Genomic DNA, 72,089 nt, shown 5'->3' with positions numbered 1-72,089 from the left:
GTGTAATACCCTACTATCAGGACCCCGATTCCAAGTTGCATCGATCTAGCCGGTAACACCTCATATCACATTGCGGCCTCACGCACGGTATCCCACGGGTGTCGCCTTACCATGGCGCGGGACCGTTTGTGCCTTTTGGCTCATGTATATGATAGTGTCGCTAGCATCCATATGACAGAGAACCCGGGCCGACATGGCTAGTCATGAACCCAAAGCGGCACAGACCTATGGAGACGGGCATACATGAATCACACCGAGCATGTTGGTCACCAGCGAGTGAATCCGGGCTGTAGAACTGGGCTAACAGGACTCCGGGGAACCCCGGCTGTAGCAGGCTAGACAGGACTCCAGATGTCATCGCGTGACATTTCCCCGAAGGGACAGACATAGGAACAAAGTGAAACACATGCCGGCCAGTCAAGTGTCCTGAGCAGTAGTGCTGGGCTAGCAGGACTCCGGTGAACTAGGTTGTAGCGGACTACTATGGCTCGAGGAACACTAGACTACATTTCCCCATAAGAAAGGCTGCCAAGGATAAACAACTAGATTGTTGGATCCCACTCATACCAAGCTTTTCAATCATACACACAATATGCCCGATATGAGTACATACAACATGGCATCACAACAAAACTCTACAACTCAAATACTTTACTTAAAGGCTCCAGAGAGCCATACATAACAAGTTCATACAGGTAGCTGTCACATGACCCGACACTCAAGTCATACAATCATAAAAGCACAAGCGGAAGCAAATAGTCTGAGTACAGACACTAGAAAGAAAGAAGGCTTCTCGAAGCCTGTCTATCTACATAGGGCCCTCCATGGCCAGGATCACCACCTGGGTGGCTAGTCACTCGTCGACATCAAGGTCTACATAGAACCCATCAGAGGGGCGGTGTTGTCGTCTGAAAACAGTAATTAAGCAAACATGAGTACAAAGGTACTCATCAAGTCTTACAACAGAACCTACTATACATGCTCATTTTCAAGAAGGTGGTGGGGTTATTGCAGCAAGCTAGCTTTGATCTTGGCTAGGCTATCCTATGGAACTCCACTAGTAAAATAGTTTTCGCACATGAGTCCACTACTCACCAACACAATACTCCACCGGGGATCCTCCCTCGTCATCCTGCGAGAGGGCCATCCTCGGTACTCACACTTATCTTGAGTCTTTTAGTAGTAACCATTAACTTGTCTATGAACTGTATAGGCAACCAAGTAGTCCTTTACCGCGGATGCGGCTATTCGAATAGTTTATACCCTACAGGGGTGTACTTCTTCATACACGCTTTCACCACTTACCACCGTTTACATGACATGTACTCGTCAACCTTCAAGCGGAAGCCCAACGAGGGTGTCGGCCACGGCCTACCCAAACGCTCAAGTCTCTAGTCCAGGTGTATCGCCTATCCAGGTTCCATCCGCAAGGAGTCCGGCCGAGGTTTCCACATACGGCCCCGAACGATGTGAACAGGGTTCCCGAGACACCAAATGGGTGACTCGGTACACCGTGCCACGGTGTATCTACCACAACATAGCCCACCCCTAGGGTCAGCGCTACGCACGGCCGCCAACACATAACCTACAAACACCAGAAACTATTTGCAACTCCTGGACAGAGTACTAGGGTGATTAAGAAGCCGAGAGGGTCCATTGGTTTCGGGCCCAATGTATGGTAGTAACTACATCTTAAATCACACATACAGATCTCAGTTCTTATGGACGGCCTTGATGAAACAACCCACCATGTACTCCTACATGGCCTCTCATCGATACCTTTACCAAAACATGTTCAACACATCCCTCACGTTACCGACATAATCATTTCACTCTAGCCCATCACCCAGATGAACCAGACCTGACACAACTCTAAGCATAGCAGGCATAGCAAGGTAGGAATCACATACATGGCTCAATCAACTCCTACACATGCTAGTGGGTTTCATCTAGTTACTGTGGCAATGACAGGTCATGCAGAGGATAAGGGTTCAACTACCGTAGCACACAGCAGTTTGAATCGCGTTGTCTTAATGCAGTAAACAAGAGCAGAAGCGAGAACATGGGTTTGTATCGGAATGATCAATGGGTTGCTTGCCTGTTGTAGTGGTAGTAGGGTACTGCCCTTCAGACGGATACTCGGGGTTATCCTCGGAGGCAGAAACCTACCACGAAAGACACACCGAACATAATCAACACATGGCAATATGCAACAATATGATGCATGCTATGACATGGCAAGATGAAAGTGTCTTGGCCTAATGCAAGCTAAAACAGAAGGGGATGAACTCATTTGAATCAAAGATTCAAATGTTAGCTGATTAAACATAGCCTTATTAGTGTATTATCTTATTCTGCTTAAATAGCAAGGTTAACTTGTTTTGTCATGCATGAAACCATTACCGATGGATAGATTGAACTTTTATGATGTTTTTTCATATATAAATCTTTGCATTTGGAGCTATGGTTGATTTTCTATGATTTTTAGAAGTTTTGGCTATTTTCTGGAATTTCCTATTAAAGAATAAATCCAGTAATTGAATTAATACGTCAGCATGACATAGGTGTGACGTCAGCGGGTCAACTGGGTCGGCCAGGTCAAACCTGACTGGCGGGCCTTGTCTGTCAGTGACTCAGCTAATTAACAGAATTAAATTAACACTAATTAGCTGTTAGTGGGGCCTAGGCCCACATGTCAGTGACTAAACTAATTAAAATTAGTTAAAACTAATCCTAAACTAATTAGCAGACCGGCCCCACCTGTCATAGACTCAGGGGGAGGGGTCAACCAGGGCCCACACAGGGTCAAACAGGGTCAACTCGTCGGCGTCTAGCCGCCGGCGAGGCCAGACGTGGCGGAGCAGCGCGGGATTTGCACTCTGGCGACCAAAAGGACGGCGGAGACTATCTATGTGATGCGGGGAGGAAGCCGCGTCGAGTGGTGGCAGTGGGTGGAGCTGGGGTGGCCGGAAACATCACCGGCGATGAGTTTGGCGGTGGCTGGAGCTCGGGTGAGGTCGAGCTAGTCGCTAGGGGGCACGGGGAGGCGCGTGGATTGGTGCATTGAGCTCCTGGAGGTGCGGTAGGACTAGTGGACAGGGTGGCGCGACCATTGGGTGGACGGAGCCTCATCGACGATGAGCTCCGCGGCGGTGCGTGCGGGTGAGCTACATGTGGTCGCTATGGGGCTCGAGAGAGAGAACAGAGAGGGTGGGGAGGTGGCTGAGCTCACGGGGGTCTCGTCGAGGCAGTCGGAGAGGTCGGGGATGAGCTGATGTGGCGGGGACGACGAAAGGGATCTCTGGTGGCCGGAGTTGAGGACGAGCTCGGTGCAGCGTCTCTGGGGCGAGCGAGTGCTCGGGGCTCGGGATACTTGATGTAGTCGACGACGGCGGAGCTTCCTAGCATGATGATGCAACGAATGGACGGCGGTGGCTGCGGTGGAGCTTGTCAGCGGCGACGGCTGCGCTCGGCAGGGAGATGGGGAAAGAGCCAGAGAGGGGGAGAGGCCACGGGGAGAGTGGGAAGAAAGAGAGGGAGACGTGGGGGTCGGCGTGGCACTCGTAGACGCCTCCAGGGCGTCGGCGGAAGCAGGAGGTGGCCGGCGTGTGGCCGCGGGCGCCGGCCACACGCTCCTCGTCCTCCTGGCGAGAGGAGGAGGACGACTGGCATGAGCCAGTGGACTGGGCCGAGCCGGGTGGGCTGGTGGGCTGCGCCAGGTAAGTCCCTGTTCTTTCTCTCCTTTTCTGTTTTTTATTTATTATTTCTGTAACTCCAGGGCTTTATTAAAAATGCCAGGGCATTACCATAAATCATAAAATTAATCATGGCCACTACTTAGAATATATCCAGCAGCAAACATTTTAGTTTATGATTATTTGAGCATTTAAAATATTTTATAGCATTTAAATGCCCAAATGCAAATACCATAAGGATTAATCCAATGACCTTAGATGTCCTAGAAAAATGTGCACCATTTTTGTCAAAGGTTTTAACCCAAAACAAAAAGGGTGGGCTTTTTAGAAGGGCATTTCAGGTTCATTGAAAAAGTTTTTGTAAACCCTAGTTGTTCTAGGGGGGTGCTGGGGGTTCTGTCATCCCCATTTCAAATTTAAAAGGAATTTAAACATGATGCACACTCTAATGCTTGAACTAGCTAGGGTGTGACAGCTCACCCCACTCAAAAGAATCTCGTCCCGAGATTTAGGATCCTCCGGAAAGAAGGTGGGGTACTCGAGTCGAAGATGATCCTCCCTTTCCCAAGTGGCTTCTTTCTCGGAATGGTGTGACCATTGAACCTTGAGAAACTTGATATTATGACGTCGAGTGGTACGCTCGGCTTGATCAAGGATACAAATGGGATATTCCCGATATGAGAGGTTATCTTGTAGATCAAGCGTTTCGTGGTCCACTCCACGGATAGGATCCGCGAAGCAACGCCTGAGTTGAGAAACGTGGAAGACATCGTGAACTATGGAAAGATGTGAAGGTAGTTCCAATTGGTAGGCAACTTCTCCTCGTTTGGTGAGAATGCGAAAGGGTCCAATGTAACGAGGAGCCAATTTGCCTTTGATACCGAAACGATGGGTTCCCTTTAACGGAGTAACCCGAAGGTAAGCCTTCTCGCCGACTTCATAAGTCATAAGCTGATGTTTACGATCATATTGACTCTTTTGACGAGATTGGGCTGTTTTCTATTTCTCACGAATAATGCGAACCTGTTCTTCTGCTTCCTGAATCATATCCGGGCCAAAGAGTTGTCTTTCCCCGGTTTCTGACCAGTTAAGAGGCGTTCGACATTTTCCTCCATAGAGAACTTCGAAAGGAGCCTTGCCCAAGCTAGCTTGATAACTATTGTTGTAAGAAAACTCCGCGAATGGAAGGCATTTCTCCCAATCCATTCCGTACGAGATGACAGAGGCTCGGAGCATATCTTCCAGAATTTGATTGACTCGTTCTACTTGACCACTTGATTGAGGATGGAAGGCGGTGCTAAAAGATAGACGAGTTCCCATAGCATTTTGGAAACTTTACCAAAATCGAGAGGTGAAGAGACTCCCACGGTCTGAGTTAATTTCCAATGGAACACCATGAAGAGACACTATTCGGGAGATGTACAAGTCAGCTAGCTAGCTAGCGGTGATACTCTCATGAACAGGTAGGAAATGGGCTACCTTGGAAACACGGTCGATCACGACGAAGATGGCATTATTCCTTCTCTTGGTCCTGGGAAACCCAGTGATGAAATCCATACTAATTTTATCCCATTTCCACTCGGGAATAGCCAAAGGTTGAAGGGTGCCAGCAGGCCGTTGATGCTCTGCTTTAACACGATGACAAATGTCGCAATTAGCAATGTATTGAGCGATTTCTCTCTTCATCCTAGTCCACCAAAACCTCTGGCATAGGTCTTGATACATTTTAGTACTACCGGGATGAATGGTGAGAGGGGATTCATGAGCTTCCTTAAGGATCAGCCGCCTCAGGTTTCGTGCCTTTGGAACCACTAAGCGGTTTCCAAAGTATATGACACCTTGATCATCAACGAAGAAACAATTCGCGACTCCTTTCTTAATGCTTCTCTTAATATGGGAGATTCCCAGATCTACCTTCTGTGCCTTGATGATCTGATCCGTAAGGGTAGGTTTCGCCACCAGTGTGGATAGAATCCTCGAGGAACAATGTGAAGATTGAGTTTACGAAATTCCTCATGGAGAAGTGGTTGACTTTGGTGTAACATCAGGTTGTTACAATAAGATTTACGACTTAGCGCATCAGCCATGACATTGGCTTTGCCCGGGGTGTAAGTTATTCCTAAGTCGTAATCCGAGATCAACTCGACCCAACGTCTTTGCCTGAGATTGAAATCTGGTTGGGTGAAGATATATTTCAAACTTTGGTGATCGGTGAAGATCTCACAACGATTACCAAGGAGGTAATGTCGCCAAGTTTTGAGTGCATGGACTACAGCTGCAAGCTCTAGATCATGTGTGGGATAGTTTTCCTCATGTGGGTGTAATTGTCGTGAAGCATAGGCAATTACCTGATGATTCTGCATGAGTATACAACCTAGTCCTTGTCGCGAGGTGTCGCAATAGATAACAAAGTCCTTGGAGAAATCTGGTGGTACCAGTACGGGAGCAGATGTCAGGCGTCTTTTCAGTTCCTGAAAGCTGAACTCGCACTGTGGGGTCCACTTGAACTTTTTATCTTTCTTGAGGAGTTTAGTTAGAGGTTTAGCAACCTTGGAGAAATTCTCGACGAAGCGGCGGCAATAGCTCGCTAAGCCAAGGAAGCTCCGGACTTGCTTGACTGTCTCAGGTGGAGTCCAATCAAGGACGGCTTGAACTCGCTCGGGATTGACAGCAATACCCTTACCAGAGATTACATGGCCTAGGTAGGTCACTTCTGGAAACCAAAATTCACACTTGGAGAATTTGGCATAAAGGCGATGCTCTCGAATTTTCATCAATACCAGCCTTAGATGTTCGGCATGTTCCTCTTCATTCTTGGAGTAGATGAGTATGTCATCGAGATAAACTACGACGAATTTATCCAAATACTCCATGAAGACCGAGTTCATTAACCGGGAGAAGGTGGCTGGGGCATTGGTTAAACCGAAGGACATAACGGTGTGCTCGTATTGGCCATAACGGGTAACAAAGGCCGTTTTGGGAATGTCCCCGTTTCTGATTTTGATTTGATGGTAGCCCAACCTCAAGTCCATCTTGGAAAAGACTGAGGATACAGTGAGCTAATCATACAGATCGTTGATCCTAGGAAGCGGATACTTGTTCTTGATGGTGACCAAGTTGACAGGTCGGTAATCTACAACCATCCGATCCGTTCCATCCTTCTTCTTAACAAAGAGGACAGGGCAAGCCCACGGAGAGGAACTAGGACGGATGAAACCCTTTTTCAAGGACTCATCGAGTTGGTTCTTAAGCTCGGCTAGTTCTAAGGGTGCCATCTTGTAGGGTCTTATAGAAATTGGAACGGTTCCTGGAACAAGGTCTATTACGAACTCGACATCCTTGTCAGGTGGAACACCTGGCAGTTCCTCGGGAAAGACATCCGGGAAGTCTTGGACTACCGGAACATCATCAAGGTCTGGAAGGGGGTTGGCATTTAGGGAGTAAAGCTGGCGCTTGGCCACTCGAGTTAAGACATTGACTGTCTTGCCCGATGAATGAGTAAGTTGAACGGTTCTAGTGGCACGATCAATCTTAGCATAATGAGCTAACATCCAGTCCATACCCAAGATGATGTTTATGTCCGAGGACTTGGGAGCTATTAAGGATGCAAGGAAGACAAGTCTATCGACAAGAATTTCGTTCCCATGGCTTACTCTAGAAGTTTTCCATTTGGAACCCGGAGTTTGAATTACCATGGAAGTGGGCATGTCATAGAATGTCGTGTTATGCAATCGAGCATAGTTCTCGGATATGAATGAATGAGATGCTCCAGTATCGAAAAGAACAGATGCCGGAAGGCAGTTAACAAGGAGCGTACCAAGAACGACGTTAGGATCCTCGTGAGCATCCTCGGCTGAGACATAGTTGACATGGCCACGTGCAGTGGTGACCGGCTTGGTGTAGAATGTCTTTCCCGCTGGCTTACCACGGCCAACGGACTTTCCAGATTGATTGGTGTTGTTGTTCTGGGGACACTCTCGGCTATAGTGACCCGGCTCTCCACACTTGAAACACGTCACCACACTGGGATGTGGAGCAGCATTAGCAGCGGGGCCACCATAGGGCTTGGGCGGTGCAAACTGCTGGTTGGGACGAGGCGCCTCAAAGGATGGCCTCGGAATGAACCTGGGTGGCAGTGCCGTTCTTGGGATCCACACCCGACGCTTCTGAGCTCCAGAGCTGGATGAAGAGCCAAAATCACGTGAGTGCTTGCGTGAAGCGTCATAGTCAGACTGACCTGACTCAGCACTGATGGCTTTGTTGACCAACTTCTGAAAGGAGGTGCACTCGTGCAGACGAAGATCGCGGCGAAGCTCAGGGCTAAGTCCCTTGTGGAACCTTGCCTGCTTCTTAGCGTCGATAGATACTTCTTCAGGAGCATATCGTGCCAGATTCCCAAATTCACCACTATATGCATCCACAGTCAGTCTTCCTTGGGTGAAATTTCAGAACTCCTCCCTCTTGCGATCCATGAGACCTTCCAGAATGTGATGCTCACGGAAAGCCTCACTAAATTCAGCCCAAGTAGTGATTTGACCGGCCGGGCGCATAGCTTCAAAGTTTTCCCACCAAAGGCTAGCAGGGCCTTCGAGGTGATAGGCAGCATAAGTAACCTTGTCGGCTTCGGCTACGTTGGCAGAACGTAGCTTGTGGGTGATGCTGCGAAGCCAGTCATCCGCGTCGAGGGGCTTGACAGAATGGTTAAACTTTGGTGGGTACAACTTGATAAAGTCATTGATTGACACCAAGTCATTTCGCTGATGGCATGCAGTGTTCTGCTTAATCCGCTCTAGTAGGCGGTTAGTCTCATGCTTGTTTCTTTCCGCCTCCAGCATCACTTCGGCCAGAGAAGGCGGGTGAGGCAGATTTTCACCCCTAGCTGCACTGGCTTCCCCCTGCTCCGGGGCAGCAGGGTTGCTGCGGGTGTTGACCATCCTAGGAGAAAAACAAGACAACGGTTTAGGTAGGGATGGCTCAAACTTAGCAAGGAAGTGCATAATGTAATGGATAACATGGAATGCAAAGATGTTCATCCGTATGTCATGGTAATATAAAACTGCCATATATATACCAACGGTCATACACACCATACATAGTTTAGTACAAGCCCAGGCTACAGTACAACTATGATGAAAGACGTTACATCTCATTGGAGGCATTCCAAGCTCCTATACATTATTTGTCTACACCTCCGGAATTGATTACACACAAAGTCATATTCCACAAGTCACGCAGGACAGTGAAGATACAACTATTACATACTAGTGGTACTACTACTAACTCAGACAGCTCCGTAGTAGTCCTCATAGAAGTCACCTCCATAGCCTGGAAGTTCAACGTGATCATCTGGGAACAGATGGTCCTAAGGAGCTTGTGGACCAAAGGGGCTAGGATGAGGTCTTGGACCAACAAACGGTGGCCTGCGGGGACCACGGGGTGGGGTGATGCCTCCCACATCACGCCAATCCACCATGTCTGGCAGAGCAGATCTCACAGGATACAGATCCCTTGTATCCATACATCCATCTTGCACCGCAGGTGCAAACTAAGTCAATGTGGCCCAATGATCAACACGGGTGTTGAAAAGCTCCAGCCTCAAGGCCCGATTCTCTCGGTCTTTATCCTCGAGCATCTCGGCAGTGGTACGAGTTAGTGAGTCCTCCTGAGTGGAGTCAGCATAGATAGCCTGGAGATACCCTTGCGCTCCTGGAAGTGAAGCTGGCATGTAACGGAAGTCGGTGTTCTGAAGCAGGCCAGTCCTGACTCGCATGATGGTCATCATGGAATAGGCAGCATCCTGCACGGCCATCTCAACAGTAACCTCGAGTTCATAGGAACAGTGAAGGGGCTCGGTAGATCCAGGATAAGAAGGAAATACCCTGACCATGCAGAAATATTGGCTTTGATTAAAGTCTCAGAATTGCTCTTCGACGGTGTATTCGGGATACCAACGGTAACCCGTCTCGATCATTACCCGGACTAACATAGCAGTATGACCGGGCACGTTGAGGCACCGGGTCAGGTGAACCACTTGGTTTTGATCACGGTTTGCCATCTAAAAGCACAACCACAATGCAAAGACATTAGAATTTCTAGGGAAAATTGGACAGCATAACAGCTGTAAATGCTCAGAAAAAGATTTGAGACATCCACAACAGTTTGCAATACCACTCAACAACATCATATCAAGGTTCTGATTCAACTAGCAACATACTAGAAATAGTAGAAACTGAACTGGGGCTTGTAACAACAATCCTATAATCTACTACGGATTAGTAACACGTGAACCTGACAGAAGAAGAGAGCCTAGTCCTTAAACCACGTTGAATGAGAAGAGAATGACTCAGATCAGAGGGCATAAGGTAAAGGAGTAAAAGAGCCTTACGTTCCCTCCCACAATCAATTCCCCTACATATAACTAAAGCATTTCTAGACTCGACATCGACCAGTTTGGCTCAATGAACCTACAGGCTGTCCGGCTCTGATACCAACGCTGTCAGGACCCCGATTCCAAGTCGCATCGATCTAGCCAGTAACAACTCATATCACATTGCGGCCTCACGCACGGTATCCCACGGGTGTCGCCTTACCATGGCCCAGGACCGTTTGTGCCTTTTGGCTCACGTATATGATAGTGTCGCTAGCATCCATATGACAGAGAACCCGGGCCGACATGGCTAGTCGTGAACCCAAAGCGGCACAGACCTATGGAGACGGGCATACATGAATCACACCGAGCATGTTGGTCACCAGCGAGTGAATCCGGGCTGTAGAACTGGGCTAACAGGACTCTGGGGAACCCGGGCTGTAGCAGGCTAGACAAGACTCCGGATGTCATCGTGTGACATTTCCCCGAAGGGACAGACATAGGAACGAAGTGAAACACATGCCGGCCAGTCAAGTGTCCTGAGCAGTAGTGCTGGGCTAGCAGGACTCCGGTGAACCGGGTTGTAGCGGACTACTATGGCTCGTGGAACACTAGACTACATTTCCCCATAAGAAAGGCTTCCAAGGATAAACAACTAGATTGTCGGATCCCACTCATACCAAGCTTTTCAATCATACACACAATATGCCCGATATGAGTACATACAACATGGCATCACAACAAAACTCTACAACTCAAATACTTTATTTAAAGGCTCCAGAGAGCCATACATAACAAGTTCATACAGGTAGGGGTCACATGATCCGACACTCAAGTCATACAATCATAAAAGCACAAGCGGAAGCAACTTGTCTGAGTACAGACACTAGAAAGAAAGAAGGCTTCTCGAAGCCTATCTATCTACATAGGGCCCTCCATGGCCAGGATCACCACCTGGGTGGCTAGTCACTCGTCGACATCAAGGTCTACATAGAACCCATCAGAGGGGCGGTGTTGTCGTCTGAAAACAGTAATTAAGCAAACATGAGTACAAAGGTACTCATCAAGTCTTACAACAGAACCTACTATACATGCTCATTCTCAAGAAGGTGGTGGGGTTATTGCAGCAAGCCAACTTTGACTCTTGGCTAGGCTATCCTACAGAACTCCACTAGTAAAATAGTTTTCGCACACGAGTCCACTACTCACCAACACAATACTCCACCGGGGATCCTTACTCGTCATCCTACGAGAGGGCCATCCTCGGTACTCACACTTATCTTGAGTCTTTTAGTAGTAACCATTAACTTGTCTATGAACTGTATAGGCAACCAAGTAGTCCTTTACCGCGGATGTGGCTATTCGAATAGTTTATACCCTACAGGGGTGTACTTCTTCATACACGCTTTCACCACTTACCACCGTTTACATGACATGTACTCGGCAACCTTCAAGCGGAAGCCCAACGAGGGTGTCGGCCACGGCCTACCCAAACACTCAAGTCTCTAGTCCAGGTGTATCGCCTATCCAGGTTCCATCCGCAGGGAGTCCGGCTGAGGTTTCCACATACGGCCCCGAAGATGCGAATAGGGTACCCGAGACACCAAATGGGTGACTCGGTACACCGTGCCACGGTGTATCTACCACAACATAGCCCACCCCTAGGGTCAGCGCTACGCACGGCCGCCAACACATAACCTACAAACACCAGAAACTATTTGCAACTCCTGGACAGAGTACTAGGGTGATTAAGAAGCCGAGAGGGTCCATTGGTTTCGGGCCCAATGTATGGTAGTAACTGCATCTTAAATCACACATACAGATCTCAGTTCTTATGGACGGCCTTGATGAAACAACCCACCATGTACTCCTACATGGCCTCTCATCGATACCTTTACCAAAACATGTTCAACACATCCCTCACATTACCGACATAATCATTTCACTCTAGCCCATCACCCAGATGAACCAGACCTGACACAACTCTAAGCATAGCAGGCATAGCAAGGTAGGAATCACATACATGGCTCAATCAACTCCTACACATGCTAGTGGGTTTCATCTAGTTACTGTGGCAATGACAGGTCATGCAGAGGATAAGGGTTCAACTACCGTAGCACACAGCAGTTTGAATCGCGTTGTCTTAATGCAGTAAACAAGGGCAGAAGTGAGAACATGGGTTTGTATCGGAATGATTAATGGGTTGCTTGCCTGTTGTAGTGGTAGTAGGGTACTGCCCTTCAGACGGATACTCGGGGTTATCCTCGGAGGCAGAACCTACCACGAAAGACACACCGAACATAATCAACACATGACAATATGCAACAATATGATGCATGCTATGACATGGCAAGATGAAAGTGTCTTGGCCTAATGCAAGCTAAAACAGAAGGGGATGAACTCATTTGAATCAAAGATTCAAATGTTAGCTCATTAAACATAGCCTTATTAGTGTATTATCTTATTCTGCTTAAACAGCAAGGTTAACTTGTTTAGTCATGCATGAAACCATTACGGATGGATAAATTGAATTTTTCTGATGATTTTTCATATATAAATCTTTGCATTTGGAGCTATGGTTGATTTTCTATGATTTTTAGAAGTTTTGGCTATTTTCTGGAATTTCCTATTAAAGAATAAATCCAGTAATTGAATTAATGCGCCAGCATGACATAGGTGTGACGTCAGCGGGTCAACTGGGTCGGCCAGGTCAAACCTGACTGGCGGGCCCTGTCTGTCAGTGACTCAGCTAATTAACATAATTAAATTAACACTAATTAGCTGTCAGTGGGGCCTGGGCCCACATGTCAGTGACTAAACTAATTAAAATTAGTTAAAACTAATCCTAAACTAATTAGCAGACTGGCCCCACCTGTCATAGACTCAGGGGGAGGGGTCAACCAGGGCCCACACAGGGTCAAACAGGGTCAACTCGCCGGCGTCTAGCCGTCGGCGAGGCCAGACGCGGCGGAGCAGCGCGGGATTTGCACTCCGGCGACCAAAAGGATGGCGGAGACTATCTACGTGATGCGGGGAGGAAGCCGCATCGAGTGGTGGCAGTGGGTGGAGCTGGGGTGGCCGGAAACGTCGCCGACGATGAGTTTGGCGGCGGCCGGAGCTCGGGTGAGGTCGAGCTAGTCGCTAGGGGGCACGGGGAGGCGCGTGGATTGGTGCGTTGAGCTCCTGGTGGTGCGGTAGGACTAGTGGACAGGGTGGCGCGGCAATTGGGTGGCCGGAGCCTCGTCGGCGACGAGCTCCGTGGCGGTGCGTGCGGGTGAGCTACGTGCGGTCGCTATGGGGCTCGAGAGAGAGAACAGAGAGGGTGGGGAGGTGGCTGAGCTCACGGGGGTCTCGTCGAGGCAGTCGGAGAGGTCGGCGATGAGCTGATGCGGCGGGGACGGCGAAGGGGATCTCCGGTGGCCGGAGTTGAGGACGAGCTCGGTGCAGCGTCTCCGGGGCAAGCGAGCGCTCGGGGCTCGGCCTACTTGATGTAGTCGACGATGGCGGAGCTTCCTGGCATGATGATGCAACGAATGGACGGCAGTGGCTGCGATGCAGCTTGTTAGCGGCGACGGCTGCGCTCGGCAGGGAGATGGGGAGAGAGCCAGAGAGGGGGAGAGGCCACGAGGAGAGTGGGAAGAAAAAGAGGGAGACTTGGGGGTCGGCGTGGCACTCGTAGACGCCTCCAGGGCGTCGGCGGAAGCAGGAGGTGGCCGGCATGTGGCCGCGGGCGCCGGCCACGTGCTCCTCGTCCTCCTGGCGAGAGGAGGAGGACGACTGGCATGAGCCAGTGGACTGGGCCGAGCCGGGTGGGCTGGTGGGATGCGCCAGGTAAGTCCCTGTTCTTTCTCTCATTTTCTGTTTATTTATTTATTATTTCTGTAACTTCAGGGCTTTATTAAAAATGCCAGGGCATTACCATAAGTCATAAAATTAATCATGGCCACTGCTTAGAATATATCCAGTAGCAAACATTTTAGTTTATGATTATTTGAGCATTTAAAATATTTTATAGCATTTAAATGCCCAAATGCAAATACCATAAGGATTAATCCAATGACCTTAGATGTCCTAGAAAAATGTGCACCATTTTTGTCAAAGGTTTTAACCCAAAACAAAAAGGTGGGCTTTTTAGAAGGGCATTTCAGGTTCATTGCAAAAGTTTTTAGTAAACCCTAGTTGTTCTAGGGGGGTGCTGGGGGTTCTGTCATCCCCATTTCAAATTTAAAAGGAATTTAAACATGATGCACACTCTAATGCTTGAACTAGCTAGGGTGTGACACCTACTCCGGTGTGGTGGTGGATTGCCTCTTGGGCTGAGGATGAACAGTACAAGTGGAAGAACAGCCTCCTGAGGTTGAGGTGTTCTTGTGCTTGGTGAACTTGTGTCTATCGCCAAGGATGTGGTGGCTCCAATCTCGGATCTCCTCCCCTTTCCCCCCTTAGATACGGTGGTGGCTAGTTCTATTTATAGTGGCCCTGGTCCTCTCCCCAAATATCGAGAGGGAAGGGAGCCAACAACGCCCAATTTGAAAGGGGACAACTAGGACAACTTATCCTGACAAAAGTAGTCTTCGCCTACCAAAGGCTCTGGTGGTGACGCCGTCTTGGGCTCCATGGTGACCTCCGTCTTGCCGTCCTTCTGGTCTTGGTCTCGTTGCACCAATATGGAAACCTTTGCTTGATGCCTCGGTACTCCGCGCCTGCGCCTGCCCCCTTAGCACCAAAGAGGAAACAAGGACGCTGCGCGCGCTGGCGCCCGCCTGGTATCGATCGTCATGGCTTACGTCACGAGAACCTCGCGAGGTTTGCCTAGCCTTGAACTCTCTGCCCCTCACGAGCCAGCCTAGTGAGGCCGCTCCTGAGGAGGTGTTGTGTCGTCCGCCTCGCAAGGCTCGGCCCCTTGCGAGGCTCGGCCCCTCGTGAGGGTCTTGATTCCTTGTTGATGAAGATGGGCCATAGATGCTGCTAGCAGAGCCACGCCGTGGGCCGCAAGCAGGCAAGTCTGGGGACCCACGTTCCCAGAACGCCGACAGTAGCCCCCGGGCCCAAGGCGCACTCGGGCTTGGCTTCGAGGCAAAGCCAAAGGTCAAGCGCGGAGCGCTGCGGGCCCCAATAGCCTGCGACCTCGGTCGACGCGTGGTGGTTGATTGGACGTGGGCGTCTCCGCTTCCTCAGGCTGCCTCGGTAACTGCCCGACTGTCAAAAGGCTAGCGTAGGTAGCGCTCACCTTCACTGTTTCCTTTCGCGTTGCTCAGATCCTCTTTCTTGCTCCCCGCTTCCGAAATCTTCAGATCTGCTCCCATCCTTTCCCGCATCAGTGACCAATGGCGCCCCGGAGGGTCAAGCCCGTCTCGTCGCCGGCTTGGTACGAGCCGGCTCTTGGTGTGCCCAATGTCTTGGAGAAGAGCCTCGCCGCCACGCGCTTGCTGACGGCGTGGGAAAGCAACGAGAAAGGGAAGACTGGACTCCGGGTCGGCTCCGACGTGCCTGAGCCTGAGGGGAGCACCTTCTACCCCTTCTTCATGAGCAGCATGGCCGTCGGGCTGGTTCCCCCCTTCTTCGACTTCTTTTACGAGGTCCTTGATCACTTCGGACTGCAAGCGCTGCATCTCCATCCCAACTCCGTCCTTCTATTGTCCATCTTCGCCTACAATTGTGAGGCATATTTGGGCGTGATGCCGTCCGTGGCTCTGCTATGCCACTTCTTCTTCCTTCGTGCTAGCGAGGGCCATATCTCCGGGTGTGCCAATTTCATCGCTGTCGGCAAGGCCAACTCGATCTCAAACACCGGGAAGAAGGCTGACAACCTCAGGGCTAAATGGGTCATGATGAGCGCCAAGCGTGTCCACCCACGCTTGGCGCTGCCGACGGAGAGGCCCCAGGCCGACAAGGCGTGGTCCTGCCCGAAGCTCACCGACAAGTGGGCGGCGTTGGTGCTGGAGCAGATGAAATCCGACCTGAAGCCCGGCAACGCAAAGGAGGCGAAGATTACAGGGGCCATGCTCCTAAGGGAGTTCCTAATGCTGAGCATGGCCCCGCTTCAAGCCCGCTCGCGCCCCTTGTGGGAACTTGGGGATGAAGAGGACAAGGTTCTCTTGAGCTCGGAGGCCTTGTCCGGCGAGGAGCTGACCGCGGCCTCCGCCTCCTATATGGGGACGATCAGGAGTATCCTCCGAATGTCTTTACTGCCTTGTTCCGCCACAAGGACAATGCGCTGATCGTGGCCTCCAAGCCGACCTTTGACGGGCGTGGACTGGTGCCGACGGTGCTCACCGGGGCCCCAGCGGCGCCAACGCCGGTGGAGCTGTCTTCTGGTGAGTCCCGTGAGGAAGAAGGGGAGGTGGAAGACTCGGAGGTGACCCCCGAAGGGATGGGGGAGACCTCCCCCCTGAGTAAGGCTGACATCCCCCGCACCTTCCCCGACGATGACGAGGCCGACGCTTCCCAGGAGAAGGAGGAACCTGCCGTGATCCCGACGAAGAGCAGGTCGGCGCTGATCCTCCGAGATTCTGCTGCTACTCTAGTGCTGGGTGGAGCCGCTTCCGATATAAATGGGAGGGGGCGGAGCCCCCGTCGCCCATCTTTCCTCTACCTCTCCCGCTTCTTCTCCTTTCTTGCTCCACTCCTCGCTTGTGCAGACATGGTGCCGATCTGGAGGTTCTCAGACGCAGAGAAGGGCAAGGCTCCCCTCAGCGAGCCCGAGCTGCTCCTGCCGAAGAAGAGGAGGTATCATCGCGCGCGAGATGGTCGTGAGGCCGGTGGTGTCTCGGCCTTGGTATGAGACGCCGCCTCCTGGGTACCCGCTGCCCTTGTACGCTCATGCCGACGATTCCGGAGGGAGGGGCGGTGATTGGCACCGCCCACACTAGGGTCGTGGTCGCTGTGCCGTGGAGGCGCACGCCATCGCCCCAGGGGTCCATGCTGCAGACTCTTCATGTGAGTTTGTGATGTGGGCGGCGATGCCCCCGAGCACCTGGATACACCTCCCGCAGTTCTTCGCCGCCGAGATGCCGCCGAGGGGCCTTCGCGAACTTTGGCTGCAGCACACCGATTGCGACGCCCCAGCGACTGGAGCGGAGATTGGAACCGTTGCCTCCGGGAAGATCTTCATGACACGAAGTTGGGGCGAGATTGCCCGAGTCTGCTGCGCAGAGGGCGCCCTCGCGATCCACTTTGAGTACGACAGGGCCTCCGTGTTGTTCTTCAAGGTCTTCGACGAGGAAGGCCGCCGCCTGGAGTGCTGCCCTGAAGGAGGTCGTCAAGACGACGCTGCGGCGGGCACGGGGCCCGCCACCGGTCTTGCCTGCAGCTCCTCTAGCGATAGCGGCGACTCCTGGTGGTCGAGCGACCCTCCTAAGCTCTTGGAGTCTCCGGAGACGAGCGATGACAGCTACATGCCCCCGAGCTCCCGCCGAGCCCGGAGCAGGGCTGTGGCGTCCAGCCGCCGTCACCGCTGATCTGGATGGGGTTGGCGCCGACCTCACGTGGCCCACTGTTGATGATGGCGTCGGCGACATCTGGTGCGCGTAGATAGAACCCCTAGGAATTCCTTCCCTTTTGTTCCCTGCGAGGAATCAAGAAACGGACCCCGTGGGGGCGTGTAAAGCGTCTGTAATGCCTTTTGTCAATATAGCCCTCATTATGAAGATTTGTGTGTGCATATCCTGCCGAGGCTCGGCCTCCCCTTTCCAATCCTGCGGCAGCTTGGTGCTCTACACTGACAGGTCCCGGTCCCTAGGCAAGTTGCAGCTGTCGCTGGTATGCCAGGTCACGTGTGGTGGTCAAGTCCAGGAGGTGAGCAGCCCGAGGTCCAGTAAGAGCTCCTGAGGCGTGATGCTCAAGAGGTCTCCTTTAGCACGCAAGCAGCTGTCTTAGGATGGGAAAGGAAGGAAACGTTGCTGCAGTAGGGCAGCGAAGGGAGTGAGCAAGGGTCTCGTGCTATAGCGACTGGTGAATCCAGAGCGAGAACTTATCTTGGCTGTCTGGGGTCGGCTCCTCGAGTCGTGCCGGACTCGCACGTCGGTCGCTGTAATGTAGCTAGGTCAGGCCCGTGCGGGTCTCCCCCTCCCCTCCATGTTCTTCTTGGTGCTCTACGTCCTCAGGTTCCGGCCCTCGAGCGAGCTCAGCTGCCGCTGGTATGCCAGGTCGTGTGCCATGGTCAAGGCCAGGGAGTGAGGGCTGGAGAGCCAGTAAGAGCTCCTGAGGCGCGATGCTTAGTTGTCCCCCTTTTAACGCGCAAGAGAATCACATGAGAGAAGAAGGAGAGTCTGCGGTACCGCCTGCTGTGGCCCTCAGGAAGTTCATGCAAGTTAGCGCGAGGAAGGGCACTGGTCGCCGTGGTGATTGCTGGTTTGCTTCTCGCGCGTGAGAGGGGACCCCCTACTGCGGAGAGCCCCCAGGGTGTGTACAGCCCTGACCTGACACGTGGCTTGGACGACAGGGCTAGACGAGGTGTGTCTGGGCACTCGTGAGCCAGCGTGGGACTCACGAGGCCCTACCTCAAGGCGGGTTGCGCCTGGTCTTGGTTCTTGTTTGCTGTCTTGGTCCTGCGAGATGGTTAGACAACGTGAAGGGCCCTGAAGAAAGACGGCCGGCGCGCGGCTCCCATGGTGGGCGAGAATCAAGCAGGTGATAGTCATAGGTAGATTAAGCATGAAAAGCATACTGGCTCAGGTAAATGCAGGGAAGATGCATGCCACTGGGTCCGGCCCGAGCGGCTTGGGAATGATGCAACCCGAGGGGCGCCCCCAACAAGGTAAGCTAAAGGCATAAAAAGGGAAGATACATGCCACAGGGACGGACCCACGCGGCCTGGGAATGATGCAGCCCTGGGGCGCTCCCAGCTGAATGAACTTGGAAAATGTCACCTGGTTCTGTTGATGAAGGAGAGTTGGGGTATCTGAAGGTATGCAGCGAAGGGGCTACTTCTCACGAGCCACCGGGGCCCTGAGCCTCGGGAGGCTCTGGGGGTCCAGCGGGTTCCTTGAGGACCGTCTTCATCTCCGTCAGCACGATGTGGTGCCTGGCCTCCTGAGCCGCTAGGATGCTCCGCAGGTTGCATTGATAGGCGGTCGCCACACTCGACAGGCCAAAAGGCATGCGAACGTAGCTGTGAGGTGGGCCCTCGTAGAGCCCCACACACGAAGGCCAGAAAAGCTCCTGAGAGGCGGCCCGGTTGAGCCCTCGGACGTCGATGCTAACACGCAGCCCGGCATCCTCGCCTGGATGGGGAGGTGCGCCTGGTGAGCAGCGGCCGCCGCGCATGGCCCTTGCGCCTTGCAGTTCCTGAGTGGTCTTGGTGATGAACTCCTGAATGGTGGGCACTCCTTCCCTGTGTTCTCCTGAGGGAGACGTGCCGCGAAGCACGCCTCCAAGTGGTGCCCAAGCGCCTCCCTCTTGATGCTGGCAAGGTCTGAGGCACTGCAGAAGAGAGCCCCCAAGCCCTGCCCGAGAGGGGCGCTGGGCGCGCTTTCCTATGCAATGGAGGGAGGCGCCCCAGGGGCGGGCTCCGATCCTGACAAGGCCCTGCGTGGCGCAACTGCTTCTTCTTCTTCTTGGGGTGGCCTTAGGGGGGGGGGTTGCTCGCCCTGGCTGTCGGGGTCATCGATTTCTGCAGCTTGCAAGGCATGCTCGAGGGAGCACACCGCGTATCTTTCTTCGCACAGGACTGTGATGATTCCGCCACTTCCCGGCATCTTGAGGACATTGTAGCCGTGATGGGTCACCGCCATGAACTTGGCCAGGGCTGGATACGCGAGGATGGCGTTGTATGGCAGGTGGATGTAGGCAACATCAAAGTCGATCAGTTCGGTGCGGTAGTTGTTGCGTTATCCGAAGGTAACGGGGAGGCGGACCTACCCGATCAGGGTAGTAGAGCCGTCGTTCACTCCTGAGAAAGGCTTGGTAGGCTGAAGCTGGTCATATGGCATTTGGAGGTTGTCGAACATGTCGACGGACATGACATTGAGCCCTGCGCCATCGTCAATGAGGGTCTTGGTAACTTGCACATTGCCAATGACTTGTGAACAGAGCATTGGGAGGACGCCTGCAGTAGCCGCACACTTGAGCTGATCTGCCGAACGGAACGTGATGGGGCACCTGGACTATCTGAGCGGGCGTGTGGCCTCGAGCTTGGGGAGAACTGCATTCACTTCGCGAGCAAACTTTTTGAAGATGCGCTGTGAGGCTGGGGCTTGAGATCCGCCCAAGATGCAGGAGATAGCATGTGGCTCCTGGAAGCCCCCAACCCCCTCATCTTGATGGTGGTCGTCATTCCTTCTGGGTGGTGGCGGTAGTGGAGGAAGGCCAACATTGCCTTGAGGACGAGCCTCACGAGGCTGGTCCCTCCAGGCACCCTCGCGAGGCTAATCCTGCCAGTGGTCCTCACGAGGCCGGTCGTGCCACTCCTGGCGCGGGCCACGGTCATATCAGCGTCCGCCGCCACGTCCTCCTCCTCGGCCGTAGCCCCGGTCATTGCGCTCGAGGCGTCGACCGAAGCATACTTCTCGAATGGCTCTGAGCTCTTGACAGTCACTGGTGTTGTGGGTATGCGGGTTGTGGAAGGCGCAGAACGGTCGGCTGCCCTTGGATGACTCGGGCTGGTCTCTGCCGCGCTTGGTGTCCGCTTCTACCATGAGCACGGCAACTCCCTTGCGCTTCACGTCCTTGGCCTTGGCTTTCTTCTCCTCCGGGTCCGCGGCAGGGAGCTCGAGGAGGGAGAGGCGCCCCTCCTCAGCTCTTGCACACTTGGTCGCGATGTTGAACAACTCCAAGGTCGTGCACAGCTCCTCATGGATGGCGAGATCCTCCTTCACCCTGATATCGTGGACGCCATCGGAGAACGCAGAGATGATGACCTCGTCGGTCACCTTGGGGATCTTGATTCGCGCATTGCTGAAGCGCTGGATGTACTTCTGCGGGGTCTCTCCTGATTGTTGCTTGATGTGGCGCAGGTCACCCGCGACCAGGGGTGGTCGCGAGTGCCGTGGTAGTTGGCGATGAAGTGGTTACGCATCTCGTCCTAGGAGGAAATCGAGCCTAGAGGCAGGTTTAGGAGCCAGGAGCGAGGGCCATCCTTGAGTGCCATGGGAAACCAGTTCGCCATGACTTTCTCGTCGCTGTTGGCCGCCTCGATGCTCAGCTCGTAGAGCTGTAGGAACTCTGTGGGGTTACGGGTGCCGTCGTAGCGAGGCGGCAGATCTGGCTTGAACTTGCTCGGCCAGGCGACGCTACACAGCTCGGGGGTGAAGGCGCGGCAGCCGACCGTGGTCACCGGGGCCCGCCTTGGAGGTGGAGCTTGGTCTTGGCGCCCGCGCGCCACCACGGCAAGCGGCGCGGGGCCTTGCTGCAGCAAATGATCCTGGCGCGGCGGTGCAAGGAGTGGCGGAGCGTTCGCTTGCGGTCGAGGGACTTCTTGACAGCTTCTTTCTTCACGCGCGGGCGCTGGTCGCGGTGGGTCGCACCGTGGAGCCGCGTGCCTTGGCGCTAGGGCGCCGTCTTGGTGCAGAGGTGGTGGAGGTGCTTCGTGAGCTGCGTCGCCCATGGCTGGCTGAGGGCGAGGCAGAGAGTGGGAGGACGCAGGGGAGCCCCCTGGGGCACGGACAAGCTCGGTGATGCGGTCAAGCCAGTCCTCGTAGAGGTCGTCGACCGGGCAGTAGCGCGGGAGCTCGTGCGCCATGAGGAGCGCGGCCCGTGCGTCCGTGGGAACGCGACGAGCGTGAGACGACCATCCTATCGCACCGAGGGGTGCAGCGAGGATGGTTGCTCCTCGTTCCCCGCCAGGCCAGTGGCGGCATTGGCGGCAAGCGATGAAGAGCGACGGGGTGGCCCGCTGACAGGGTTTGTCTGAGCAACGCGGGTGGCGAGGGCAACCCGGCGCTCAGCGCGGGCGCGGTGTGCGTCCGCCATGGAGACGATGAGGTGGCTTGACGCGGAGCGATGGAAAGGAAGCTTCGGTGCACCCCTACCTGGCGCGCCAAATGTCGGATCACAGGTTCCGGCAAAACCCTTAAGGTTCGAACACTCGGGTGCGCGCGAAGATCTCCCCCCTATCGATCCACGTCCTAACTTAGCTAAGATCTTACGAACTGGCTCGACGTACTCGCAACACAAGGGACACGAGATTTATACTGGTTCGGGCCACCGTTGTGGTGTAATACCCTACTCTAGTGTGGTGGTGGTGGATTGCCTCTTGGGCTGAGGATGAACAGTACAAGTGGAAGAACAGCCTCCTGAGGTTGAGGTCTTCTTGTGCTTGGTGATCTTGTGTCTATCGCCAAGGATGTGGTGGCTCCAATATCGGATCTCCTCTCCTTTCCCCCCTTAGCTACGGTGGTGGCTAGTTCTATTTATAGTGGCCCTGGTCCTCTCCCCAAATATTGAGCAGGAAGGGAGCCAACAACGGCCAATTTGAAAGGGGACATCTAGTATAGCTTATCCTGACAAAAGCAGTCTTCGCCTGCCAAAGGCTCTGGTGGTGACGCCGTCTTGGGCTCCACGGTGACCTCCATCTTGCCTACTTTCTGGTCTTGGTCTCGTTGCACCAATATGGAAATCTTTGCTTGATGCCTCGGTACTCCGCGCCAGCGCCTGGCCCCTTAGCACCAAAGAGGAAACAAGGACACTGCGCGCACTGGCGCCCGCCTGGTCTGGATCGTCACGGCTTACGTCACGAGAACCTTGCGAGGTTTGCCTGGCCTTGAACTGTCCACCCCTTACGAGCCAGCCTGGTGAGGCCGCTCGTGAGGAGGTCTTGTGTCGTCCGCCTCGCGAGGCTTGGTCCCTCGCGAGGGTCTTGATTCCTTGTTGATGAAGATGGGCCGTACAGGCCTGCTAGCAGAGCCACGTCGTGGGCCATAGGCAGGCAAGTCTGGGGACCCCCGTTCCCAGAACGCTGACAACGGTAACCCTGTCTTGGAGGTCATGTTGTTGGACAACGATGAACCTATGAGCTATGGAGAAGCGATGGTGGGCCTTGATTCCAACAAATGGCTAGGAGCCATGAAATCTGAGATGGGATCCATGTACGAGAACAAAGTATGGACTTTGGTGGACTTCCCAATGATCGGGAGAATAAATGGATCTTTAAGAAGAAGACATACGCTGATAGTAATGTCACTACTTATGAAGCTCAACTTGTCGCAAAGAAGTTTCCAACAAGTTCAAGGAGTTGATTACGGTGAGACTTTCTCACTCATAGCGATGCTAAACTTTGTTGGAATTATTTTAGCAGTTGCTACATTTTCAATTGCGAAATCTGGTAGATGGATGTCAAAACAAAGTTTTGATACGTCTCCAACGTATCTATAATTTTTGACTGTTCCATGCTGTTATATTATCAATCTTGGATGTTTTATAATCATTTTATAGTCATCGATGATCCGTGAGTAGTTCTTTGTAGACCATCAGGTTTGTAGTTAGTAGCTAGATGGCTCCATCTCTCTCTCTTGATTCTTAATACAATGGTCTCTTGGAGATCCATATGATGTAACTCTTTTGCGGTGTGTTTGTTGGGATCGATGAACTTTGAGTTTATGATCAGATCTATCTTTTTATATCCATGAAAGCTATTTGAGTTTCTTTAATCTCTTTGAAGGAAATATGGCACGGCCAAGAGGTGGCGCGCGCCCCCCTAAGGGGAGTCCGAATAGGACAAGGGGAAGGGGGCGCGGTCCCTCTTTCCCTCTCCCTCTCCCTCTCCTTCCTTCTTCTCCTAGTTGGACTAGGAAAGGGGGGACCTACTCCTACTAGGAGTAGGATTCCCCTCTTGGGGCGCTCCCTAGGGGCCGGCTGGCCCTCCCCTCCTCTCTCCTTTATATACGGGGGAGCGGGCACCCCACAGACACACAAGTTGATCTTTAGCCGTGTGCGGTGCCCCCCTCCACATTTTTCCACTTTGGTCATATTGTCGTAGTGCTTAGGCAAAGCCCTGCATCGGTAACTTCATCATCACCGTCAACACGCCGTCATGCTAACCGAGCTCACCCTCGGCCTCAGCTGGATCAAGAGTATGAGGGACGTCCCCGAGCTGAACATGTGTAGATCGCGGAGGTGCCGTGCGTTCGGTACTTGATCGGTTGGATCGCGAAGACGTTTGACTATATCAACCGAGTTACTTAACGCTTCCGCTTTCGACCTACGAGGATAAATAGACACACTCTTCCCTCTCGTTGCTATGCATCTCCTAGATAGATCTTGCGTGATCGTAGGAAATTTTTTGTAATACTGTGTTCCCTAACAGTGGCATCCGAGCCAGGTTATGTGTAGATGTTATATGCACGAGTAGAACACAAAGAGTTGTGGGCGATAATAGTCATACTGCATACCAACATGTCATACTTTGATTCGGCGGTATTGTTGGATGAAGCGGCCCAAACCAACATTACATGACCGCGTTCATGAGACTGGTTCTACCGACGTGCTTCACACACAGGTGGCTAGTGGGTGTCTGTTTCTCCAACTTTAGTTGAATCGAGTGTGACTACGCCCGGTCCTTGTTGAAGATTAAAACAACACACTTGACGAAAAATCATTGTGGTTTTTGATGCGTAGGTAAGAACGGTTCTTGCTAAGCCCGTAGCAGCCACGTAAAACTTGCAACAACAAAGTAGAGGACGTCTAACTTGTTTTTGCAGGGCTTGTTGTGATGTGATATGGTCAAGACGTGATTATATAAATTGTTGTATGAGATGATCATGTTTTGTAACAAAGTTATCGGCAACTGGCAGGAGCCATATGGTTGTCTCTTTATTGTATGAAATGCAATCGGCATGTAATTGCTTTACTTTATCACTGAGCGGTAGCGACAGTCGTAGAAGCAATAGTTGGCAAGACGACAATGATGCTACGATGGAGATCAAGGTGTCAAGCCGGTGATGATGGTGACCATGATGATGCTTTGGAGATGGAGATCAAAGGCACAAGATGATGATGGCCATAACATATCACTTATATTGATTGCATGTGATGTTTATCCTTTATGCATCTTATTTTGCTTAGTACAGCGGTGGCCTTATAAGATGATCTCTCACTAAATTTCAAGGTATAAGTGTTCTCCCTGAGTGTGCACCTGTTGCTACAGTTCATCGTGCCGAGACACCACGTGATGATCGGGTGTCATAAGCTCTACGCTCACATACAACGGGTGCAAGCCAGTTTTGCACAAGGAGAATACTCAGGTTAAACTTGACGAGCCTAGCATATGCAGATATGGCCTCGGAACACTGAGACCGAAAGGTCGAGCGTGAATCATATAGTAGATATGATCAACTTAGTGATGTTCACCATTGAAAACTTCTCCATCTCACATGATGATCAGAGATGGTTTAGTTGATATGGATCACGTGATCATTTAGATGACTAGAGGGATGTCTATCTAAGTGGGAGTTCTGAAGTAATATGATTATTTGAACTTCAATTTATCATGAACTTAGTACCTGATAGTATTTTGCATTTCTATGTTGTTGTAGATAAATGGCCCGTGCTACTGTTCCTTTGAATTTTAATGCATTCCTAGAGAAAGCTAAGTTGAAAGATGATGGTAGCAACTACACGGACTGGGTCCGTAACTTGAGGATTATCCTCATTGCCGCATAGAAGAATTACGTACTGGAAGCACCGCTAGGTGCTAGGCCTGCTGCAGATGCTACTGATGACGTTAAGAACGTCTGGCAGAGCAAAGCTAATGACTACTCGATAGTTCAGTGTGCCATGCTTTACGGCTTAGAACCAGGACTTCAACAACGTTTTGAACATCATGGAGCATATGAGATGTTCTAGGATTTGAAGTTAATAATTCAAGCAAATACCCGAATTGAGAGATATGAAGTCTCCAATAAGTTCTACAGCTGGAAGATGGAGGAGAATAGTTCTGTCAGTTAACATATACTCAGAATGTCTAGGTACCACAACCACTTGATTCAACTGGGAGTTAATCTTCCTGATGATAGTGTCATTGACAGAGTTCTTCAATCACTGCCACCAAGCTACAAAAGCTTCGTGATGAACTATAATATGCAAGGGATGGATAAGACAATTCCCGAGCTCTTCGCAATGCTAAAGGCTGCGGAGGTAGAAGTAAAGAAGGAGCATCAAGTGTTGATGGTTAACAAGACCACTAGTTTCAAGAAGAAGGGCAAAGGGAAGAAGGGGAACTTCAAGAAGAACGGCAAGCAAGTTGATGCTCAAGTGAAGAAACCCAATTCTGGACCTAAGCCCGAAACTGAGTGCTTCTACTACAAAGGGATTGGTCACTTGAAGCGGAACTACCCCAAGTATTTGGCGGATAAGAAGGATGGCAAAGTGAAAGGTATATTTTATATACATGTTATTGATGTGTACCTTACTAATGCTTGCAGTAGCGCTTGGGTATTTGATACTAGTTCTGTTGCTCATATTTGCAACTCGAAACAGGGGCTACGGATTAAGCGAAGATTGGCTAAGGACGAGGTGATGATGCGCGTGGGAAAGTGTTCCAAACTCGATGTGATCGCGGTCGGCACGCTACCTCTACATCTACCTTCGGGATTAAAATTAGACCTGAATAATTGTTATTTGTTGCCAGCATTAAGCATGAACATTATATCTGGCTCTTATTTGATGCGAGACGGTTATTCATTTAAATAAGAGAATAATGGTTGTTCTATTTATATGAGTAATATCTTTTATGGTCATGCACCCTTGACGAGTGGTCTATTTTTATTGAATCTCGATAGTAGTGATACTCATATTCATAGTATTGAAGCCAAAAGATATAAGTTTAATAATGATAGTGCAACTTATTTGAGGCACTGCCGTTTAGGTCATATTGGTGTAAAGTGCATGAAGAAACTCCATGATGATGGGCTTTTGGAATCACTTGATTATGAATCACTTGATGCTTGCGAACCATGCCTCATGGGCAAGATGTCTAAGACTCTGTTCTCCAGAACAATGGAGCGAGCAACAGACTTGTTGGAAATAATACATACTGATGTATGCGGTCCGTTGAGTGTTGATGGTCACGGCGGGTATCATTATTTTCTGACCTTCATAGATGATTTAAGCACATATGGGTATATCTACTTGATGAAACATAAGTCTGAAACATTCGAAAAGTTCAAAGAATTTTAGAGTGAAGTGGAAAATCATCGTAACAAGAAAATTAAGTTTCTACGATCTAATCGTGGAGGTGAATATTTGAGTTATGAGTTTGGTCTTCATTTGAAACAATGTGGAATAGTTTCGCGACTCACGCCACATGGAACACCACATCATAATGGTGTGTCCGAACGTCGTAATCGTACTTTACTAGATATGGTGCGATCTATGATTTCTCTCACCGATTTATCGCTATCGTTCTGGGGTTACGCTTGGAGACGGCTGCATTCACATTAAATAGGGCACCATCTAAATCCGTCGAGATGACACCTTATGAACTGTGGTTTGGCAAGAAACCCAAGTTGTCGTTTCTTAAAGTTTGGGGCTGCGATGCTTATGTGAAAAAGCTTCAACCTAATATGCTCGAACCCAAATCGGAGAAATGTGTCTTCATAGGATACCCAAAGGAGACTGTTGGGTACACCTTCTATCATAGATCCGAAGGCAAGATATTCGTTGCTAAGAATGGATCCTTTCTAGAGAAGGAGTTTCTCTCGAAAGAAGTGAGTGTGAGGAAAGTAGAACTTGATGAGGTAACTATACCTGCTCCCTTATTGGAAAGTAGTTCATCACAGAAATCTGTTCCTGTGACTCCTACACCAATTAATGATGAAGCTAATGATGATGATCATGTAACTTCAGATCAAGTTACTACCGAACCTTGTAGGTCAACCAGAGTAAGATCCGCACCAGAGTGGTACGGTAATCCTGTTCTGGAGGTCATGTTACTTGACCATGACGAACCTACGAACTATGAGGAAGCAATGATGAGCCCAGATTCCGCAAAATGGCTTGAGGCCATGAAATCTAAGATGGGATCCATGTAAGAAAACAAAGTGTGGACTTTGGTTGACTTGCCCGATGATCGGCAAGCCATAGAGAATAAATGGATCTTCAAGAAGAAGACTGACACTGACGGTAATGTTACTGTCTCCAAAGCTCGACTTGTTGCAAAAGGGTTTCAACAAGTTCAAGGAGTTGACTATGATGAGACCTTCTCACACGTAGAGATGCTTAAGTCCGTACGAATCACGTTAACAATTGCCGCATTTTATGATTATGAAATTTGGCAAATGGATGTCAAAACTGCATTCCTTAATGGATATCTTAAAGAAGAGTTGTATATGATGCAACTAGAAGGTTTTGTCGATCCAAAAGGTGCTAACAAAGTGTGCAAGTTCCAGCGATCCATTTATGGACTGGTGCAGGCATCTTGGAGTTGGAGTATACGCTTTGATAGTGTGATCAAAGTATATGGTTTTATACAAACTTTTGGAGAAGCCTGTATGTACAAGAAAGTGAGTGGGAGCTCTGTAGCATTTTTGATATTATATGTGGATGAAATATTGTTGATTGGAAGTAATAGTGAATTTCTGAATTGCATAAAAGGATACTTGAATAAGAATTTTTCAGTGAAAGAACTCAGTGAAGCTGCTTATATATTGGGCATCAAGATCTATAGAGATAGATCAAGACGCTTAATTGGACTTTCACAAAGCACATACCTTGATAAAGTTTTGAAGAAGTTCAAAATGGATCAAGCAAAGAAAGGGTTGTTGCCTGTGTAACAAGGTATGAAGTTGAGTCAGACTCAATGCCCGACCACTGCAGAAGATGCAGAGAAAATGAAAGTCATTCCGTATGCCTCAGCCATAGGTTGTATCATGTATGCAATGTTGTGTACTAGACCTGATGTGTGCCTTGCTATTAGTTTAGCAGGGAGGTACCAAAGTAATCCAGGAGTGGATCACTAGACAGCGGTCAAGAACATCCTGAAATACCTGAAAAGGACTAAGGATAGGTTTCTCGTTTATGGAGGTGACAAAGAGCTCGTCATAAACGGTTACGTCAATGCAAGCTTTGACACTGATCCGGATGACTCTAAGTCACAAGCAGGATACGTATTTTTATTGAATGGTGGAACTGTCAGTTGGTGCAGTTCTAAGCAGAGCGTCATGGCGGGATCTACGTGTGAAGCAGAATACATAGCTACTTTAGAAGCAGGAAATGAAGGAGTCTGGATGAAGGAGTTCATATCCGATCTAGGTGTAATACCTAGTGCATTGGGTCCAATGAAAATCTTTTGTGACAATACTGGTGCAATTGCCTTGGCAAAGGAATCCAGATTCCACAAGAGAACCAAGCACATCAAGAGACGCTTCAATTCCATCCATGATCAAGTCAAGGAGGGAGACATAGAGATTTGCAAGATACATACGGATCTGAATGTTGCAGACCCATTGACTAAGCCTCTCTCATGAGCAAAATATGATCAGCACCAAGACTCCATGGGTGTTGGAATCGTTACTGTGTAATCTAGATTATTGACTCTAGTGCAAGTGGGATACTGAAGGAAATATGCCCTAGAGGCAATAATAAAGTTGTTATTTATATTTCCTTATATCATGGTAAATGTTTATTATTCATGCTAGAATTGTATTAACCGAAAACTTAGTACATGTGTGAATACATAGACAAGTAGAGTGTCCCTAGTGAATACATAGACAAACATGTGTTGTCATTTCATGAACGGGATCACATCATTGGAGAATGATGTGATGGACTCGACCCATCTGTTAGCTTAGCATTATGATCGTTTAGTTTATTGCTATTTCTTTCTTCGTGACTTATACATGTTCCTATGACTATGAGATTATGCAACTCCCTAATACCGGAGGAACACTTTGTGTGCTGTCAAACGTCACAACGTAACTGGGTGATTATAAAGATGCTCTACAGGTGTCTCCAATGGTGTTTGTTGAGTTGGCATAGATTAAGATTAGGATTGGTCACTCCGTGTATCAGAGAGGTATCTCTAGGCCCTCTTGGTAATGCGTATCACTATGAGCCTTCCAAGCAATGTGACCAATGATTTAGTCACAGGATGATGCATTATGGAACGAGTAAATAGACTTGCTGGTGACGAGATTGAACTAGGTATGATGATACCGACGATCGAATCTCGGGCAAGTAACATACCGATGAGAAAGGGAACAACGTATGTTGTTTTGCGGTTTGACCGATAAAGATCTTCGTAGAATATGTAGGAACCAATGTGAGCATCCAGGTTCCGCTATTGGTTATTGATCGAAGATATGTCTCAGTCATGTCTACATAGTTCTTGAACCCGTAGGGTCCGCACGCTTAATGTTCGATGATTATATGTATTGTGAATTATGTGATTTGATGTACTGAAGGTTGTTCGGAGTCTCGGATGTGATCATGGACATGACGAGGAGTCTCGAAATGGTCGAGACATAAAGATTGATATATTGGACCATGTTATTCGGACATTGGAAGTGTTCCGGATAGTTTCGGATAAAACCGGAGTGTCGGAGGGTTACCGGACCCCCCCCCCCCCGGGCAGTTATGGGCCTTAGTGGGCCTTAGGGGAGAGGGCCACAGCCAGGAGGTAGCGCGCGCCGCCCCCCAAGGGGTGTCTGAATAGGGCAAGGGGATGGGGGCGCGATCCCTCTTTCCCTCTCCCTCTCCTTCCTTCTTCTCCTAGTAGGACTAGGAAAGGGGGGGACCTACTCCTACTAGGAGTAGGATTCCCCTCTTGGGGCGCACCCTAGGGGCCAGCCGGCCCTCCCCTCCTCTCTCCTTTATATACGGGGGAGGGGGCACCCCATAGACACACAAGTTGATCTTTAGCCGTGTGCGGTGTCCCCCTCCATAGTTTTCCACCTCGGTCATATTGTCGTAGTGCTTAAGCGAAGCCCTGCATCGGTAACTTCATCATCACCGTCAACACGCCATCGTGCTGACTGAACTCACCCTTGGCCTCAGCTGGATCAAGAGTACGAGGGACATCACTAAGCTGAACGTGTGCAGATCACGGAGGTGTCGTTCGTTCGGTACTTGATCGGTTGGATCGCGAAGACGTTCGACTACATCAACCGCGTTACTTAATTAATGCTTTCGCTTTCGGTCTATGAGGGTACGTAGACCCACACTCTCCCCCCTCATTGCTATGCATCTCCTAGATAGATCTTGCGTGATCATAGGAAAATTTTGGGATACTGCGTTCCCCAACACTCTTATATGCATGATTGCTTATAGCCTCGTATTTCTTCTTTGATATTTGGGTTTTGTATGGCCAACTTGATCTATTTATCTAGCAATGGGAAGAGGTGCTTTGTAGTGGGTTCGATCTTACGGTGCTTGATCCCAGTGACAGAAAGGGAACTGACACATATGTATCGTTGCTACTAAGGTAAAACGATGGGGTCTATCTCTACATAGATAAATCTTGTCTACATCATGTCATCGTTCTTATTGCATTACTTCATTTCTCCATGAATTTAATATAGTAGATGCATGCTGGATAGTGGTCGATGTGTGGAGTAATTGTAGTAGATGAAGGTAGGAGTCTGTCTACTAATCTTGGACGTGATGCCTATATAATGATCATTGCCTGGATATCATCATAATTATTTGAGGTTCTATCAATTGCCCAACAGTAATTTGATTACCCACCGTTTGCTATTTTTCTCGAGAGAAGCCACTAGTGAAACCTACGGTCCCCAAGTCTTCTTTTTCATATATTTGCCTTTCCAATCTACTTTTCATTTGCTTTTTCAGATCTACTAAAACAAAAACCCAAAAATACTTTGCTGCAATTTTCCCTTATTTATTTTATTTGGCGTTCAATCTATCAATCTACTACGAATTTATCTCATGTTCGTTTGCCTATCTTGAGGCGCCGTACCCTGAAAGGGATTGACAACCCCTTTAACACGTCGAGTTGCGAGGATTTGTTATCTGTGTACAGGGGCTGTTTACGTTGTGTTGCTTGGTTCTCCTACTAGTTCGATAACCTTGGTTTCATATCTGAGGGAAATACCTACCGCCGTTGTGCTGCATCATCCCTTGCTCTTTGGGAAAATACCGACGTAGCTTCAAGCCACATCAAAAGGAATTTCTGGCGCTGTTGCCGGGGAGGATCTTCAACATATACCAGGTTCCTAATCACAAATCTCATCTCCTAGCAATTTACATTATTTGCCATTTGCCTCTCGTTTTCCTCTCCCCCACTTCCCAAAATTTTTTTGTTTTATTCGCCCCTCTTTTCGTTTGCCGTTTTCTTGCCGGATCTGTTTTTGTGTGCAATTTTATTTGCCATTATTATCATTATGGATAGTTCTTCCTCTATTGCTTGCACTCCTGAGAACGAGGTTCTCTACTTTAAACAAAGGGGAGCATAAAATTTAAAAGATGCTTGGTATAGGATCTGCAATGCTCATAAAAGATCTACCCGTAAGCAATCCATCATTGTTCTTCTTCGTTGTTTTATGTTGGCATCACCACTTGGTATAGATTTGCCCTTGATACGATTACCGGTGGAAATTTCTTGATGTGTCCTTCTCTTGATGCCTTTAATGCTATGGGAAATTTAGTGGGCTCACCACCACTTATGATTAATGAAACAACTTTGACTCTTGAGCATGTTATGAAAAGACTAGATGCTATTGAAAAGAAAATGCTCACTGGAAATTATAGATAAAACGATTCATAATTTTTCTACCAATATTGGGTCAAAAGTGGGAGATATTCTTAAGTTGTTAAAAGAGAAGGGTACCTTAATCCATGAAAGAATAGAAGAAAGTCCGTCTCGGATTGATAAATTAGAAGAAATCTTTAGTAATCTAAACACGGCTTTTGCTCCCACTAAAACTATCAAGAAAACTCCCGTAAGGAGGGGTAGATCCAAGAACAAGGGTGCAACGTCTAGTTATAGTAATAATGGAGATCTTAAGATGATTAGTGTTCACCCGGATTTTGTTGAAGTGATAAGAGATCCTTTTTGCAAGAACGAGATCTTTGAATTTATTCCTAGGAGTTTGTTATTGAAAATCTTTATGCTAAATATTTGAAGGATTCTAAGTGTTTGATTGAAGAGTTGGACAAGGATGACAAAACTCAGATCCTTTCTTTATGCCTAGCTAAGGGCATAAGACTATAGCGCTTGTTGGGAGGCAACCCAATGAATAAATTTTATTTTCGCTTTTTGCTTCCTGTTTTTGTGTGTTAGCACAATTATGCTACTGTTATGATTGTTTTTTATGTTTTAATTAGTCTTTGTGCCAAGTAAAGCCTTTAGGATCTTCTTGGGGGATAGTTGTTTGACCTTGCTGAAAAAACAGAAACTTTTATGCTCATGAAATTAATTTTCATTTCTTACCAGAGAGCGGTAAAATACCCATTCCACTTGCAGTAGATCAATACACAAATTTCTCATGCCGTCCTAATTTTTAAGAATTTTTGGAATTACAGAAGTATTCGAAATAGTCAGATTGCTACAAACTGTTTTGTTTTGACAGATTCTATTTTCTTTGTGGTGTGTGCTTATTTTGATGGCTCTATGGTTTTCTTTGATGAGTTTTTGCCATGGAAAAGTTGGAATACAATAGATATAATGCAAAAAATATGAATTGGTTTGATACAACACTCATAGTAGTGATTTATTATTCTTATACTAACAGATCTCACGAAGGTTTTGTTGAGTTTTGTGTGATTGAAGTTTTCAAGTTTTGGGTTATCTTACGATGGATGAAGGAAGGATGGAAGAGCCTAAGCTTGGCGATGCCCCGACATCCCAAGCTATTATCCAAAAATGAGCTACCAACTAAGCTTGGGGATGCCCCCGAGTGGCGTCCCCGCTTTCTTCCAATGACCATCGGTATTTACTTAAAACTATATTTTTATCCATCACATGATATGTGTTTTGCTTGGAGCGTCTTGTATGGTATGAGTCTTTGCTTGTTTTATTTTGTGTTTTAAGTTATCAATCCTTGCTGGACACACCTATTTGAGAGAGCCAGAATTATGTGATGATTTGTTAGAATTGCTCTCTATGCTTCACTTAAATTTTTATGAGCAATGGACTTTCTCTAGTGCTTCACTTATATCTTTTTGAGCATGGTGTGCTTTAGTATTTTTCAAGAAATGCTCTCTTCCTTTACTTAGATTTATTTGAGAGTTAATAAAATTTTCAAGAAATTCTATTTTGCTTCACTTAAATTAATTTGATAGAAAGAAAAATTTATTATGCTCATGATCTTCACTTATATTTGCTTGAGTTTATGAAAAGCAACACATGAAAATTAGTCCCAAAATGATAGATATCCAAGAAGGCTAAATAAAAACTATCATGAAGATGATTGGACAAAATAAAATTAATTCTTAGTAATAGTTTTGAGATATGATGATGTGATATGTGAGTCATCTTGATGAGTAATTATGCTTTAGTAAGAATATTGGTGTTAAGGTTTGTTATTCCCTATGCAAGTATGAAAGCCAATAGTCATGAAATGAAATTACATCCTACTTGGGGTGCATTATTTAGTGTTATTTATGCTTAATGCTTGCTTATGATATTATCTGTTTCTTAGTTGGTCGCTTCCCAATCTTTTGCTAGCCTTCATTTTGCGCTAAGTATAATCACTACTTGTGCATCCAAAAACCTTTAACCCAGTTTTGCCACATGAGTCCACTATATCTACCTATATGCGGTATTATTTTGCCATTCTAAGCAAATTTGCATGGGCCATCTCTAATTTTCAAAATAAACTTCTCTTTGTGTGTTTGTACCGCTCGCGGAGCGGTGAGGGGTGGCTAATATTTTCCATGCTAGATGTGTTATTGTCAAGATTAGTGTTTATTCACTTATCATTGCACGAGAGTAAGGCAAAGGTATTAGGGATGCCCAGTCCCGAAATGAAAAAAAAACTAAATTTACTTTATGTTGTCAAATAATAAATTCCTTGGAAAGTGTTGGTATGGAGGGCACCAGTGGATACGGTTAGCCATGGAAAGTGAAAGTTGCTGTGGAAAAAGGAATAAACTTTATTTTCTGTTTGGAAACCACCTATGATATATCTATGCATGGAAAGTATTGTGAACTCTAAGTCGTTTTCATTGGTGGGATGGATACACCTCTCAAAATGTTTTTATCTCTAAGTTTTTCGCTTTGAGCTCTGGCACCTCTACAAATCTCTACTTCCCTCTACAAAGTGCCTTTATTTTACTTTATGCAGTTTTTATTTTGAGTCTCCATCTTCTCTTATAAAAATCACCAACTAGGAGGCAATATGATCATACTTAAGTATTGGGTGTAGCTAATATTCGAGTGTGTTTCATGAATGGATCAATGTTTGAGCATGATGGGCTAGGGATAACTTATTTTGCGTTGATATTTTGAAAGACATGGTTGTTTGTTGATATGCCTGAGTATCTAATTTATCATGTCAAAATTGCTTTGAACAACTAAAAGTCCAATTGTCCATGCTATAAATAAAAGAATATGATATGACATGATAGGCAACATTCCACATCAAAAATTCTGTTTTTATCACTTGCCTACTCGAGGACGAGTAGGAGTTAAGCTTGGGGATGCTGATACATCTCCAACGTATCTATAATGTTTTATTGTTCGGTGTTGTTATATTATCAATCTTGGATGTTTTATAATCATTTTATAGTCATTTTATATCATTTTTTGGTACTAACCTATTGACATAGTGCCAAGTGCCAGTTCCTGTTTTTTCTGTGTTTTTTACATTGCAGAAAATCAATATCAGAGGGAGTCCAAATGCCACGAACCTTTATGGAGATTTTTTTATGGACCATAAGGAACATGTTGGGCCCTAGTTGCACCTGGGGGAGTCCCAAGGAGGGGACAACCCACCAGGGCACGCCAGGAGGCTCAGGCGTGCCCTGGTGGGTTGTGCCCATCTCGGGTGCCCCCGGGACCGCCTCTTTGCCCTATAAATGCTCCAATATTTCTAGAACCCTAGGAGACTTGATATAATATTCATCCAGCCGTCGCAGAGTCCAGAACCACCATATCCAATCTAGACACCATCTCGGATGGGGTTCACCACCTCCATTGGTGCCTCTCCGATGATGCGTGAGTAGTTCTTTGTAGACCTTCGGGTCCGTAGTTAGTAGCTAGATGGCTTCATCTCTCTCTCTCTCTCTCTCTCTCTCTTTATTCTCAACACAATGGTCTCTTGGAGATCCATATGATGTAACTCTTTTGTGGTGTGTTTGTTCGGATCGATGAACTTTGAGTTTATGATCAGATCTATCTTTTTATATCCATGAAAGTTATTTGAGTTTCTTTGATCTCTTATATGCATGATTGCTTATAGCCTCGTATTTCTTCTCCGATATTTGGGTTTTATTTGGCCAACTTGATTTATTTATCTTGCAATGGGAAGAGGTGCTCTGTAGTGGGTTCGATCTTACGGTGCTTGATCCCAGTGATAGAAAGGAAACCGACACGTATGTATCGTTGCTACCTAGGATAAAAAGATGGGGTCTATCTCTACATAGATAGATCTTGTCTTCATCATGTCATCATTCTTATTGCATTACTCCGTTTCTCCATGAACTTAATACACTAGATGCATGCCGGATAGCGGTCGATGTGTGGAGTAATAGTAGTAGATGCAGGCAGGAGTCGGTCTACTAATCTTAGATGTGATGCCTATAATGTGATCATTGCCTGGATATCATCCTAATTATTTGAGGTTCTATCAATTGCCCAACAGTAGTTTGTTTACCCACCATTTGCCATTTTTCTCGAGAGAAGCCACTAGTGAAACCTACGGCCCTCGGGTATTCTTTTTCATATATTTGCCTTTGCGATCAACTTTTTCTTTGCTTTTTTAGATCTACTAAACCAAAAACCCAAAAATAATTTGCTGCAATTTTCACTTATTTATTTTATTTGGCGTTCGATCTATCAATCCTGCCTCAACCGAGGTTGCTGGATAAGCTGGAAAGGTTTGGTGAGCCACTTGCTCTGCCGCTATCTGAGCCGCTCGTTCCGCATCTTGACGAATCCTCTCTTGATCTGCCAAGTTACGGGCTCCAGCCTGCACCGGCTCATGCCTATATGGCCGGTTGTGGCATTGAGCATTACTTGACATCTCTGCGGACTCCATGTGCCTACTGTAACTCGGGCTCCGGCTTGGGCGAGGAGTTGAATGAATCCTGTCTCGACTGTAGGAGTATGCATCCTGCTGGGCCAAAGCTATCTGAAGTAGTTCTCTTACCCTCCGGTTTCAATTGCTACTGGCGAGTCACCTTCCATTGGGAGAGCTGCCAAACGGGCCGACGCTGTGATGAGATTTTCCATAGGGTTGGAGAAGTGACCCGGAGGTGTTGATACATAACGAGGAGGAGCTGTATTCATGCAAGGTGGCTCCATGGCGCGTGGCTGAACTGGTGCACCGAGTGTCCTGACCCGGTTTGCCTCCGGCGGGTTGCTCCCCCCAGCCCCGGGTGTATGGAACAGGTTCCTCAGATCCAGCATTAGAGGCAGACGCGACTGAGTTTTCTGATGCCTCCTCCTCATGACCTCATTTGATGCATTAAGATCCACCAAGAGCCGGAAAGTTTCTGCTTGAAGCTGTTGAGCACGAGCATCCAGAGCTGCTCGTTCTGCTGCCATCCGGGTTTCCTCCGCGGCTAGATTTTCCTTAGCTTGCACCATCTACCCCCCGCATGCGTGCCACTTTTGCGTCGTGCTGGGTTTTATCTGCCAGTTCTACCACAACGTTTAACAAAATCGTCAGCCTATCCATGAGGTCCATTAGAACCTGAGCTGGGGGGCGCGCGGGGACTCCTGACCCGGATGTTGCCGACCCGGTAGCTGCCGCTGCTGCTGCGGTGGAGTTCTGCCCAGGCCGTGTCCCCGCCGTGAAGACTCTGGCCCAATTCGGCGGCTCAAGGGGGTCCAGAATACTGCTACCATCAGAACAACCCCCAAGCATGCCGTCTTGTAGCTGGTACAACGAGTCCGTCTCACCTATCGATGATGCAGTATCAGAGCAGATGGCCGTCTCCCCATCTTACATCGATCGGAGTATTCACCGCCATGGATGCAGCCTACGAAGGCATGTTTCACGACAGATTGAACACGGGTGGACCTCGCGCGCTGAGCTGTTTCGATGAGGTCGGTGTGGACGTCCGGCTCAGGGCCTGACTCGCCGATCTGGCCGATGAAAACGTGAATTCCGCTGAAGGGGACCCGGTACCCGTACTCGATCGAGCCGGCCTCGGGCCCTAGCCTACGTCGTCGATGTAGAGTTTTCCGCGACGACTCTTGGTCATCCGGCCCACAGCGTATCCCTTGAGCCCTTCGAAGTTGCCCTTAAAGAACTCAAATCCACCGTGCGCTGGCCCCATGGTGGGCGCCAACTGTCGTGGAATTGACACGACAGATGTCCTAGAGCAAGGACTTAGTCGTAGGGCCATCGCACTAGGAAGCTTAAAGGGGTTAATCGGGACAAGGGACACACGAGAGAGTTTTTATACTAGTTCGGCCCCTTACGATCAAGGTAAAAGCCTACGTCTAGTTGTGTTGATATTGTTGGGGTTTCGATCACCAAGAGGCTAGTTCGTCGGCTTGGTTATCGATCTCTTGTTTCTTTCCCTAAGCCGCCACCGGGTCGTCCCCTTATATACATGGGTTAACGCCTGGTGGCCTACAGAGTCCCGGCCGGCTCATAATCGTGTCCGGCTCGGTGACTTCCTTTGCACGCCTTTCTTTACAAGTCTTTCCTTACATACGGTGTTTCACAATATCAGGCCTTAAGATGGCCCCAGGCCTTTGGGCCTTCTATACGTTTAGTAAACTATCATCTTGAATGTTTATTGGGCTTCTTATGTAACCCGCCATTAGGGCTGACACGGCCCCTCCTGGGGCGGGTTATACTGGTAGTAATATCCCCAACAGACATGGCTAACCATGATTAGTTTATACACTCTGCAGAGGTTTGTGCACTTTTCCCCACAAGACTCGATCTCCTCCGTTGTATTTCTCGGACAGCCTGGTGTTTGAGAAATGGATGACCGAGACGCAGTCTTTCTGAAGAAGTCCCCTTAACCGATAGATAGGCCGGTACACCTACAATCCCCTACATCTGCTAGCCTATCATGGAAAGGTTTCCCACAACTTATCATGAATCAACTTACTCCAGGGTGAATCGAGTACGGTGAGTCACGAGCCTCCTGAAGTATTAACTTCCTCATCTCCGTGTTATTGGGCGCGTAAACACGATCCTCAAACCATAAGGTTTTGTGCTCATCCACACGAAAACCCTTGGCTTTGCCTTTGCTTATTTTCTCCTTTATCTCAGCAATTTCCTTATCATCCTTCTGAGCTTCTTGAATCTTTCCCAATAATGTGGACTGAACATGCATTGCTGCAACAAAACCTCTTGGGACTACCTCCAAACGAAGTTCCTTGAGATCATCGACTAACTCCTATGGTAATCCTCCTCTTACGAGGGTATTGACATAACTCTTGCAAATGAAAGCGTCTGCTACGACATTGGACTTTCCTGGATGATAATGCAACTTCATATCATGATCCTTTATGAGCTCCAACCATTTCCTCTGCCTAAGATTCAACTCCTTCTGTGTGAAGATATACTTCAAACTCTTGTGATCCGTGTACACATCACATCGGTTTCCAATCAAAAAATGTCTCCAGGTCTTGAGTGCATGCACTACGGCTGCTAACTCCAAATCATGCGTGGCATAATTCAACTCATGAGGTCGAAGCTGCTGCGAGGCATATGAAACAACTCTTCTGTCTTGCATAAGTACACCTCCAAGTCCCAAGAGAGAAGCATCGCAATATACTTGGAAATCCTTGCGTATATCCGGAAGAATCAACACTGGGGCTGTGACCAAATGTTTCTTCAATTCCTGAAAGCTGGCCTCACAATCCTCGGTCCATTTGAATTTGGTGTCCTTCTTCAACAACCCCATCATGGGTTTCGCAATTTTGGAAAAATTCTCAGTGAATCTCCTATAATAACCTGCGAGTCCCAGAAAACCGCAGATCTCTCCAACTGAGGTGGGTGCCAACCACTCAGTGACAGACTGAACCTTGGTAGGGTCCACGGCTATACCTTCTCCTGATATAACATGTCCAAGAAATCCAACTTCCTTTAACCAAAACTCACACTTGCTAAACTTGGCATACAGATGATGTTCCCTGAGCTTCTCGAGAACTAAGCGCAAGTGTTCCTTGTGTTCCTCTTCATTCTTCGAGTACACCAAAATATCATCAATGAACACAACAAAAAACTTATCCAAGAACTCCATAAACACCTTATTCATCATACTCATAAAATAGGCAGGGGCATTAGTCAATCCAAAAGACATGACCGTGTACTCATATAGCCCATACCATGTGGTAAAACCTGTCTTAGGTATATCCTGTTCTCGGATCTTCAACTGATGATATCCTGATCGAAGATCTATCTTGGAGAATACTTTAGCTCCCTGCAGTTGGTCAAATAGATCATTGATCATCGGTAGTGGATACTTGTTCTTGATCGTCACTTCGTTCAAAGACCGATAATCAACAACCATTCTCAAAGATCCATCCTTCTTCTCAACTAAGAGCACTGGGGATCCCCATGGTGATGAACTTGGTCGGATATAACCTTTCTCCAATAAATCCTTAATATGCTTCTTAATTTCCTCTAGATCATTTGCGGGCATCTGATACTGTCTCTTCAATATTGGTCCGGTGCCTGGCAACAGTGCTATCAAAAATTCTATGTCTCGATCTAGTGGCATGCCTGGTAGTTGCTACCTCTTGAGCACTGCGTTGGTTTTCCCTTGAAGAGGAAAGGGTGATGTAGTAAAGCAGCGTAAGTATTTCCCTCAGTTTTTGAGAACCAAGGTATCAATCCAGTAGGAGACCACGCGCGAGTCACCTCGTACCTACACACACAAATAAGAACCTCGCAACCAACGCGATAAAGGGGTTTTGCAAGAGTGAGATCTGATAGAGATGATAATAATAAGATAAGTATTTTTGGTATTTTCATGATATAGAATGAAAGTAAAGACTGCAAAATAAGAACACACCGCAAAAGAAGATTACATTGAATAGATCTCCAATAGAATCGAGGAGAACTTTGTATTGAGGTCCAAAGAGAGAGAAGAAGCCATCTAGCTACTAGCTATGGACCCGAATGTCTGAAGTAAACTACTCACACGTCACCGGAGAGGCCATGGAGTTGATGTAAAGGCCCTAAGTGATCAATGCCCCCTCCGGTGGAGCTCCAGAAAAGGCCCCAAGATGGGATCTCTTGGGTATAGAAGGTTGTGGCGGTGGAATTAGGTTTTCGTGGTGCTCCTGGATGTTTGCGGGGTACGTGGACTTATATAGGAGGAAGAAGTAGGTCGGTGGAGCAACGAGGGGCCCACGAGAGTGGAGGGCGCACCCAGGGGGTAGGCGCGCCCCCTGCCTCGTGGCCTCTGTCGGCGTTCTGGGAACGAGGGTCCCCAGACTTGCCTGCCTGCGGCGTGGCTCAAAGGGGGGGCCCAGCACGGCCCGTCTTCACCAACACAAACCCAAGACCCTCGCGAGGGGCCATGCCTCGCGGGGCGGACGAGCGAAGCTTCCTTAGACATGGCCTCATCAGGCTGGCTCACGAGGGGGCGGAGAGATCAAGGCGGGGTACCTCACGAGGTGCCCGTGACGCAAGCCATGACGATTCAGGGCGCCAGGCGGGTGCCAGCCCGCGCAGCGTCCTCCTTCCCTCTTTGGTGCAAAGGGGGCAAGCGCAGCCGCGGAGTACCGAGGCATCAGGCAAAGGTTGCCATTTCGGTGCAACGAGACCAAGACCAGGAGGACCACGAGACGGAGGTCACCGTGGAGCCCAAGACGGCGTCATCACCAGAGCTTTGCACAGGCGAAGACTACTTTTGTCAGGATAGCTGATACTTGCTGTCCCCCTTCAAATTAGCCCGCCATTGTTGGCTCCCTTCCCGCTCAATATTTGGGGAGAGGACCAGGGCCTCTATAAATAGGACTAGTCACCCCCAGGGTATAGAGGATCGAGAACCAGCCAACCCAGAAACAAGCTGGGGTCGAAATCAGGTCAGTTGGAGGAAAGCAGAGAGAGAGAGAGAGAGAGAGAGAGAGAAAGGTGACTGAACTCCTCCGAGCAGTTATTGCCCCAGCCAAGAATAGACCCTCGCGAGGCTGTTCTTCCTTGTATTGTTCGTCATCATCAGCCCAAGAGGCAATCCATCACACCACACACTGGAGTAGGGTATTACACCACAATGGTGGCCCGAACCAATATAAACCCTGTGTCTCTGGTGTTGTTCTTTCCTTAGTTTAGATTCTAGCATGGCGGAGGGGTGCAGGTAGGTAGGAGGCGAAATCTCCGCGCGCACCCCAGTGTTCAAACCTCAAGGGTCTGCCGGAACCCGAAATCCGACATTTGGCGCGCCAGGTAGGGGTGCGCCGGAATTCGTCTTCCACCGCTCCATGCCCCGTCGCGTCGTCATCACCATGCCCGGCGACCAGGAGGGCAACCCAGATCCATGGGCGGCATGGCCCGCCCGCGCAGAGCCGCTCGCCTCAGGCGACCCCGTGCCCCAGGCAGCTCGTGGTCCGCAGGGCTCTGCGGGCCGGGGGCGACACGGACAGGCTTCGACAGCTCTCACACCACGGCAGGCGCGGTCGGCAGCAAGGGCCTCCAATCATGCCACGACCACGACACCGTACACCCGCCGGGAGCAAGCGAACTCGAGGGCCGTGCTCACGGTGGCCCGAGAGGTGCTGCAGTGCAGACTGCTGGAGGGCGGCCGCGACGTGCTGCTGGAGCGGGTGGCAGAGTTCCTGGGCTTCACCGCCTCGGGGGCTCACCCCTTCTGCACCCAGCTCCCATCTCCAACCCAGGGCGGCCCGCGCGGGGGCCCCGCGCGCGCCCGCGGGCTCCGAGGCTACTCCAACACCAGCGAGGCTGTCAGCACCGGACCGGCGCCAGCGTAGCCCCCGCTCCTGGTCCGCGAAGAAGAAGGGCTTGACGCGACCTGCGGCCCCAGTGGACAGCCGCGCTGCCACCCCACGGTAGGCGCGTCAGGCAGGACCGCGTGGCACGCAGAGCACTACGGCGTGGCCTTCGGGGTGGCGGCGCCAGAGGAATACGTGCCCCTCATGATGGACCAAGGACACTCACACGAGGGCGAACCAGGCTCGCTCCTCAGCCCAAGCCGGGGGGACGAGGCGCCAGAAGCTGAGCCCTTCCAGGAGTCTCGGGACGGTCCCACTGGGCATGCTGGAAGCAACGATTATCGGGTACCGCTAATTCTTCAGCCGGTATACGCTAACCATGGATCGCAGTAGGTGCAGGTTGCCACAGCGGGTAGCTGCCCCGCTCCCACAGCCTCCTACCCCTCGGGAGGAGGACGCAGGGGGCTGCAGGAGAGGGGAGAGATTCGACATCACCACCGCGGCATTCGGAGCAAGGTGTTCTCAGGAGGTAGGCCCTCCGCTGGGGAGGTGCCCCAGGGCCTGGCCTCGGCGGAGGACCCGTGGTCGTTGGGGGAACCGCTGGCGACCGCACTACCCCATCGACGGCGTCCTGGTTTCCGATCGTCGTTGATGGCGCTAGAGTGTGGCGCAAGGCGGGGCCCTCATCTGGCGATATGAAGCAAGGCCAATACCTGTGAAGAAGGCCCAGTGCCTGTGAAGCTCGCCGCCCCGTGACACTCTCACGTAATAATGAGTGGGGCTGTACACGCCCCGGAGTCTCAGGGGTGCCGGCCTCAGGCCCTGGGGCTCCCTCCCACGCCCAGTGGCAGCACTTAGCTCTGCGCTGGTGAGAAGACATCCAAGACTAGACTAGGTGCCGGACACGGCCTTTTGTTTGCTTTCGTTGCTCTTCCCCTTGGTTGTCGCTTTCCCCAGCTGGATTTAAGTTGGATTCGAATTTGAGATTTGCGTGTGTTCGGGGAAGGGGTGCTTAGTCTCGTTCGAGCAATTTCTCGCGTTTTGGTTACCACTTTGCCTCAGCCGCCTCCCCTCGCGAGCCGGGTCAGGCCTAGCTTGCGCGCAGCCCAGACTGCCGCCGCCGCGTCCTCTTAGGAGGGTGTTTTACTGCAGATCCTACGGATTCAATCAGGGGACACTCAGGACACCACAACCCACGCGGGCTGCCTCAGGGCCAGCGCAGAACAAAGGTATACTAGCCGACCAGCGCGTCGCTTAAGCCAGCCACTTGGCGTGGGCGCATGGGCGATGTAGCTTCTACTAATACGATAAACACAAGTTTTACATGAGGCCCCCCCCCTCCAAAATGCTCTCACAGTCATCAAGCCAAAACCTGAGTTCTATTCATGCAGGCTAAGGAAGCAGGAACGATGTACAGTCAGTCGGACGAATCCCCCAATGCGTCCTCAGGAGCACCACTTGAGCCGTTGCTGGCGCCGCTGAACTCGCCATCGCTGTCCGCGTCGCCGCCAGCGGCGTCAGGTCCGCCCATCGCGCCGCCCTCATCGGCCGCCACGATCGCATCATCGTTGTCTGAGGTAAAGGCCCTGATAAGAGCGTCCACATTGTCCTCCACCCAGTGTGCCAGGTCGCCTCGGACAGCCTGGGGGACTGGGGCAATGGCGGCATCAAAATCAAAATGGGGATCCATGTTCCGGAGGTGACTGAAGACGTGGGAAAAGGCGCGCCTGAGCAGGGCGCGGCTCCTCTCCTCCACCAACCTGTCAGCCCTGGTCGACCGCGCCTCCAGCTGCGTCACCACATCAGTGAAGAACTGGAGATTGCCCGCGTAGTTGATTGCGTGTGGCTCGCCGACGGCCTCCTCGCAGATGTTGCCCAAGGCCGCGTTGGCTCTCTCCCGGAGAGTGGTGAGCATGGGGCCGTGCTCATGCTCCAAGATCCGCCACTGACGTATCTCGTCCGCATTCTGACGCGCGACAGCCTCAGCCTCCTCCACCCGCTGGCGAAGAAGGAGCACCTCAGCCTGGGATGTGGTTAACTCACCTCGCGCCACCTCAAGGGCGGCCCGGGAAGCATCGGCCCACCGCACCACCTCCTCCAGCTTGGCCCTCAAAGCGGCAGTCCTGCCTTCAGCTTCGGCCCGGATCAACCCCAGCTTCTCTTCGAACTCGTGCTCGAGGTTCAAATGCACCATCGCCACTCGACGTCCGACCTCCTCTAGGACTCGGGCTCCCTGTGCAGCAACATCATCCTCCGCCTGCGTCACCAAGCGCTCCCTCGTCTCCAGACGCTCGTACTCGCAGGTACGTTCGGCGGCTTCCAGTGTCAGGCCTCCTCACGCTTCTGGAGCTCTGCTGAGTCGCCAGAGGCCACCTTCATCGACGCGAGGGCTGCCTCGTGTAGCTCCACCTGCTCCTCCATCGAGTGGCACCAGGACAGAAGCTCCCGAGCCCGCTCCTCCGCAGCTGTTCACCGCCGGTCAGCTTCTCGAGCCTCCTCAGCGGCCTGAGACCGGGCCTCCCGAGAGGCCACCAACGACGCCTTGGCCTCTGCTTCATCAAGATCACGCTGACGGCGCGCAAGGGCGATGGCGCCCTCCAGCTCGTGCCTCTCTGCAGCCAGGCGCAGGCCCTCGGCCTCAAGGCGCGCGTCTTCATCAGCAAGCTCCTCACCAAGCAGGCTCACTGCGTCAGTCGCCCTTCGAAGGAATCCTTGGCGGAGGGCGCGACGCTCCCGAGCGCGCTCGAGCACGTCTTCCACACCATTATCCGCCCCAAGCAAGCGCCGGGGGCCGCGAGTCAGCACTCCCCCTCCGGGCTGGGGGTTGGGGGCTGGCACCCTCGCGACGGCCGGGCACGCCGCGTCAGAAGCCCGGCCTGGGGCCAGCCCGTCCTCAGGAGAAGAGCGCAGGAAGCGCCTCAGCCAATCGCAGTTCACGACCAGGCGAGAGGCCCATGGCAGGCTGGCTATGCCACGAGAAGGCCCGCGAAGGATCGCGAGGGGCGCGGGGCCACGGTGCGCCTCGGGATGGTTCGCCTCTTTGATCGCCCTCACCACAAGGGCTCCGCTGCTCGGAGCACTCAAGGACGGTGGAGGGGGCGAAGCCAAGGGGGACGGCTCCTCAGCCGTCTCCGCAAGCTCGGCTGGAAGGGGCCTGCGGAGCAAGGGTCAGTACAAGTAACAGAAGGATCGGGAGCCGGGAAAGGAGAATGCTTACTCATCAGTGGCGAAGTACTTCCTACGCTTCAGCAGGCGACAAGGGTAATCATCGCCCAGGGCCTCCCTTCTCTTCCGAAGAGCCTCGAGGTTCACGCGGAAGCGGCCCAAGAGTTGGGCGCATGGATCAACCTTCGACGAAGATGGAGCGTCAAGGCGATCTGCGGCAAAGGCGCCTGCCTGATGTGCACTGCCAATCGCCTCCCCAAGAGACGCAGCTGGAGCCTCAAGGGCCCCAGTCACAGGCACTGACGGCAGCTGCTCGCCACCCTCAGCCTCAGCGGCACGGGCCCCAAGAGCTGCTTCCTCATGAGCCTCGCCCGGCGCTGTCACCGCGCCGGGAGCCCCCTCGGCCTCGGGCGCCTCGTGCCTCCCTGCTCCGCCACTCGAGGATGAGTCGCCTTGGCCGACTGGTAGGGCAGTCACCACCACTGGGTTCTCGCGAGGCCCCTGAAGGCCGGCGGGGCGCGCCCCCCACTCATTAAAGACATGCATCTGCTTCACAAAGTTGCCCCTACTCTGGCAGAGGTACAGCAAGGCCCCTCCCTGCCGGACGCTGCCGGGGTTGGGGTCCCCAGCCAGGGTCAAGAGCACCGTCCTCAGCACCTCAGGAGTCAGGTCCTCTTCCTGGAGCCTCATACGATCCTCGCGCCCATGGAAGGCCCACATCCGGCGAGAGTGGCATTGAAGAGGAGCAACGCGGCATAGCAGGAACTCCTTCACCACCTTGGGCGTTGTCACGCCAAGCGACCTCAAGAGCGCGAAGCGGCGCCAGACAAAGACGAGCCGGGGGCTCTCAAGCGTCTCCTGGCCCCGGCCCGAATTGGGGACGGCAGGCGAGGTCGGCTCCAATAGCAGGGGGGTGGGAACCCCTGCGTCCACATACAACCACCGCTCGTGGAACCCGACCGCGGGAAGGGGGAGCTTCAAGTCAATCCCAGAGGCCGCTGTCTCAGGCATGGCAACGAAGCTCACGCAAGCCTAGCATTGGGTAGGGTCGACAAGATGCAACGAGAAGAAGTGGCGCAGCAAGGCAACTGAAGGAGGGATGCCCACCATAGCTTCGCAAACAAAGGCGAAGACCGAAAGGAGGGTGATGGATTCAGGACCCAGATGCATCATGTGGATCTGATAGTGGGAAAGCACGGCGCAAGAGAAGGAGGGCGTGGGGGAACAGTGCCGCCCACGTCCAATCAACCCCCACGCGGTGCCCAAGGCCGCAGGCTGTTAGGGCCCGCGGCGCTTCGCTCTTGCCCTTCCGCCTCCCTGCACGGCCAAGCCTGGGCGCGCCTTGGGCCCGGGGGCTACTGTCAGCGTTCTGGGAATGGGGGTCCCCAGACTTGCCTGCCTGCGGCCTGCGGTGTGGCTCAAAGGGGGGGGGGCAGCACGGCCCGTCTTCACCAACACAAACCCAAGACCCTCACAAGGGGCCAAGCCTCGCGGGGCGGACGACGCGAAGCTTCCTCAGACACGGCCTTATCAGGCTGGCTCACGAGGGGGCGGAGAGATCAAGGCGGGGTACCTCACGAGGTGCCCGTGACGCAAGCCATGATGATTCAGGGTGCCAGGAGGGTGCCGGCCCGCGCAGCGTCCTCCTTCCCTCTTTGGTGCAAAGGGGGCAAGCGCAGCCGCGGAGTACCGAGGCATCAGGCAAAGGTTGCCATTTCGGTGCAGCGAGACCAAGACCAGGGGGACTACGAGACGGAGGTCATCGTGGAGCCCAAGACGGCGTCATCACCAGAGCTTTGCACAGGCGAAGACTACTTTTGTCAGGATAGCTAATACTTGCTGTCCCTCTTCAAATTAGCCCGCCATTTTTGGCTCCCTTCCCGCTCAATATTTGGGGAGAGGACCAGGGCCTCTATAAATAGGACTAGTCACCCCCAGGGTATAGAGGATCGAGAACCAGCCAACCCAGAAACAAGCTGGGGTCGAAATCAGGTCAGTTGGAGGAAAGCAGAGAGAGAGAGAGAGAGAGAGAGAGAGAGAGAGAAAGGTGACTGAACTCCTCCGAGCAGTTCATCGCCCCAGCCAAGAATAGACCCTCGCGAGGCTGTTCTTCCTTGTATTGTTCATCATCATCAGCCCAAGAGGCAATCCATCACACCACACACTGGAGTAGGGTATTACACCACAATGGTGGCCCGAACCAGTATAAACCCTGTGTCTCTGGTGTTGTTCTTTCCTTAGTTTAGATTCTAGCATGGCGGAGGGGTGCAGGTAGGTAGGAGGCGAAATCTCCACAAGCACCCCAGTGTTCAAACCTCAAGGGTCTGCCGGAACCCGAAATCCGACATTTGGCGCGCCAGGTAGGGGTGCGCCGGAATTCGTCTTCCACCGCTCCGTGCCCCGTCGCGTCGTCATCACCATGCTCGACGACCAGGAGGGCAACCCAGATCCATGGGCGGCATGGCCCGCCCGCGCAGACCCGCTCGCCTCAGGCGACCCCGTGCCCCAGGCAGCTTGTGGTCCGCAGGGCTCTGCGGGCCGGGGGCGACACGGACAGGCTTCGACAGCTCTCACACCACGGCAGGTGCGGTCGGCAGCAAGGGCCTCCAATCATGCCGCGACCACGACACCGTACACCCGCCGGGAGCAAGCGAACTCGAGGGCCGTGCTCACGGTGGCCCGAGAGCTGCTGCAGTGCAGACTGCTGGAGGGCGGCCGCGACGTGCTGCTGGATCGGGTGGCAGAGCTCCTGGGCTTCACCGCCTCGTGGGCTCACCCCTTTTGCACCCAGCTCCCATCTCCAACCCAGGGCGGCCCGCGCGGGGGCCCCGCGTGCGCCCGCGGTCTCCGAGGCTACTCCAACACCAGCGAGGCTGTCAGCACCGGACCGGTGCCAGCGCAACCCCCGCTCCTGGTCCGCGAAGAAGAAGGGCTCGATGCGACCTGCGGCCCGAGTGGACAGCCGCGCTGCCACCCCACGGTAGGCGCGTCAGGCAGGACCGCGTGGCACGCAGAGCACTACGGTTTCATTCTGTTTGGACTCCATTTGATATTCCTTTTCTGCGAAACACTGAAATAGGCAAAAAAAACAATTTGGGTTGGGCCTCCAATTAATAGGTTAGTCCCAAAAATGATATAAAAGTGTAAAATAAAGCCCGTTAACATCCAAAACAGATAATATAATAGCATGGAGCAATAAAAAATTATAGTTATGTTGGAGACGTATCAGTAGTTCCTTTGGAAATACATCTGGGTAATCCTTCACAATAGGAACTTCTTCCTGAACAATTCCCGAGAGGGAATTCACTTGGGTCCTCCTTGGCACATGCCTAGACACATACTTGATCCTTTTTCCCTCCGGGGTGATGAGTAGAATTGACTTACTAGCACAATCGATATTTCCTCCATACATTGATAGTCAATCCATGACTAGTATCACATCCAATCCTTGTGACTCCAAGACTATTAGGTCTGAGGGGAAAACATGCCTACCTATGGTCAATGGCATCTGAAAACATCCTCTGCTTGCCATATACTCCGCTCCAGGTGAGCTTACTAACATAGGTGCCTTAAGAACTGTGGTGGGCAGCTTATACTTATCCACAAGTCCCCTCGATATGTGTGAATGCGATGCACCAGTATAAAAAAGAACAATTGCAGTAAATGACTTACTCAAAAACTTACCTGTAACTGCATCTGGTTGTTCTTCAACCTCCTCCACGTTAACGTGGTTCACTTGTCCTCTGGTGAAAGGGTTGGTCTTCTTCCCAGAGTTTCCATTTCCATTAGCACTCTTCAACTCTGAGCAATCATTGGCATAGTGTCCAATCTTCCCGCACTTGTAACAAGTGACATGACTCAGGTCCTTCTTAGCGGGTGTTGCTGGATTGGAACGGTTCTGGTTGCTGCTTGCTCCATTCCCATTCCCATTCTTAGGGCCACTGTGGTTATGTGTGCTTCCTCCGTTATGAGTATGGCCTCCATGGTTATGGGTGTAACCTCTCGAGTTAGGGGTAACGCGAGGCTTCTGCTGAGCACTAGAATTGTACTTCCCCTGTCCATACTTCCTTTTGCGGCTCTCTATCTATTGTTGCTTGGCTTCAATCATAAGCGCCCTATCTACCAACTCCTGGTAGTTAGTGAATGTTACCACCATCAACTGCATAGTCAGCTCATCGTTCAACCCTTCCATAAACTTCTCCTGCTTCGCGGCATCTCTGGCCACATCATCTGGGGCATAGCGAGCTAACTTACTAAACTCATCCAAGTACTGCCCCATAGTACGATTTCCCTGGCGTAAGCTGCGAAACTCACGCTTATTCATACTCATTGCTCCAGTTGAGACATGGGCTGTGCGGCAAGCTTGCTGAAACTGATCCCATGTGATATTGTCTATGGGAAAAGTGGTCGTGTAATTCTCCCACCATGAGGCTGCGGGTCCATCCAATTAATGTGCGGCAAAGCGTACTGAGGGAGTCCTGGATTAGGGGGTCTCCGGACAGCCGGACTATATCCTTTGGCCGGACTGTTGGACTATGAAGACACAAGATTGAAGACTTCGTCCCGTGTCCGGATGGGACTCTACTTGGCGTGGAAGGCAAGCTAGGCAATACAGATATGTATCTCTCCCCCTTTGTAACCGACCTTGTGTAACCCTAGCCCCTCTGATGTCTATATAAACCAGAGGGTCTTAGTCCATAGGACAACATACAATCATACCATAGGCTAGCTTCTAGGGTTTAGCCTCTCTGATCTCGTGGTAGATCAACTCTTGTACTACTCATATTATCAGGAATAATCAAGCAGGATGTAGGGTTTTACCTCCATCAAGAGGGCCCGAACCTGGTAAAACATCGTGTCCCCTGCCTCCTGTTACCATCCGCCTTAGACTCACAGTTCGGGACCCCCTAACCGAGATCCGCCGGTTTTGACACCGACATTGGTGCTTTCATTGAGAGTTCCACTGTGCCGTCACCGTAAGGAAGGATGCCTCGTCTCGTTGTTAGAAACAACATTACCGCCGGGGGAGCCCTGGCTGTCGGCCAAACTCTCCAGCTTGGATGTTTCATCATGACCGCCCGTTCGGCCGCTGCACCGACGATGACCTCTCGAGTCATCAAAAACAACCTCCACGCTGGCTCGGAATTCGCCGAGCAGATGGATCCAATGGAGCTCTCTTCCCTAAACGAGCTCTTGGATCATATCGCCGCCTTGGGAGTCACTACAAACTACGATTGGATTGGGCTTAAACCCGATCAAAGGAAGATTGACTCTCCACCGATCACCCATCATATTGCGGTGGTGGAAGCACAATGCGGCGATTCTTCCTCCATCTTGAGGACTAACTATGTCCGGATTCCTGAGCTCTCCGAGCCGGATACCCGTTTACTGGAGGACATCACCCAAGCCCTGAACCTAGAGTCAGGCAGCGGGCCAGACTTATCGGGCAACACTCTAGAATCCGAACTTCGAAGGTTGGAAACTCCTCGGGCCCTGGGTCTCAGATCGGGTAGGGGTTCGGACTCAAATCCACCCACCCACCCAGACATAAACGATCTTTCCCACATCAGGCAAGAGTCCCATGAAATAGTACATCATTATTGGGCCAGATTCCTCCTTGTGATGAACAAGGTTAAGGACTGTCACGAGGAAGACGCAGTCTCATTCTTCTGCAATAATTGCACGGACAAGGGAATCCTTAACGCCTTAAGTCGCCGTGACATATCACGCTTCACTGACTTGGCGTCCATAGTACGAAAGTACTGTGCGATGGAAAGCGCCTGGAAAACCGAAATGAAATTTTGGGATAATCCGGCTCGGAATATACACCCATTCCGAAGTAAAAGGGTGCACTATCATAAGACACCCGAGTTAGTTACAAAGAAACAAAAACCCTCTACAGGGCATGGAACCGTATTGGAGGGATGGCTTAACGGACCCTGCAAAATTCATAGTACAGCGGATACCATACCAACACACAGCCTTAGAGCATGTTGGATACTCCGGCCGGTGGCCAAAAGTGGTGAGGATCTTCTCATCCCAAATGCCACAGAGCACCATCCCGAAGATAACAATACGGTATTAACAGTCTTTGAAACCTTTGCATCAAATAATAGGCGCAAGCGAACACTCTGCAGCCTCCCCGAACTCTGCCACGTGGCAGCAATGAATCCATGGAGTGACACGGCTATTACCTTCAATGCTAGTGGCGAACCTAAATTCTGGACAGCCCGAGCACCAGCTGCACTGGTCCTCAGTCCAATTGTGGACGGCTTTTGACTCACCAAAGTACTCATGGACGAAGGCAGTGGATTGAACCTCATCTATAAGGAAACTCTTCAAAAAATGGAAATAGACTAGAACCGCATTGAGCAAAGCAGCACAACCTTCAGAGGAATCATCCCCAGTCGGGAAGCACGCTGTGCTAGGAAAATCACACTAGATGTGGTATTCGGCACGCCGGAGAACTATAGGTCTGAAGAAATTACATTCCAAGTGGCCCCGTTCAGTAGTGGATACCACACCCTTTTAGGATGAGAGGCGTTCACGATCTTCCAAGCCATACCCCATTATGGGTACATGAAGCTCAAAATGCCCGGGCCCAACGGAATCATCACTCTCGCTAGTGATCCGGACACAGCACTCCGCTCCGAAAACAAAACAGCCGCATTGGCCCTCGAGGCATTATCCGAAGCCCTTTCGGCCAAGGAATTAACCGCGCTACACTCCATAGTGGACAGGGACGACATGATACTTGACAAGAGATTCAAGTCCACCTCTTTTAAACCAGCGGATGAAATAGTCAAGTTCCAAGTCCACCCAACGGACCCTACAAAAACAACCTCCATCTAGGCACAGTTAAACCCCGCCGTGGACGCCGCACTACGAGAGTTCCTGTGCGAGAATTGGGACATATTCGCCTGGCACCCCTCAGACATGCCAGGAATCCCACGCCGGTTGGCCGAGCATAGCCTCAATATTATAAAGGGATTCAAGCCGGTCAAGCAGACTCTTCGGAGTTTCTCTGAACCTAAGAGACAAGCTATGGGAGAGGAACTAGCCAAGTTATTGGAGGCCGGATTCATTAGAGAAATAAAACACCCGAACTGGCTAGCAAACCTGGTGATGGTACCAAAGAAGGACAAATCCTGGCGCCTATGTGTCGACTTCAAGGACCTCAACAACGATTGCCCAAAGGATCCCTTCCCCCTCTCCCGCATTGATCAAATTATCGATGCTACCGCAGGACACGAGTCATTGTGTTTCCTCGATGCATACTCCGGCTACCACCAAATCAAGATGGCGGAGTCCGACCAAGCCGCAATGGCATTTATCACACCATACGGCCCCTTCTGTTTCAACACAATGCCTTTTGGGCTCAAAAATGCCGGCGCAACATATCAGCGCATGATTCAGACATGTCTGGAGAAACAGATCGGCAAAATAGTAGAGGCATACGTAGATGATGTGGTCGTTAAAACCAAACACGTTGACTCTCTAATAGACGACTTGAGGCTCACATTCGACAACCTCCGAACATACGACATCAAGCTCAATCCGGAAAAATGTGTTTTCGGCGTACCAGCCGGAAAGCTCCCGGGCTTCATTGTCTCCAGTAGAGGAATTGAAGCTAATCCAGCCAAAACCCGAGCTCTGTCACAGTTGGCTATCCCAACGGACCTCAAACAAATCCAGAAATTAACTGGATGTGTGGCGGCTCCAAGCCGTTTTATCTCCCGCTTAGGAGAAAAGGCATTACCCCTTTATCGCCTCCTTCGGTGCACCGAACACTTCGAGTGGACGGACGCTGCCACAGCCAGATTGGAAGAAATAAAAGCCATACTGGCAACCAACCCAATCCTGGCAGCGCCAAACATCGGCGAACCAATGATGTTGTACATTGCGGCAACTCATCAGGTTGTAAGCGCAGTGCTCGTCGTCAAACGAGAAGCGGACGGACATAAATTCCCTCTTCAAAAGCCGGTATATTATGTATCCACTATCCTCACTCCATGAAAATCACGGTACCCACATTATCAAAAGATAGCCTATGCAGTATTCATGGCATCCCGGAAGCTGCGACACTACTTTCAAGAGTGTTCGATTACAGTACCCTCGGAAGTGCCACTTAATGATATTATAAACAACCGCGATGCCACAGGCCGGATTGCCAAATGGGCCATTGAGCTCCTCCCGTTCGACATAACATACAAACCTTGATGAGCCATTAAATCGCAAGTATTGGCCGACTTTGTCGCCGAATGGACGGAAGCCGAACTCCCTAAAGAGTATGGCGCATACTCCAATTGGATCATGCACTTCGACGGCTCCAAAATGCTGGCTGGTCTGGGGGCTGGCGTCGTCCTGACGTCCCCAACCGGAGATACAGTTCAATACGTACTGCAGATACTGTATACAGACTCCAACAACGCAGCCGAATACGAAGCCCTATTACATGGTCTTCGGATGGCAGTTTCCATGGGCATTCAACGCCTGGAGGTGCGTGGGGATTCGAACCTCGCAATATCCCAAATAAATGGAGACTTCAATGCCAAGGATCCGAAGATGGCGGCCTATCGAAACACCGTCCTAAAGATGTCAGCTCGGTTCGAGGGGCTCGAATTTCACCAATTGGCTCGAGAAAACAATCAGGCGGCGGATATCCTTGCCCGCATCGGCGCAAAACGTGATGTGGTCCTCCCCAACATCTTTTTGGAGAGGTTGTATAAGACATCCGTGGTATGGGAAGGGGACACCGGTAACAATAGTTCGGACCCGGCCAAAATGCCCAATACCGAACACTCTAACATAATCGGAGGCTCTGCCACCGAAATAACACCTTCAGCCCATGTAATAATGGCCATCATTGCCCCGTGGACAGAACCATTCCTGGCCTACCTAACTAGGCAGGAACTTCCCGAGGACCAAAATGAGGCACGCTGCATAGTGCGGCGATCTAAAGCCTACAGGGTCCATGAGGGAGAGCTGTATAAAAAAAGCACTACCTAAGTCCTTCAAAGGTGCATCTCCGAAGAGGAAGGGCGGAAGCTTTTGGCAGAAATTCACGCCGGACTCGGCGGCCACCACGCCGCAGCCCGGGCCCTTGTAAGCAAGGCCTTCCGTACAGGGTTTTATTGGTCGACGGCCCGGGCAGACGCACAGGACTTGGTCCAACGCTGCGTCGGTTGCCAGCTTTTTGCAAACCAAAGCCACATTGCACCCACCGCCCTCCAAACAATCCCCATTACCTGGCCCTTCGCGTTCTCGGGGCTTGACATGGTTGGACCCCTTAAAGGGGGAACCCATAAGAAAAAAAATACTTATTGGTCATGGTGGATAAATTCACCAAATGGATAGAAGCCAAACTTGTTAAAACAGCCGAATCCGTACGGGTGATACACTTCATATCCGGGGTTGTACACCGTTATGGCGTCCCCCACAGCATCATCACTGACAACGGCACGAACTTCACGGCCGACGAGGTAAAACTCTGGTGCAGCAACATGGGCATCAAGCTCGATTATGCTTCCGTCTATCACCCACAAACCAACGGCCAAGTTGAGCGAGAAAATGGTCTTATCATGAGCAGCATTAAACCCAGATTAGTGCGGTCCTTAAAGGAGTCTAACACGCACTGGGTAGAGGAGCTCCACTCCGTACTCTAGGGGTTGCGGACCACGTCGAATCATACTACCAGATATACACCCTTCTTTATGGTGTACGGCGTAGAGGCAGTTCTGCCCTACGACATAATTCATGACTCGCCTCGAGTGCGCATGTACGAAGAAAGAGAAGCCGAGCTCGGTCGGCAGGACAGTCTGGACACCCTGGAGGAGGAGCGCGACGTGGCAAAAGCCAGTTCCGCATTCTATCAGCAACAGGCTCGCAGATACCAAAGCAGAGAAGTACGGGCCAAAACTTATAACGTTGGCAAGTTAGTTCTACGCTTGCCGGAGAATAAAAAGACCAAGCTCGAGCCCAAATGGTAAGTTCCCTTCATTATTGACCAAGTTCTGACCGGTGGAGCATATCGTCTGCGGGATGCATCGAATAATCGACTTGAGCCGAACCCATGGAACGCAGCAAGGCTCCGAAGATTCTATGCCTAGCGCCGGACTCTATGTTCGTCTCCTTTATTTGTCCATTTTTTGCATATACATTATCTGTCTTTTTTCTCTTTCTTTTATTCTTTCTCAAGGCCTTCAAAGGCCAACTTGTGCCTCGCTTGCACACTATAGATGCGCTAACCGTGCTCATTATACCTGGGGGCTTCTTACACAGAAGCTTAATTATCTATCTGGGCTTCATGCCCCGCACATGTGTTATTCTTCCGCATGTACCTTTTCTTCGCCATTATATGCATCAATATGAGTTAAGTTTTGGCCAAGCTGGGTTGCCTGGCTCTTGTATTTATGCCCTACATTCCCGTTAATTCGGCTAGGGCATAAGGGGAGCACCTCTATGATTGTTACTGCCGGATCAGCCGGATGTGTATCTCAGACTGGGTGAAGCCGAAAGCTAGCGTTATTAAGGGAATATTCGGTCGGCGAACAAAAGACGATTTTTATTTATTTTCCATATATGCCCCTAGATGTTTTTGCCTGCGTCTCCACTCGCAGTCCGGACATGCGCTTTAGGGCATGCGTACCCAGGGAAAGGAACCCCTAACGAAACTATTCTCCCAGGAAGATGTTTCTTACTACCCATGTAATATAACATAACTAGTCGGGTACTTGTCTGTTCAGGCACTAATGACCCCTACGCCTGGTTTCCACGCATACCCGGTTCTTATATAACTGAGTGGGTATTCGGACACACTCCAGACTATCGGGTCCCGAGGTTGAAGCGAAAAGGTCCGCCATGACAAATGATTTACAATCCAGCTAGAAGGCATTATACATGTCACTTTAATTACATAGTCATGTAGACTGACTAAATTCCTCTTCTATACCGTCCAACAGGCGGTCTAGCCTACAATCCTGTTGGGAATACTTTGCGGATAATTCTACATGCCCATAGAATAAGATAATGGGGATCTCTTTCCCATCGGGCCCCACAGGTCCGACCTCGGCCATGTGGTTTGGGTCAGCCTTGGTATACCGCGTCTTCACCATGGCCTAGGCTTCCCTGGCACCTTGACGGCAGGCCGATATCTTCCATAATCGAAAGCGCCGCCGTGCTCCCTTGATCTTCTCCGCAAGCTCTCCAATGCCTTCTAGCAGGGAGACGGATGGCCACAAGGCCTGGGCAATACCTCGCATCACCTGTCGAACTTGTTCGTGCAGTTGTGAGAGCTCGGATAGAAGATCACCCGCAGACCCGGGCATCTCCTCCGCGGGACGACCCGTCAGCATACCTGCAGACATAACTCTATTAGCCGGCTTCTCCACCGCCCCCCTTTTTTAAGGGTTCGTTCAAGCACTTACTGAAAATGCCGCGTCGAAGCCGCTTATTCTCCTTCTCGGAGTCCGCAAGCTGGACTCGAACATCTTTCAATTCCACGCTCAGCTTGGTATTGGTGTCTTGGAGATTGTTTTTCTCCCGCCTGACCTCAGTCAGCACGCGTTCGCCAGCCTTTAGCTGTTGTATGACATGCTGGTCCTCCGGATTCTCTTTGGATTCATCTGCAACATCTATTGTTAGATCTGCAGCCATGTCGCACACTATATGGTACCTATCATTCTTTGAAAGAAATGTTACCAGCTGGGGACTTTTTAGGTTCCTTCAATGCGGCAACAGCGGCCCGAAGTTGGGTCTTGCATTCCTCTAGCTCCTGTGATAGTCGAGTATTCTTCTCTGTAAGAACCTGCACAATAGATGATCCTTAAATCAGTTCTGCTAACTGTTTCAAGTCTCAGGGGCTACTGATACATATAATCGTCAGATTTGCTTACTCGTACATCCCTTACATACTGGTCTGTGGCTCTAGCTAGACCATTTTGAGCAGCATGGAGGTACGCCTCTCCAGAATTGAAGGCATCAAATGCCTGTGGTGAGAAGCAAGCGTCACGGAGTACGGCCTGGCAACGCCTATGATTCATGGCGCTCTCCACTTCTGAATTTGTAGCGGATAGTCTATCCGCATCCTCTATAGGGGGAGTATCTAGCGTCCGCCCCATGTCGGCTTCCGCCTCTATGTCCGGTCCTGGAGCCCGACTGGTGGAAGCGTGATCGGCAGCCTCACCGGACATATTCCGCCGAGCGTTTTTTCTGTTAAAGAAACATGGACGTCATTACATTTTGAGAAAGACGACAACCACGGAGCGGGGTTTTTGTCATACCTCTGCACCGGCGTCTCTGTCATTACCGCCTTACTTTTTGGCCTGCCCGGCCTCGGTGCCTCTGGTTGGCGAGTTGCTGCGGGTTCGGCACGGTCCCAAATGCCTTCCCTGTAAAACACCATGTGCATATGGTAGGTGAAGTGTCTAAAAGTGGATCCTAGTTTTTGGAGTTGGAATTTTTGGTTTTTCTTACGTGCGACGCAGGAAGCAGTCCGGGATAGTCGACCGTAATGGCCACCATGGCGTCATCATAGCTTAATTGATAGAACTGTCGGTCTATCAGCTCCATGACTATGTCCGGATCTTCTTCGAGTCCGGGACCGAGGGCCCGGTCAGGATCCTCTGGTTGTGGAGATGCGTTGTTGACCTCCCTTATTGCTTTTCACAGTTCCTGCCGGAAAATGGCAAAGTGAGTACCTACAACAAAGAATGCGGGAAGAATGGGAGTAAGGAGATACAACTCACCCAGCTTGGAGGGTTGTACATGGAGAATCCATCCTGTGGCTTGATGCGGATGAACTCCTCTTCCTCTCTCTTGAACAACTCAGACAGAATTTTTGCTAAAGCGGCAGCGTTGTCCGGACCCTTACGCCCGCAATAGGTGGCATCATCTTCCCCGTTAAAACACCACAGGGGGTGGCCTCGATATTGAAGTAGCTGCACTCCCCGCATTATGCATATTGACATAACCTCGATTACTGTCAATCCTGCTTGAGCCAGCGCTTTAGTCCGGTTCATCAGGTAAAGGACTTCTCCATTGTCTTCCTCCTGGGGGCTCCGTGGGCACCAACTTCGGCGTTTCTTTAGAGGAGCATTGTTGAACTCAGGAAGACCCCGCCGAACAGGGTCCAGAAGGGGGCCGTCCTCCATATAAAACCATTTCGAAGGCCAGTCTTCGGACGTCTTCTTCGTAGTACCGGACAGGTATCCGGTTTCGGCAATGCGCCATATTTCGGCTCTGCCCACTTGATAAAGTGACCCCTTCTGTGTGCGGGGGACGAGGCAAAATAAGCTTTTCCACAGCTTGAAATGAGCCTCGCAGCCCAGGAATAACTCACAGAGGGCAACATAGCCGGCGATGTGTAATATGGAAGCAGGGGTGAAATTACGTAGTTGGAGGCCGTAAAACTCCAGGAGCCTGCGGAGGAACGGATGAATTGGACATCCGAGTCCCCTTAATAAGTAAGGAACAAGGCATACCCGCTCCCCCGTAGAGGGGCTGGGGAATCCGCTTGCTCCCCACCATTGTAGGTGGCGAGCCCGGCTCGGACGGGAACCATATACGCTGGAGGGAGAAATCCCTTGGTCTGCAGTTCGACTAATCGACTGTGTGGGACAGAACACCTCTCCCAATCACTGGGCTTAGGGCTACGGGGACGGGAGGAGGAGCTGCGGAGGTCGGCCATGCTGGAGTGGATTTTTCCGAAGCGTGCTCCGATGGATTCTCGCTGGGGGAGGATGGTATGGATTGGATCTAAGAATCCCCATCCCTTTAATAGACAATTTATTTATCTGGCTAGGGGGACGAATGTAAAAATGCCCTGGCTCCTCGTATTCATTCGACGCGTGGAAGATAGCCCTTATTGGGCGCAGAAGCCAAGCAGTCCAACATTTTTGGTGCCGGACACTACTTGACAAACATTCAAAATTTGGAGAAGAACCCGCCTTGCAATGCCGAAGACAATACTGCGTGTCGAACTTGACGTCATTGAAGCCTGGTTCGGGGGCTACTGAGGGAGTCCTGGATTAGGGGGTCTTAGGACAGCCGGACTATATCCTTTGGCCGGACTGTTGGACTATGAAGACACAAGATTGAAGACTTCGTCCCGTGTCCGGATGGGACTCTACTTGGCGTGGAAGGCAAGCTAGGCAATACGGATATGTATATCTCCTCCTTTGTAACCGGCCTTGTGTAACCCTAGCCCCCTCCGGTGTCTATATAAACCGGAGGGTTTTAGTCCGTAGGACAACATACAATCATACCATAGGCTAGCTTCTAGGGTTTAGCCTCTCTGATCTCATGGTAGATCAACTCTTGTACTACTCATATTATCAAGAATAATCAAGCAGGACATAGGGTTTTACCTCCATCAAGAGGGCCCGAACCTGGCTAAAAGATCGTGTCCCATGCCTCCTGTTACCATCTGCCTTAGACGCACAGTTCGGGACCCCCTACCCGAGATCCGCCGGTTTTGACACCGACACGCACCTTCCCAGCATCTGTGCAACCTGCAGCGGTCAGCTCCCTTCCAATCCTGCAGAGCCAGTCATCAGCAACAATCGGCTCGGTGCTACTGGAAAACACCGGCAGATTCAACCTCAGAAAATGGGCTAAGTTGTCAACTGGAGGTGGTGGCAGTGGGTTGTTATTGTTGTTGTTGTTCCCTTGATTCTGGACTAGTAGCTGCATCAAGGCATTCTGTTGTTGGATCAACTGAGTGAGCTCTGGTTGGAAGACAAATCCGGGGTCACGTCTCGGAGGCATCTGATAGGTTTAGAGGGGTGAGAAAAGAATAGAGTGAGGTCTAAAGGGAAAACACTACCGATATGCACATGAGACAAACACACTCATTATCACACCACTCAATTCAAACAAGGGCATATAATCAATCTAACTACCATTACAATGTGCTCGGACTACTATTGATAATATGGTGGTCAACCAGAAATTTTGATCAGAAGAAGACTCCATGATATCCGCTCTAGCTTTGTCTTCATAATCATCATCACTGTCGGGGTTGGAGTCGGTGTCGTCGATGATAATGTAGTCCTTGGGGTGGTTATCCTCCTCTAGTTTGGGATATCCCATGAATATCCCTAGCTTCTTCTTCAGGTCTTCATTCTTCTCTAGTAACACTGCAATTTCCTCTTCATATCCATCGATTGTAGATTTGAGTTCCTCTTCTAGCTCCATGTTCCGGGTCATCACCTTCTTCATGTCTATCATGTTGGCGCACATCTGGTTCTCCTAACGACGAATGTGTTGGTTCAACTCCTGGATGTAGGTTGCAATGGACTTGTCCCTCCTGGTGCAAATCATCTCCCCGTGCTCATCTCGGCGTCCACATATCTGGTAGATGGTTGCTACGTCTTGAGCTTGCGTTGGTTTTCCCCGAAGAGGAAGGGATGATGCAGCAGAGTAGCATAACTATTTCCCTCAGTTTTTGAGAACCAAGGTATCAATCCATGAGGAGCCCACGCTCAAGTCCCTCGTACCTGCACAAAGCGATAACTACTCGCAACCAACGCGATTAGGGGTTGCCAAGCCCTTCACGGTCACTTACGAGAGTGAGATCTGATAGATAGAATATTTTTGGTATTTTTGATATAAAGATGCAAAGTAAAAAGTAAAGGCAAAGTAAATAGCAAAACAATATAAAAGTGATGGAGATTGATATGATGAGAATAGACCCGGGGGCCATAGGTTTCACTAGTGGCTTCTCTCAAGAGTATAAGTATTCTATGGTGGGTGAACAAATTACTGTTGAGCAATTGATAGAATTGTGCATAATTATGAGAATATCTAGGCATGATCATGTATATAGGCATCACGTCTGTGACAAGTAGATCGAAACGATTCTGCATCTACTACTATTACTCCATTCATCGACTGCTATCCTGCATGCATCTAGAGTATTAAGTTAAAAACAGAGTAACGCCTTAAGCAAGATGAGATGATGTAGAGAGATAAATTCATGCAATATGAAATAAACCCCATCTTGTTATCCTCGATGGCAACGATACAATACGTGCCTTGCTGCCCCTTCTGTCACTGGGTAAGGACACCGCAAGATCGAACCCAAAGCTAAGCACTTCTCCCATGGCAAGAACTACCAATCTAGTTGGCCAAACCAAATGGATAATTCGAAGAGACTTGCAAAGATAACCAATCATGCATAAAAGAATCCAGAGAAGATTCAAATATTATTGATAGATAGACTTGATCATAAACCCACAATTCATCGGTCTCAACAAACACACCGCAAAAAGAAGATTACATCAAATAGATATCCACAAGAGCGGGGGAGAACTTTGTATTGAGATTCAAAGAGAGAGAAGAAGCCATCTAGCTACTAACTATGGACCCGAAGGTCTGAGGTAAACTACTCACACTTCATCGAAGGGGCTAAGATGATGTAGAAGCCCTCCGTGATGACGGCCCTCTTCCGGCGGAGCTCCGGAACAGGCCCCAAGGTGGGATCTCGTGGATACAAAAAGTTGCGGCGGTGGAATTAGGTTTTTGGCTCCTGTTCTGATCGTTTGGGGGTACGTGTGTATATATAGGAGGAAGGAGTACGTCGGTGGAGCACCGAGGGGCCCACAAGGCAGGGGGGCGCGCCCTAGGGGGGGGCCCCCACCCTCGTGACCACCTCTTTGATCCCTTGCAGTAGGGTCCAAGTCTCCTAGATCACGTTCGGTGAGAAAATCCCATTTCCGAAGATTTTATTCCGTTTGGACTCCATTTGATATTCTGTTTATCCGAAACACTGAAATAGGCAAAAAACATCAATTCTGGGTTGGGCCTTCGGTTAATAGGTTAGTCCCTAAAATAATAGAAAAGTGGAAAATAAAGCCCAATATAGTCCAAAATAGTAGATAATATAGCATGGATCAATCAAAAATTATAGATACGTTGGAGACATATCAGGCATCCCCAAGCTTAATTGCTGCTCGTCCTCGAGTAGGTAAATGATAAAAAGAGAATTTTTGATGCAGAGTGCTACTTGGCATAATTTCAATGCAAATCTTCTTAACTGTGGTATGAATATTCAGATTAGAAAGATTCAAGACAAAAGTTTAAATTGACATAGAAAATAATAATACTTCAAGCATACAAAAAAGCAATTATGTCTTCTCAAAATAACATGGCCAAAGAAAGTTATCCCTACAAAATCATATAGTCTGGCTATGCTCCATCTTCCCCACACAAAGTATTTAAATCATGCACAACCCCGATGACAAGCCAAGCAATTATTTCATACTCTAACTTTTTCAAAACTTTTTCAATCTTCACGCAATACATGAGCGTGAGCCATGGATATAGCACTATAGGTGGAATAGAATGATGGTTGTGGAGAAGACAAAAAGGAGAAGATAGTCTCACATCGACTAGGCGTATCAACGGGCTATGGAGATGACCATCAATAGATATCAATGTGAGTGAGTAGGGATTTCCATGCAACGGATGCACTAGAGCTATAAATGTATGAAAGCTCAACAAAAGAAACTAGTGGGTGTGCATCCAACTTGCTTGCTCACGAAGACCTAGGGAAATTTGAGGAAGCCCATCATTGGAATATACAAGCCAAGTTCTATAATGTAAAATTCCCAATAGTATATGAAAGTGACAACATATGAGACTCTCTATATGAAGAACATGGTGCTACTTTGAAGCACAATATATGAGACTTGCTATATCATGGTGCTACTTTGAAGCACAAGTGAGGAAAAAAGGATAGTAGCATTGCCCCCTTTTATTTATTTATTTTTGGGGCCTTCTTTCTTTTTTCTTTGGCCTTTCCCCTTTTTTTTGGGACAATGCTCTACTGAATGATGATCATCACACTTCTATTTACTTACAACTCAATGATTACAACTCGATACTAAAACAAAGTATGACTCTATATGAATGCCTCCGGCGGTGTACCGGGATATGCAATGAATCACGAGTGACAAGTATGAAAGAATTATGAACGGTGGCTTTGCCACAATTACTATGTCAACTACATGATCATGCTAAGCAATATGACAATGATGGATATGTCATGATGAACTAGATGGTGGGAAGTTGCATGGCAATATATCTCGGAATGGCCATGGAAATGCCATAATAGGTAGGTATGGTGGCTGTTTTGAGGAAGGTATATGGTAGGTGTGTGATACCGGCGAAAGTTGCACGGTATTAGAGAGGCTAGTAAGGGTGGAAGGGTGGGAGTGCGTATAATCCATGGACTCAACATTAGTCATAAAGAACTCATATACTTATTGCAAATAATTAGAAGTTATCAAAGCAAAGTATTACGCGCATGCTCCTAGGGGGATAGATTGGTAGGAAAAGACCATCGCTTGTCCCCGACCGCCACTCATAAGGAAGACAATCAATAAATAAATCATGCTCCGACTTCGTTACATAACGGTTCACCATACGTGCATGCTACGGGAATCACAAACCTTAACACAAGTATTCTTTAAATTCACAACTACTCAACTAGCATGACTTTAATATTATCACCTCCATATCTCAAAACAATTATCATGCTTTAATCTTTTCTTAGTATTCAACACACTCAAAAGAAAGTTTCACAAATATTGAATACCAAGCATATTATTATTAGGCAAATTACCATGCTATTAAGAGACTCTAAAAATAATTTAAGTGAAGCATGAGAGATCAATAGTTTCTTTAAAGCGAATCCACCACCGTGCTCTAAAAGATCTAAGTGAAGCACATAGAGAAAAATTATCTAGCTCTAAAAGATGTAAGTGAAGCACAAAGAGAAAAATTATATAGCTCAAAAGATATAAGTGAAGCACGTAGAGCAAAATTATCTAGCTCAAAAGATATAAGTGAAGCACATAGAGTATTCTATCAAATTTTAATTCATGTATGGCTCTCTCAAAAGGTGTGTATAGTAAAGATGATTGTGGCATACTAATAAACAAAGACACCAATAACACAAGACGCTCCAAGCAAAACACATATCATGTTGGTGAATAAAAATGTAGCTCCAAGTAAATTACCAATGGAAGTGGACGAAAGAGGGGATGCCTTCCGGGGGCATACCCAAGCTTTGACTTTTTGGTGTCCTTGGATTATCTTGGGGGTGCCATGGGCATCCCCAAGCTTAGGCTCTTGCCACTCCTTGTTCCATGATCCATCAAAAGAATTCACCCAAAACTTGAACACTTCACAACACAAAACTCAAAATAGAAAACTCATGAGCTCTGTTAGCGAAAGAAAACAAAAGACCACTTCAAGGTACTGTAATGAACTCATTATTTATTTATGTAGCGACCCGACCCGAATGGATCAAGTCTCTGTGCTTAAGTGTCATCCCTGGATCGGTATGCTGACACACACAGTACTCGAGGATTTATAACAGAGGTAAATCACATGTATAAGTAATGTAAAACACTATTACCTCAATCCAAAATAGCGGAAGTAACAAGGTTGTGGATTCCCATCAACACCAACGGCAAAGTTGAGTGTAGAAATCATAACCCTAACGTATCACTTACTCGTCGTAAGAAATCCTGCAACATGAGACGTTGCAGCCACAGAGGGTCAGTACATTGAATGTACTGGCAAATTCACACCATAGAGAATGATGAATAAAGGCTATCACTACATGCATATTTGGCTGGTGGAAAAGCTCTATGGTTATAGTTTTTCGGTAAAGCTGATTTTTCCCTACTGCAAAGGAATAAATTTTATTTAACTATCAAGGTGGTTGTTGAACATTGAGAATGGTTGACAGCATTCTCAATCCCAATTAAGTAACATCATTAAACCCAACAAACTCAATTTAAAGTAACATGATGAGATTCACATGATAATCCAAGTACTAGATACTCAAGTTGTCCATAACCGGGGACACGGCTAACAATGATTAGTTTATACACTCTGCAGAGGTTTGCACACTTTTCCCCACAAGACTCGATCGCCTCCGTTTGGTTTCTCGCACTACATGGTGTTTGAGAAACGGATGACCGAGACATAGTCTTTCAGAAGCGCTAGCACCTTACGATGGATAGACCGTTACACCTACTTTCCCCTACATTTGCTAGTCTACCCTGTAAGAGTTCGCACGATTTAATCAACTATGCTAGAGCCCATAATAGCTTGTGGCTGCACACGGAAATTTCTAGTATGAAAAATCTCATGATCCCTTTGAGCCTGGGTGGCGGTCCAAAAAAAACAGGCAATCCTGGTCTACCCAGGTGCCTAGACAGGCAATCCTAGAATAACCAGGTGCCTCAATCCACCCAGATGTGTGTTTAAGTTGCTACCTTAAGTAAACCATTAATTAACAATCTCACATCTGTCATGAATACTCTCAAAACCCAATCCACGTCTACGAGCATAGCATGGCAATGTAAGCATAAGGTAAAAGTAACTCCCAAGGTTTGGATGCAGGGTAATAGGTTCATACCTCATCAACTACTTCCCATCCCACAATTTAATTAGATCCTAATCATGCAATGTTGGAGGTTTGATCTAATGCAATAAAAACTGGGTATGAAAGAGGTATGATCAAAGTGTGAACTTGCCTGCAATGTTGATGAAGATGATTCGCACTCATAACTCTTGATAGTTCTACTCGTCACACTCCGGTCAATCTATCGTAGGCAAGCAATAGTAACCACACATAAGCAATCACTCAAAAGACCAGAAAATCGACAAAGTCGATTCGGAAAACATCAAAACTAAGCAAATAGCTCTTGCAACATAAAACAATTTCTAATAGTACCAAAATTATGTGAATTTGGCCCTATCAGAAAGTTTAGGTCAAGAGCTTCGATTTGCAAAAAGAATCAACTCAAACGGAGCTACGAAACTCAAGTTATGATCAAACAAAGTTTGAATTCAAATCTGATCTAATTTAAATTTTAAACTTTTAAAAAACATGTTTGAGTTGGATTACTAGATGGAGGAGATCATAACGAAGACGCGGGCGTTGGTTTCGTTGGATTTGGACTAACGAGAAAAAAGTTGTGATCGTTTGAAAAAATAGGGGCCAATCTATAAATAAAACATCTACAAAGAAGTCCCTGGCTAAAACTAACAGAAAAAGAAAAGGACTAAATAATGAACGTTCGTTTTATAAACCTAACCAAAGAATGTTCTCTAAATAAATAAACCTAAACAAAAACCGGCTTTAAAAGAAAACCAGAGAAAACCTATAAGAATATAAAATAAACCGGACCGGGGCGGTTTATACCGGTTCGGGGCGGATCGGATCCGGCGGCGGCGGACCGGTCAACTCCGGCGGTTTCCCGCGGCGGCGGGCGGCGACGACGGCGGCGCGCGGGCAAGGCGAGCGGTGGCGCGGCTCAGGAGGAGGAGCGGCGAGCGGCGGCTGCGCGAGGCGGGGGCGCCGGCGCGGTGCGGCGACGGCGATGCAGGTGAAGTGCGGCGGCGGCGGTGCTGGATCCGCGAGGGCGGCGCGAGCGGCGAGGAGGAGAGAGAGGTGGTGGAGGCGGCGCTTATATGGGGGCGGGGCGGCTCCGTGGCATGGGCGAGGGGCCGGCCGGAGCCGTGTCGGCGCCGGACTCCGGTGGAGTCCCGGTCGGCCACGACGGGGAAGGCGGCGCGGAGCTGGGCCTTGGCCTGGCTTCGGCTGGGCCGGCACAATCAGAATTTAAAAAAAAACATTTTCCAGACAAATAAAATAATAAAAACGAAATAACTAAAATATTATATAGGCATATAATATATCAAAATTTTCAGAAAAGGATTTTCTACGACATGAACATTTTCCTAATGCCAAATAAAATCCACACAAATCTAGATAATTCAAAGAGTGCTACTGGCCTATTAAAATCCAACAAAAATCATTTTAAAAATAACAAAATGATTTCAAATCATTTTTTCTCCAATTTTCTATTGTAGGGAATCATGTTACCCTATTTTCCATGTATTTTGTTTTTGGAGAAAAATAATTTGAATAAAACTCAAATAACCCAAATTGAAAAATAATTATTTCAAATGGATTTTAAATTTGAGTTTCTTTGAAACTCCCAACTCATATTTCATAAGTTTTGAAGAAGTCATTTTATCTTCGCTCTTGAAAATCATTGAGCTGCATGAAGTTTATGAATTGGAAATATTTCCCAATGGAATTCAAATATTTTTCAAACACCCTTTTCATTTATTAAATGGAAGAAGTCATGTCATCTTCTCTCCAGGGTTTTGTGATGAAAAGAATTTGAATTCTCGGGGATCAAAAGAAAAAGGTGAAAGTTTGGGAAAGTCCTTTTATTCCCTCTCATTTAACTTTGAAAAGTTTCGAATTTCACTCACTTTCAGTCAATCAATCAAACAGTTAATCAAATCTATCTATTTATAATAAGATTCCATAATTTAGAATTTTGGGATGTTACAAACCTACCACCCTTAAAATGAATCTCGTCCTTGAGATTCGGAGAGGCTAGCAAGAAATAGGTTAGGGTTTGGGTCTCCTCAAAATCCATCAATCATCACAGGGGGTCTGGGTGCTACCACCCTTAAAATCATCGTTACGGTCCCATCAATACTCATATACTCCTTCCTTATTCTTGACAGGGCCGGTCTTCTCAGATATTCAGTATAATTCCTTTCTCTGGGCTCTTCTGGTAACGGCATAACCTTTTCCTCAATTCTTTTGTCCTTTCATCTTGGTAAGGTTATTCCGAGACTGGGTCTTCTTACCTGACAGGTCTGGCGCCAGTACTAAACAACTAATCAATATCTCATGGTGGTCAACAAATTTATGGTTTCTCCTGCAGGAAATGGGTCTGGGTTGATCCTCACCGTATAACCTACGGTTGGCAAAAGCTGTCTTGTACAAGGGAAAAATACCTATACCATTCTAAGGCTTAAACAAGGTTTTGATCGTCGTCTCTCAACTATAGGTAAGTCACTCTGATTTACCATCCCATATAGCAAGGCGAATAATAGGAGTAAGTCGGTATGGTGATCAATCCATCCCGCACCCAAATCATTACCATGTATATAGTTTAGCGAATCTCGCAATGTAACACTCGGTCATCCTCACAAGCATTGCAGAATTTCTCTTGTCGACGAACCAAGGTTCGGATAAATCCATTGATTTTGCAAACCAAACAAACATCTATCGTTCCTTCACAACTCTCAGGTTTTGCGTTACTCCTATAAAATCGTCTGCCGATAAACGTCGTATCTTCCTCCAGGGTTTTTGCTTCAGCAAGAATGTGCTTGCTTATTGGCAGGTCCTGGGGCCTGTGGGTTATGGCCTATCTCATCACTTGTAGTCCTTGAACTTATCATCGGGCCACTGATCATTATTCCAACTTCCAACTTCCTAGTATTCTTAAATCCATCCAATTTTCCTATCTTCCTTTCTTCTATTGGCACCAAACTAGGACATGATTACTCAGACTCATCATGGAGTTTCCCTTGATCCATATTCCCAACATCATACCTCCTTTATATCCAATAGTAATTCATCTCTTCATCCTCGTGGGTTATCCCACATACCGAAATATAAACTTATACTTATGGAGTCCATATTCCACTTCGTGCAACATCATTATCCTTTCCAGGTTCAAGCGTCATTACAAGGGAATATTGGCCATCTCTGCATGGCACTTCTTCAACTGGGAAACGTGAAACACGTCATGAACTCCTGACAGTCCTTCGGTTGACTCCAACTTGTTGGCCACTTCTCGCATACGCTCCAAAACTCGGTATGTCCTACAAATCTCGGGGCTAACTGTCCCTTAACTCCAAATCGTTTAACTCCTCGCAGAGGGGACACACGAAGGCATGCTCTGTCTCCAATTTCATAGACTACCTCCTTGAGTTTTTGAGTCTACCTAACTCTTCTGCCTGGACTGGGCTACCTTCAGTCTATCTCGAATCAACTTAACATTCTCTTCTGACTCCTTGATCACATTTGGTCCAAACATCTGACGGTCTCCAACTTCATCCCACACACTCTTGGGGTATCACACATATCGAGACAAAACTCGTATTCATTTTGTCCGAAATCCAATCAGTGGAGTATCCTTATCTTTTCCAGGGGTCAAGGGTTCTTACAGGGTACTACCACCCTTAAAATGCACAAATCTTCCATAGACCATATTTCTCATATCCTCAGAATGGCCAAAATTCTTCTTCATAGAGTAACAACTCATAAAATCCATATCAGTACCAACGATGCTAACTTTATTTATTCTCAAGTGATTACAATCTCTCGCTTTTCCATTACATGTCTCAACTCAACACCTCAATATAAAATAAAATGTTCTCACTTCTACTAGTCCATTTCTTTTGTTGCAAACTCAACTATCTAGCACAAGTTTCCTTCTCCTTGGGGCATTCTCTGGCAAAGTGCCCTGCTCCATTACAACTAAAACATATTACTTCTGACAAGTATCGAGGTTTCCTTTTTGGGAAATTGTTGAGGTAGTGCCCTGACTCCTTGCACCTGTAACAGGTGATATGACTCAGGTCCCTTCTGGGCTCCAATCGGTTTCTCTTCCTGGACTTTTCCATGCCAATCATGGATTCTATTTCTTGTGGGTCATATTCTACTTCCTCCATCGGGATTTCTACTAGATCCCCATTCAAACAATTTTGGCAGATGTGTCCTTCTTCTCCACATGAATAGCAAGACTTAGTGCAGGGTTTACTCGGGTCTTCTTTAGGTGTGTCCTCCATCTCTTCCTTCATCACGGGTTCTTCTAAAATTTCCATGAGGGCTCCTTTCATTACTTCTTTCTTCTGCCGGATGGTTCGTTGTACCATGGGGTAAATGTGACACTGAGTAGGATAGTGGGTAGTCCCTTCACACAAGAAACAAGTAATCTGCCTAATTGGGCATTCTTCAACTGGGTGACTTCCTTCACAATTAGGGCATTCATCCTTGTGTTCTTTCCCGGTGTGTCCTATTTCTCCACAAATCTTGCATGCACAAGGTTTCTTCATATCCTTTCCATAAGGCTACAACTTCTGGGACACAAATCGAGACTTTGGCAGAGTCAACTTAAATTCCTTCCAAGTGCTTACTCCTTGCCATCCATTGATGGTTTGGTACATCCTCCACCAATTAGCAACACCTCTTTCAAAGCACTGAAGAGCATGCTGGATCATATCCTTTCCAACTATAGGGTTATTCTTCATGTGATCCTCCATGTTCTGAATCCATCGGTCTGTCTCCAATTGACTCATTGGTCTAGAAAATACAAGCTCATCTCCATTCATCCTCTATTGGGTCCAAGGGTTTGGGGTGAGATAAGAGAGATAGAGAGGGATACACACAATACAAACAAAAGTTTTGGAAAGACAGATTTTATTGTGGCTGTCGGAAAACATCAAACAAATGACAGCTCACAATCATCGCATCTAACGTAGGTGTATCACAGGGGTTTGGTCTTCTAAAGGTCAATAAATCTTCAAAAGTCATCAAACCCATCAAGTCTTGTTCATGCCTCCAATGGCTTCTTCCGATCATGCTTGTCTTCTCAAGTTCTTTTGCCAGATCATCTCTGTTGACGTGAAATCTCTCGTGACATCCTTTAATATTTCTGGAGTTGCATTCCAAACTTCTAGGTTTCAACATCCTTGGCATGAACCATGGTCTAGTTCCTGACGAATCTCTGGTATCTTGAGGTTTTGCTCCTCCAGCTTGGCTACTTCAGCTTCTTGGACCTAAGTTCTCCACGAAATGCTCCTTGTCAAAATACGGCTTCCTGAAGGTCCATCTTAACTTCTTGATGTAACACTCCAGATCCTGGTGATACACTAGCTAAGGTTAAAACTTCGTTTTGCTGATAGGTGTTTTATCAGCTTTCTACCATCCAATCCTTCCATGCATATACATGCTTAACTCAGCACGGTGACAATAGCATAAGCGGGAGATAACTTCATGGATAGCTGTGTTTCTGCTCTTGTCATTTCCATGAGCTATCATTCC

The sequence above is a fragment of the Triticum urartu genome, chromosome 7 (genome assembly GCF_003073215.2).
Source record: "Triticum urartu cultivar G1812 chromosome 7, Tu2.1, whole genome shotgun sequence".
NCBI lineage: Eukaryota > Viridiplantae > Streptophyta > Magnoliopsida > Poales > Poaceae > Triticum > Triticum urartu.
Note: the sequence above shows the minus strand (reverse complement) of the source record.